Below are 72,089 nucleotides of genomic sequence, written 5' to 3'. Positions count from 1 at the left end.
ACGCTCATCATCATTCTCACTTATGAACAAAGTGACTGACAACCACTCTTGTTCTACAAGCAAACGAGGCTCTGATGTTTATCTCTTGGATTCTTTAACCGAAATCTTCGTGGTATAGGCAAGAACTGATGGCGGCATTCAAGAGAATCTGGAAGGTCTAAACCTTGTCTGTGGTATTCTGAGTAGGATTCAATGATTGAATGACTGTGACGTGCTTCAAACTCCTAGCAGGCGGGGCGTTAGTGACAGACGCAAAAGAATCAATGGATTCTATTCCAGCCTGACCGAGAACCGACAGCTGAATTCCGCGTGCTGTGACAGAGCATATGCAATCGTTTTCACTGAGAGGATGGGAGGTAGCCATTGCCAACGGTGAAACCCTACACAAGCTTGCCATGGAAAGGAAGAAGAAGGATTGAATGAAGACAGTAGGAAAGCAGAGAGACGGAAGGGAAGGCATCTTCATGCGCTTATCTGAAGTTCCTACCAATGAATTACATAAGTATCTCTATCTTTATCTTTTATGTTATTTTCGTTCATCACCATATCCAATTGAGTCTGCCTGACTAAGATTTACAAGATGACCATAGCTTGCTTCATACTAACAATCTCCGTGGGATCGACCCTTACTCACGTAAGGTATTACTTGGACGACCCAGTGCACTTGCTGGTTAGTTGTGCGAAGTTGTGTAATGCCATGGGATTGAACTACCAAGTTCTTGGAGTTCATGACCGGGGATTATGAGAGTTGTGAAAAGTATTGTTCACAATTTCGCGCACCATTTATCAACCACAAAATCCTAATTACCCAAATATAAGAGGATTATATGTCATGTATCCCGTTAAGTCCAAATAATTAGTGATTTAGGAGAAATTATTTTCAAACTGTTGTTCAAGTGAATTACTTTTCCAAGATTTAGCAAGAACACAATTAGAATAAGGGATATTCTTCCGACCTACCCAAATCCTTAAGATGAAGAACAAAAATAAATCCTTGAAATTGAAATCAATACATAAATTAAAATAGAAGAGTAATAATATTAATCCATAGAATAAATAGAGCTCCTAACCTTAACAATGGAGGTTTAGTTGCTCATGGAAGAAATAAACCCTAGTAGAGAAAAGTGTAAAGTGCGAAAGTCGAGAAGAAGCGGAAGAAGAGAAGCCCTAGGCCAAGATCTCTTCTCTTTTTATATCTAATCTTAATTAATGTAAAATATATTCTCTAAAACTAAATAATATCTCTTCTAATTGTAAATAAAATAAAATTTTCATAAAAAATCTCTAAAGATCTTGTTGTTGGCTTTATAGAAATGTGGGGACCACCCTAGAATCTGAAGTTGGCGCCAAACTTGGGCCCAGCCCAAGTTTGGCGCCACCAAGCCCGCATAAGTGTGGTGTATTATGAGTCCGGCGCCAAATTTGGGTTGGCTGAAGTTTGGCGCCACCATGGTGGCATTTGGCGCCATGATTCCAGAAGAAAAGTATAAACTATTATATATAATTGGAAAGCTCTGGAAGTTGGCTTTCCAATTCCACTAAAAAAGTATCAATTGGACCTTTATAGCTCGAGTTATGTTCGTTAGAGTGCGAGAAGGTCAAGGTTGACAACATCATCCACTACTTACTTCCTTTTTTTCTACACGAACTCTGTTAAACTCGCTCGAATGCCTTGTAATAAATCAAATTGCAAGAAAACTCAAAGTAACATTTATGGTGGCTTAAAACACCTAAATCTTGATTAAACTTAACAAATTTAAATGCAAATTCACTAGAAAAAGATAAGAAAGATGCTCATGCATAAATATAAAAGAATCAACTCCGTGTTAGAATCGTTTAGATAATAAAATAACGAATTAGAATTAAATTTGTAAAAAAAAAAAAAAAAAAAGAGGAAAAAAGAATATGTAACACTAAAATGAATTAGGTTAAGAAGGAAAAAGAGAAATGATGATTGAAGTGAGACTAGCATTAATAAAAATTATATAAATACTATATTTTATATTTTTTAATATGATATATTAAGTAATTAGGTAATTAGATTTAAGTTCAAATTCGATACCTAAATCAATTAAAGTTAGGTATAATTAGATTTATTCTATTACTCATCGAATACAATACCTAATATAATCAAGTTAGATTAAATGTATTCGGATGATCAGATTATCCATTTCGACTTACATGCACATCTTTACTCTCTTAAATTATGATTCCTAGTTTTCTAAACTCCTATATTGTCATTTTTATAGGAGAGGATATATTTTTATTTTTCTTTTTATGCGGTATCATTGTCAACAAATAAACATTTATTTTTTGGATTTGACTTATGAAGCACAGGTACTTTCTTGAGTTTTCGTGTCCTCGTATCAAATACATTTTAGATACGATACTCATCCGATACATGTGTCTTTCGTGTCCAACCATATCTTAATAAAAAAAAAATACAAAATGCTTCTCTAAACATGCTTAGACACACCTAAATACCATCACACGTTAACCGTGTCCAACCTTATTCTTAACCTATATTCTTGAAATGAGTTTAGAAATAATATATTATGATTTATTGATGCAGAAAATTATTTTAAATATTTTATATAATTAAAAAATATTAAAAATAGTTAGATATATGATTTATATTTTAATATGAATAAAATATTAAAATATTATTATAATTTATTTAAAAATATTTTATATTTTATATATATGTCGTATCTCCGTGTCTTATAAAAAAATAAAATTCGTGTGTTCGCGTGTTCCGTGTCGTGTCATATTATATCCTGTGTCCATCTGAGTGTCCATATTTCATAGGATTTTTTTTGTTGTTGGTCTTGATGCTTTAAAGGATTTGAAATACGAGATAGTTTGCCATTAAATGTTAGGCTTAAGTTAGCCCAATACTAACTTTTTTTTGTTCGTGGGCTAAGTCCGAACACCCTACCCAAACCAACAACCCACCCATCCCATACTCCGAACCCGCTTCTTTAACCTATCACAGCAAACATTACTACGATTCTCTACTCTCCACCTCTGTCGAGCTTGGATGTCCATCGTCGTTGGCGAATTTGTTGGTGGCATTGGGTGAGATTGCGTCGTTTGATCAAGTCTCCTCTGCCGTTGCTCCCCATAAGGTCGCTCCTAAGCAGAGGGCGACGAGGATGCATCTAACATTGCAGTTTCTTCTGTCAGAGATGATTCTTGCCGTTGCAGCCCTTCCATGGGTTGAAATTGAATGTCTCGCAGCTGAACCGTCCTTGATTGATCGGAGAAAAGTTATAAAGTCCTCCAAGCAAGTACCGCCGTGAATGGCTTCCCAGATGATGATGTAGTTGCTCCTCTTCGGATTATACTAGCAATGGATAAGTGTGGATCCATACACCATCTCTGCCCCAATTGTCTTGCTTTTGCTAATTTTGCTATAGTATGAACTAACTTGTTTTTCTTTCTTGGAATCCAGGTGAATCTACAGCTATTAAAACTTTCCTTCAATTTAAATTTGTACTGTAAAATTGGATCAATATCCTGAAGGCTACTCTTTGAGTTAATGGCTTGCACCAAAGGTAAACAGTCAAATTCAACTAGTATCGTATCCAATTGTAAATTTTTTTTGCCAAAATTAAGGCATCTCTTATTGTTATCGCCTCTGCTGTTAAATTGGACACAATTTTGATTCTATTTATAGACCCAATCATAAATTTTTTTAGATCTATCACTCGCAGCAATTGCCATTACTCCATCACCAAAAAACTTTCTTAAAGGTTGCATCAACATTTAGTTTTACCAATTCCTTGGTGGGGTCTCCAAGTAACTAGCCTTTTTTAAAATTATAGCGTTATCTGATGCTTTTTAGATTGGTTGATCAATTGCTACTTTGTACTGCTTCTTTAGTAATATGGTCTTGATAATAGTCTCTTTAGATTGATCACTTTACTATTGAAAATAGCCTAGTTTATTGATTTTCAAATCTCCCATATTAGAAAAACCATCTTACCTATCCTTTTCTCTTTATCATATTCACCTTCTTTCTTAATTCTCCTGTTTTTTTCCAATAACCATTCTCCAAAACTTGTAATATGTTCTTGAGAAGGGCAGTATTGACATTGGCTACCAAACCAAGCTGTTGTTTTGTATATGTTCTTGAGAAAGGCAGTATTGACATTGGCTTGACAAACCCCATTTTGAGGGTTTATCTTGTGCTGATTTCAGGGGTTTTATCAATGAATCCACACACTTTCTATATGAAAATACAGGATTTTGTGTTCCTTTCCTAGTTTTGCCCCATGAAGGAAAACATGCCTATTTTGCATTAAAATAGATATATTTCTAATCTTCTCTTGATGCCATTCGATGCCGTGACTCGTGTGTTAAGTGATTTCAGAATATAGGGCATGGATGGATCGGAAGAGAGAAGGAGAATGGGTGCAAAGGAAGGGAGCATAAGAATTGAGTCTTGGAGCTCTCAGCATGGGCGCGTGCGCGCACTTGACGCGTCTGCGTGGATAGAGCAGCTAGAAGTTGGAGCTGAGAGTCAAGCCGCGAGCCGACTTGTGTAGCGGCTAAGCCACGATCTTCATGGGCGCGCATGCGTACATCACGCCTCCGCGCGTATTACAAGATGGTGGCGCGCGCGCGCACCTTGCGCGTGCGCGCCGATGTTCGAATATGATTTTTTAAGAAGTCACGTGACTTAGGCGTGGAAGCAGTTGGGAATTCCCACTTTGGGGGAAATGCCTTGGCGGGAAAAGCTTAAGAAGACCAAAGGAGCAAGGGTTAAAGACTTTTGAGTTCATTTTCTAGATTTTAGATTTTTTGGGGAGGTTAGTTAGTCACACTTTTGGAGAAAGAAAAGGGAGATTCCAAGCTCTCACTAGGGTTCTTCTTCATCCAAGTTCTGAAATTTCAATCACTCCTTTGGTGAGATCCATTGCAATTTTCACTTCATTTTGTTCATGTCATAGATCTTTGATGAGCGGATAATTTGTACACTTTTTGGCATTGTTTTTAGTATGTTTTTAGTATCTTTTAGTTAGTTTTTAGTATATTTTTATTAGTTTTTAATTAAAATTCACTTTTCTGGACTTTACTATGAGTTTGTGTGTTTTTCTGTGATTTCAGGTATTTTCTGACTGAAATTGAAGGTTCTGAGCAAAAATCTGATCCAGAGACTGAAAAGGACTGCAGATGCTGTTGGATTCTGACCTCCCTGCACTCGAAGCGGATTTTCTGGAGCTACAGAAGCCCAATTGGCGCGCTCTCAACGGCGTTGGAAAGTAGACATCTAGGGCTTTCCAGCAATATATAATAGTCTATACTTTGCCCAAGATTTGATGGCCCAAACCTGCGTAACAAACCGGCCTCAGAAATTCCAGCGTTAAACGCCGGAACTGGCATAAAACTTGGAGTTAAACGCCCAAACTGGCATGAGAACTGGCGTTTAACTCCAGAAAACGTCTCTACACATAAAAGCTTCAATGCTCAGCCCAAGCACACACCAAGTGGGCCCGGAAGTGGATTTTTCTGTCATTTACTCATTTCTGTAAACCTTAGGATACTAGTTTACTATTTATAGGACCTTTTGACTTTGTAATCAGTACCGAATGCGACCTTATGACATTGTACACGTTTTCTTTTACAGTATGAGTCTCTAAACCCCATGGTTGGGGGTGAGAAGCTCTGCTGTGTCATGATGGATTAATGCAATTACTACTGTTTCTCATTCAATCATGCTTGCTTCCATTCTAAGATAATACTTGTTCTTAATCCGGATGAATGTGATGATCCGTGACAATCATCATCATTCTCAACCATGAACGTGTGACTGACAACCACCTCCGTTCTACCTTAGATTAAGTAGTTATCTCTTGGATTCTTTTATCGGAATCTTCGTGGTATAAGCTAGACTGATGGCGGCATTCAAGAGAATCCGGAAGGTCTAAACCTTGTCTGTGGTATTCTGAGTAGGATTCAATGACTGAATGACTGTGACGTGCTTCAATCTCCTGAAGGCGGGGCGTTAGTGACAGACGCCAAAAGAATCACTGGATTCTACTCCGGTCTGATTGAGAACCGACATATGGAATGCCGTGCCGTGACAGGGCATTAGGAATCGTTCCAATGAGAGGATGGGAGGTAGCCACTGACAACGGTGAAACCCTACACACAGCTTGCCATGGAAGGAGACTTGCGTGTTTGATGAAGAAGACAGTAGGAAAGCAGAGATTCAGAAGATGGAGCATCTCCAAACCTCAACCTATTCTCCATTACTGCAAAACAAGTAATCATTTCATGTTCTTTTGCTTTTCACAATCAATCCTGATAATTTCTGATATCCTGACTAAGATTTACAAGATAACCATAGCTTGATTCAAGCCGACAATCTCCGTGGGATCGACCCTTGCTCACGCAAGGTATTACTTGGACGACCCAGTGCACTTGCTGGTTAGTTGTGCGGGATTGCAAAAGTGTTATTGCAATTTCGTGCACCAAGTTTTTGGCGCCGTTGCCGGGGATTGTTCGAGTTTGGACAACTGACGGCTTGTCTTGTTGCTTAGATTAGGACTGTTTTATTTTTGTTGGTTTAGAGTCTTTTAGTTGAGTCTAGTTTCATATTTTAAGTTTGGTGTCATTTTGTGTGCTTTTGTTTTTCTTTTTGATTTTCGATTTTTGCATGTTCTTAGTCCCTTTTTGATTCATAAAAGTTCTAAGTTTGGTGTCCTCTTTGTGTTTTTCCTTTAAAATTTTCGAAAAAAAAATAGTGTTTGATTTTCTAAAATTTTAAGTTTGGTGTCATTTTGTGTTTTTCTCTTTCCTCTTTTTAAAAAAATCAAATCTTTTTCATAAAAACTTTTCAATCATATCTTCTTAATTGCTGTTTTCAAAATCTTTTTTATTAACTAATTGATTCAGTTCTCAATTTGCTTTGATCTTATTTTCTTTCTAATTTTCGAAATCTTATTTCATTTTCCTTTTGATTTTCGAATTTTTATTTTAAATTTCCTTTTTGTTTTTATTTTTATTTTTCGGTTATTTCAAAAAAAAAAAAAACAAACAAAATTTATCTCTTTGCAATTATTATCATTTCCCTTTTGTCCATTATGGACTTAAGTGGAATTAACCAGTCCAGAAGGACTCTGGGGTCCTATGCCAACCCCAGTACAGCTGCATATGGGAGTAGCATCTGTGTACCTCCCATCAAAGCAAGCAGCTTTGAGCTAAACCCTCAACTCATTATCATAGTGCAGCAAAATTGCCAGTATTCCGGTCTTCCAGAGGAAGAACCTACTGAGTTTCTGGCACAGTTCTTACAAATTGCTGACACAATACATGATAAAGAGGTAGATCAGGATGTCTACAGACTGTTACTGTTTCCATTTGCTGTAAAAGATCAAGCAAAAGGTGGTTGAATAACCAACCTACAGCAAGCATAAAGACATGGAAACAGTTATCAGAAAAATTCCTGAATCATTTTTACCCTCCAAAAAGGATGACACAGCTAAGGCTGGACATCCAAGGCTTTAAACAAGAGGATAATGAATCCCTTTATGATGCCTGGGAGAGGTATAGAGGTATGCTCAGAAAATGCCCCTCTGAAATGTTTTCAGAGTGGGTACAGTTAGACATCTTCTACTATGGGCTTACAGAAAAAGCTCAGATGTCTTTAGACCACTCAGCTGGTGGATCTATACACATGAGAAAGACAATTGAAGAAGCTCAAGAGCTTATAGACATTGTTGCTAGAAACCAATACTTATATTCTAGCAAGGAATTCGTTCCACAAGAAGAGGTCATGGCAGTAGTCAATGATCCTGATCCTCAAGAACAGATGAATGAGCTTAATCAACAATTGCTCCTGATGACAGAACAGTTAGCAGAATTTAAAGAAATGCTCCATGATACTAAGGTTGCTAACAAGAGCATAGAACTGCAGTTGAATCAAGCAAAACAGCAAATATCTAAACAAATAACAGAAGAATGTCAAGCAGTTCAACTGAGGAGTGGGAAAACACTGAATGCCACTGCTCAAAAGAGCAAGAAGTTAATTAAGGAACAGTTGACAGAGGATGACCAAGCCACTGTTCAAAATCCCTCTGAGGACAGTAAGAGCCCAGAGAGGAATATTATTGGCGTTCAAACGCCAGAAAGGGAAGGAAAGTTGGCGTTAAACGCCCATTCCTTGCCCAATACTGGCGTTCAAACGCCAGAACAGGGAGGAAAGCTGGCGTTAAACGCCCATTCCCTGCCCAGTTCTGGCGTTCAAACGCCAGAAAAGGGGGAGAAGTTGGCGTTTAACGCCCAAACTTCATCCACTCCTGGCGTTCAAACGCCCAAGGAGAATCAGGCACCTGAGAGTTCTGATGATTATCCCCCTAACAAGGCCTCTTCAACCATTTCTGTAAGGAATAAACTTGCAGCATCTAAGGTTGAAGAATATCAAGCCAAGATGCCTTATCCTCAGAAACTCCGCAAAGCGGAACAGGATAAGCAATTTGCCCGCTTTGCAGACTATCTAAGGACTCTTGAAATAAAGATTCCGTTTGCAGAGGCACTTGAGCAAATACCCTCTTATGCTAAGTTCATGAAAGAGATCTTAAGCCATAAGAAAAATTGGAGAGAAACTGAAAAAGTGTTTCTCACTGATGAATGCAGTGCAGTCATTTTGAAAAGCTTACCAGAAAAGCTTCAAGATCCTGGAAGCTTTATGATACCCTGCACATTAGAAGGCGCCTGCACCAAGATAGCCTTATGTGATCTTGGAGCAAGCATAAATCTAATACCTGCATCCACTATCAGAAAGCTTGGGTTGACTGGAGAAGTCAAACCAACCAGGATATGCCTCCAGCTTGCTGATGGTTCTATTAAACACCCATCAGGCATAATAGAGGACATGATTGTCAAGGTTGGGCCATTTGCCTTTCCAACTGACTTTGTGGTGCTGGAAATGGAGGAGCACAAGAGTGCAACTCTCATTCTAGGAAGACCTTTCCTAGCAACTGGACGAACTCTCATTGATGTACATAAAGGGGAAGTAACCCTGAGAGTCAATGAGGATGAGTTCAAGTTGAATGCTGTGAAAGCTATGCAGCATCCAGACACACCAGAAGACTGCATGGACGTTGACATTATTGATTCTCTGGTAGAAGAGATCAATATGGCTGAAAGCCTAGAATCAGAGCTTGAGGACATCTTCAAAGATGCTCAACCTGATCAAGAAGAACTAGAGGAAGTAAAGGAATTTTCGAAAATTCCTCAGGAGGAGGATAAGCCTCCCAAACCTGAACTCAAACCTCTACCACCATCTCTGAAATATGCATTTCTGGGAGAGGGTGACACTTTTCCAGTGATTATAAGCTCTGCTTTAAATTCACAGGAAGAGGAAGCACTGATTCAAGTGCTGAGGACGCACAAGACAGCTCTTGGGTGGTCCATAAGTGATCTTAAGGGAATTAGCCCAGCTAGATGCATGCACAAGATCCTATTAGAGGATAATGCCAAACCAGTGGTCCAACCACAGAGGAGGCTAAATCCTGCCATGAAGGAAGTGGTGCAGAAAGAGGTCACTAAATTACTAGAGGCTGGGATCATTTATCCTATTTCTGATAGCCCCTGGGTGAGCCCTGTCCAAGTTGTTCCCAAAAAGGGAGGCATGACAGTGGTTCATAATGAAAAAAATGAACTGGTTCCCACAAGGACAGTCACAGGGTGGCGCATGTGTATTGACTACAGAAGGCTCAATACAGCCACCAGAAAGGATCATTTTCCTTTACCATTCATAGACCAAATGCTAGAAAGACTAGCTGGCCATGATTATTACTGCTTTTTGGATGGCTATTCAGGCTACAACCAAATTGCAGTAGACCCTCAGGACCAAGAGAAAACAGCATTCACCTGCCCTTCAGGCGTGTTTGCCTATAGGAGAATGCCTTTTGGTCTGTGCAATGCACCTGCAACCTTCCAAAGGTGCATGCTCTCTATCTTCTCAGATATGGTAGAGAAATTTCTGGAAGTCTTCATGGATGACTTCTCAGTATATGGAGACTCATTCAGCTCCTGTCTTAACCACCTATCACTTGTCTTGAAAAGATGCCAAGAGACTAACCTGGTTTTAAACTGGGAGAAATGTCACTTTATGGTGACTGAAGGAATTGTCCTTGGGCACAAAATTTCAAGCAGGGGAATAGAGGTGGATAAGGCAAAGGTAGAGGTAATTGAAAAATTACCACCACCTGCCAATGTTAAGGCAATCAGAAGCTTTCTGGGGCATGCAGGATTTTACAGAAGGTTTATCAAGGATTTTTCGAAAATTGCCAAACCTCTGAGTAATCTGCTAGCTGCTGACACTCCATTTATCTTTGATAATGAGTGTCTGCAGGCATTTGAGACCCTGAAAGCTAAGTTGGTCACAGCACCAGTTATCTCTGCACCAGATTGGGCATTACCATTTGAATTAATGTGTGATGCCAGTGATCATGCCATTGGTGCAGTGTTGGGACAGAGGCATAATAAACTTCTGCATGTCATTTATTATGCTAGTCATGTTCTAAATGATGCACAGAAAAATTACACAACCACAGAAAAAGAATTACTTGCAGTGGTTTATGCCATTGACAAGTTTAGATCCTACCTAGTAGGATCCAAAGTGATTGTGTACACTGACCATGCTGCTCTTAAATACTTACTCACAAAGCAGGATTCAAAACCCAGGCTTATCAGATGGGTGTTGCTTCTGCAAGAGTTTGATATAGAAATAAGAGACAGAAAAGGGACAGAGAATCAGGTAGCTGATCATCTGTCCAGAATAGAGCCAGTAGTTGGGGCGTCCCTCCCTTCTACTGAGATTTCTGAGACTTTCCCAGATGAGCAATTATTTGCCATTCAGGAAGCTCCATGGTTTGCAGACATTGCAAACTATAAAGCTGTGAGGTTCATACCCAAAGAGTACAGTTACATGCAGAGAAAGAAATTAATTTCAGATGCCAAGTACTACCTTTGGGATGAACCATATCTCTTTAAGAGATGTGCTGACGGAGTGATCCGCAGGTGTGTACCCAGAGAAGAAGCACAGAGGATCCTATGGCACTGCCATGGATCACAGTATGGAGGACATTTTGGAAGTGAGCGAACAGCCACTAAAGTCCTCCAATGTGGCTTCTACTGGCCTACTCTCTATAAAGATTCCCGAGAGTTTGTGCGTAACTGTGACAGTTGCCAAAGAGCTGGTAACCTGCCTCATGGATATGCCATGCCTCAACAAGGGATATTAGAGATAGAGCTGTTTGATGTATGGGGAATTGACTTCATGGGGCCATTCCCACCATCATACTCAAACACTTACATTCTGGTGGCAGTGGACTATGTATCTAAGTGGGTAGAAGCAATTGCTACACCCACTAATGATACTAAGACCGTACTGAAATTCCTCCAGAAGAATATTTTCAGCAGATTTGGCGTTCCCAGAGTGCTAATCAGTGATGGGGGCACTCATTTCTGCAATAAACAACTATACTCTGCTATGGTCAGATATGGAATTAGCCACAAAGTGGCAACTCCGTATCATCCACAGACAAATGGGCAAGCAGAGGTCTCTAACAGAGAACTAAAAAGAATCCTAGAACGGACTGTAATGGCCCGAAGAAAGGATTGGGCAAAGAGCTTGGATGATGCTCTGTGGGCATACAGAACAGCATTCAAGACTCCTGTAGGCACCTCTCCATACCAATTGGTGTATGGGAAGGCCTGCCATTTGCTTGTGGAACTGGAACATAAAGCCTACTGGGCAACCAGATTCCTAAACATGGATGCACAGTTAGCTGGTGAAAAAAGACTGCTACAGCTGAATGAGCTAGAGGAGTTCAGACTCAATGCCTTTGAAAATGCAAAAATTTATAAGGAAAAGGCAAAGAAATGGCATGACAGGAAATTGTCAACCAGAGTCTTTGAGCCAGGACAAAAAGTTCTGCTCTTCAACTCTAGGCTCAAACTGTTTCCAGGAAAACTCAAATCCCGTTGGGGGGGTCCATATGTGATTACAGGAGTGTCACCATATGGATATGTTGAGCTTCAGGATATTGATTCTGATAAGAAGTTCATTGTTAATGGACAGAGAATCAAACATTATCTTGAAGGAAACTTTGAGCAGGAGTGCTCAAAACTGAGACTAGAGTGATTCTCAGTGAAAGTCCAGCTAAAGACAGTAAAGAAGCGCTTACTGGGAGGCAACCCAGTCATTAGTAGGTTGTATGATTTGTTCTTACAGAGGCAAATATCAAAAAATGAAGGAATTCACAGAGTTACAGAAGGATTCAGCTCAAAAAGCAGAGAAAATGAGCTTACTGGCGAAAAAACGCCAGTAAGGTGCATTTTGGGCGTTAAACGCCAGAATGGGTACCATTCTGGGCGTTTAACGCCAGTAATGGTACCATTTTGGGCGTTAAACGCCAGAATGGGTACCATTCTGGGCGTTTAACGCCAGGTGTGAAGCATCACTGGGCGTTCAGAAAAACGCCCAGTGAGGAAGGTTTTCTGGCGTTTAACGCCAACCAGGGTACCTGGCTGGGCGTTAAACGCCCAAAAAGGGTGCTAAGTGGGCGTTAAACGCCAGAATGGGTGCCATTTTGGGCGTTTAACGCCAGAAAGGTGGGGGGACCACATTTTTGTTTTCAACTCAAATTTTTTCAAACTTTCCTCTTTTTACCCATAATCTTCTACATAAATGCACTTCAACCTTTCATCATTCACTTTCAAATCTTCACAAATCAAAACCATTCTTCAAATCTATTTCAAAATAATCTCAAATCTTCTTCAAAAACTCACCCTTTTCTCAAATTTTTTCAAAATCTTTTCAAATTTCCTTTCAAATCTCTCTTTTGTTTTCGAAATTCTCCTCCCCCCACTCTATAAATGAACGTTCCTCACCCCTCCTTCCTCACACCATTCGAATTTCCTCTCTCTCTCTCTCTCTCTTTCTTCTTTCTTTTCTTTTTGCTTGAGGACAAGCAAAACCTCTAAGTTTGGTGTGCTTTTCCGTGATCACTAAGCTAAGATCTATCAAGATCATGGCTCCCAAGGGAAAACAAACCAACTCAAGAGGAAAGAAAGAGACTAATCCAAAGAATCTTTGGAATGAAGAGAAGTTCTTAACCAAAGAACATGAAGACCATTATCACAAAATAATGGGTCTGAGGTCAGTGATCCCGGAAGTTAAATTTGATCTGAAAGAAGATGAATATCCGGAGATCCAAGAGCAAATTCGAAACAGAGGTTGGGAAGTTCTGACCAATCCTGAGACAAAGGTTGGAAGGAACATGGTTCAGGAATTCTACTCAAATCTGTGGCTAACAGATAAGCAAAGAATGACTGGAACCGCTTACCATACCCACAGAACCATGGTCAGAGGGAAAGTTATGTACTTCCATCTGGACAAAATAAGAGAAATCTTCAAACTACCTCAACTACAAGATGATCCTGATTCCTTCAATAGGAGGATGGTGAGAGTAGATAAAGGTTTGGATCAAGTTCTAGAGGACATCTGCCTCCCTGGGACTAAGTGGATAACCAATTCAAAGGGTGTTCCAAACCAACTCAAGAGGGGAGACCTCAAGCCAATTGCAAGAGGTTGACTAGACTTTATTGGGCGTTCCATATTGCCCACTAGCAACCGTTCTGAGGTCACCATCAAGAGAGCAGTGATGATTCACTGCATTATGCTTGGAAAAGAAGTGGAGGTTCATCATGTGATTGCTTGTGAGATCTACACCATTGCAAATAAGAATTCCACTGAGGCCAAACTGGCTTACCCAAGCTTGATTTCCTTACTCTGTAAAGAGGCTGGGGTGAAGATAGGAGTAGATGAGTTCATACCCATTGAACACCCAATCACCAAGAAGTCAATGGAAGGACAAGTGCAAGACAACTCCATCAAGAGGAGGGCGCAGGAATTCCTCCCTGAATTCCCAAGAATTGACTACTGGTCCAGCCTAGAAGCATCTATTAACAAGCTGCAAGAGACTATGGAGCAACTGAAGGAAGAACAGCAGAATCAGAATTGCATGCTCTGCAAATTGCTGAAGGAACAAGAGAAGCAGGGGCGTGATCTCCAAGAGTTGAAATGCCAAAAGCTCTCCTCTCAAGCTGAGGGAGCATCCACTTCTCAAAATCAAGGTTGTTGAGTCCTAACTCTGTGAAAACCTCTATCATTAGGAGCCTCTGTTTTTCGTTTTTTTATTTTATTTTCCTTTATTTTGTTTTTATTTTTTCGTTTTTCTAGTCTCATTCTATATCTATTTTTGAGTCTTGTTTTTAATTCATAATTAATAAAATTAAAGTTATGCCTTAAAGTTATGAATGTCCTATGAATCCATCACCTCTCTTAAAAAAAAAATGCTTTAATCACAAAAGAACAAGAAGTACATGGTTTCAAAATTTATCTCTGAAACTAGTTGAATTAGTTTGATGTGGTGACAATACTTTTTGTTTTCTGAATGAATGCTTGAATAGTGCATATGTCTCTTGAATTTGTTGTTTTTAAGAATGTTAAATTTGTTGGCTCTTGAAAGAATGAGGAGAAAGAGAACTGTTATTGAGGATCTGAAAAATCATCAAATTGATTCTTGAAGCAAGAAAAAGCAGTGAATACAAAAAAAAAATTTCGAAAAAAAAAAAGAAAAAGAAAAAGAAAAGAAATAGAGTTGTGATCCAAGGCAACAAGAGCGTGCTTAAGAACCCTGGACACCTCTAATTGGGGACTTTAGCAAAGCTGAGTCACAATCTGAAAAGGTTCACCCAATTATGTGTCTGTGGCATGTGTGTATCCGGTGGTAATACTGGAAGACAGAGTGCTTTGGGCCACAGCCAAGACTCATATATTAGCTATGTTCAAGAATCATTATACTTAACTAGGAGAATCAATAACATTATCTGAGTTCTGAGTTCTCATAGATGCCAATCATTCTGAACTTCAAAGGATAGAGTGAGATGCCAAAACTGTTCGGAGGCAAAAAGCTACTAGTCCCGCTCATCTAATTGGAACTATGTTTCTTTGATATTTTGGAATCTATAGTATATTCTCTTCTTTTTATCCTATTTTGATTTTCAGTTGCTTGGGGACAAGCAACAATTTAAGTTTGGTGTTGTGATGAGCGGATAATTTGTACACTTTTTGGCATTGTTTTTAGTATGTTTTTAGTATCTTTTAGTTAGTTTTTAGTATATTTTTATTAGTTTTTAATTAAAATTCACTTTTCTGGACTTTACTATGAGTTTGTGTGTTTTTCTGTGATTTCAGGTATTTTCTGACTGAAATTGAAGGTTCTGAGCAAAAATCTGATCCAGAGACTGAAAAGGACTGCAGATGCTGTTGGATTCTGACCTCCCTGCACTCGAAGCGGATTTTCTGGAGCTACAGAAGCCCAATTGGCACGCTCTCAACGGCGTTGGAAAGTAGACATCCAGGGCTTTCCAGCAATATATAATAGTCCATACTTTGCCCAAGATTTGATGGCCCAAACCTGCGTAGCAAACCGGCCTCAGAAATTCCAGCGTTAAACGCCGGAACTGGCATAAAACTTGGAGTTAAACGCCCAAACTGGCATGAGAACTGGCGTTTAACTCCAGAAAACGTCTCTACACATAAAAGCTTCAATGCTCAGCCCAAGCACACACCAAGTGGGCCCGGAAGTGGATTTTTCTGTCATTTACTCATTTCTGTAAACCTTAGGATACTAGTTTACTATTTATAGGACCTTTTGACTTTGTAATCAGTACCGAATGCGACCTTATGACATTGTACACGTTTTCTTTTACAGTATGAGTCTCTAAACCCCATGGTTGGGGGTGAGGAGCTCTGCTGTGTCATGATGGATTAATGCAATTACTACTGTTTCTCATTCAATCATGCTTGCTTCCATTCTAAGATAATACTTGTTCTTAATCCGGATGAATGTGATGATCCGTGACAATCATCATCATTCTCAACCATGAACGTGTGACTGACAACCACCTCCGTTCTACCTTAGATTAAGTAGTTATCTCTTGGATTCTTTTATCGGAATCTTCGTGGTATAAGCTAGACTGATGGCGGCATTCAAGAGAATCCGGAAGGTCTAAACCTTGTCTGTGGTATTCTGAGTAGGATTCAATGACTGAATGACTGTGACGTGCTTCAATCTCCTGAAGGCGGGGCGTTAGTGACAGACGCCAAAAGAATCACTGGATTCTACTCCGGTCTGATTGAGAACCGACATATGGAATGCCGTGCCGTGACAGGGCATTAGGAATCGTTCCAATGAGAGGATGGGAGGTAGCCACTGACAACGGTGAAACCCTACACACAGCTTGCCATGGAAGGAGACTTGCGTGTTTGATGAAGAAGACAGTAGGAAAGCAGAGATTCAGAAGATGGAGCATCTCCAAACCTCAACCTATTCTCCATTACTGCAAAACAAGTAATCATTTCATGTTCTTTTGCTTTTCACAATCAATCCTGATAATTTCTGATATCCTGACTAAGATTTACAAGATAACCATAGCTTGATTCAAGCCGACAATCTCCGTGGGATCGACCCTTGCTCACGCAAGGTATTACTTGGACGACCCAGTGCACTTGCTGGTTAGTTGTGCGGGATTGCAAAAGTGTTATTGCAATTTCGTGCACCAATCTTCTTCTCCAATTTCAAGTAGTAGTTATAATTGCTCAATTCTTATAGATCTAGAATTCAACTTTGTAGTTTTTGATTCTATCAATACATTGAGAATTTGATTTTCACTGTTGTTCTTTGACAATTGTTGTTAGCACCTTGTGTTGCAATACTTTCCATTCTACTTTTCTTCTCAATTTACTATGACTTCCTTTCTTGCTCATCACATGTTTGATAAAATGCAAACCCTAAGCCAAGTCTTTTAATGATTGATTGTTTGCTTCTTATTACTTTGCTAAAACCTTCAAAGAATTCTAACAAGGCTTTCTAATCAATAAGATGCACACTTTGGCAATTCCAAGGGAGGACGACTCGGGAGACTAGTACTCTCGGATATAGATTGTAGGATTGTTTGGTACGAGGTTTAAGTGTCGGTTAGACTATACTCACGATCATATTCATCTTTGAATTCTAAATCGGCATGCAAAATTTCGTTTATCAAAATGGCGCCGTTGCCGGAGAAGTACATAGTGTGCCATGTTATTGTTTGGAATAGTGTGTATATATGTACATAGTTACATTTCATTGTAAATTGTTCAAGTGACTAACCCCTCATCGTTACCATGAATTTCATTTCCCCTTCATTGCATGACGCGTTCACAACCGAATCCGAGCTTAGTCCCTTTTGATCCGGAAATAGAACGAACTTTGTTTCATATTAGACAAACTCGGAGGCGGCTAAAGTTTGGGAAAGGTGAAGAGGTTTTCACCACCTCAACCACCTTACTAAAAGTGAACATCGAACCGTCACTCAAAGAAGGCATTAGTCATACTTCCATCAATCTCACTAACAATTCTTCTTTTGTTTTAGGTACTAATACCATGGATGCTCCGAGGAGAGTTACCATCAAGGAAGCGGGTGCACTGGATTATGTCCTTCAACCCCTTCATGTAACTCACCCCAACTTAAATGCAAACTTTGAATTGAAGACCGCTTTGATCAACCTCCTACCCAAGTTTCACGGGCTTTCCGCGCAAGACTCCATTCGACATCTCAAGGACTTTCATCGTATATGCTCAACTACTAGACGAGAGGGATCCTGTGAAGTTGCTATATGGTTGTTTGCTTTCCCTTTCTCTCTTGAAGACAAGGCTAAAGAATGGTTCTACACTCTATCTAGTGAAGTCACCTCCGATTGGGACCTACTTAGAAGAGGATTCTTGGATAAATTCTTGCCCCCGGAGAAGATGGATAGGCTAAGGAAGGAAATGTCTTGTATTGTGCAAGGTGAGACGGAACCACTATACGAGTATTGGGAACGGTTTCGCAAGCTACTAGACGCATGCCCTAATCACATGATTGATACTCAAGTATTGCTTGGATACATATGTCAAGGGATGCGAGAGCAAGATAGAACTCTCTTGGACACCTCTAGCAATGGGTCTTTGTCCAAATATAAAACAGCGGAGGAGGCATGGCAACTTATCATTGACTTAGCCGAATCCAATCAACATATGAGACGAAGAGTCAACCGCCCAAGGACCGTGAATGAGGTATCAACTAGTAGTGAAACCACTGCTCTAACTCAATCCTTGAGCGAAATGACATCCATCTTGAGGCAACTCCAATTGAACCAACAACAATCACAACAACCTCAATCATACCAACAACACCCTCCACCACCTCAACAACACAACCAACAATTGGTCCCTCAAAAAGTATGCGGCATTTGTTCTTGCTACTCCCACTACACGGATGAGTGCCCAAGCCTTCAAGAAGATAACACCTTGGCGGCTACCCATAATTTCTATGACCGCCCCAATCAAGGGTACTACCAAGGCGGCAATCCTAACCAAGGGCACCCTTATCAAGGAGGAAGCTACAATCAAGGGAATGGATACCACAATCAAAATTGGAGAGACAACCATCAACAAGGGAATAGGGACAATAACAACAATGGAGGAGGTCAAAGATGGAGCAACAACTCACAAAACTTCTCACAAAACCGGCCATACAACTCACAAAATCAACCATACAACCAAAAAAACCCACAAAGAAACTACCAAACATACCAACCTCCACATCAAAGACCACCACCCAACCAATCACAAACTCCTCAACTCACATATGCAACAACCCCCTCCAACCAAGACGAAACACTCCGGACCATTATCCAAGGCCAAAAGGAACTACAAAACACACTTGCTTCCGGTCTCACCGGCCTCACCTCTACACTACAAGCTCTTCTTGCACGCATGAATACACCATCAAATCCCACTCCTCAACCCCCTATCCAAAGTGTCATTCCCTCTCAACCCCAACCAAACCCAAAGGGGGGCATCAATGCCATCACCCTTAGATCCGGAACACAACTAAAAGAGAAGGAAGCAAAGGACTCAAATCCTATCACAACCACCCAAGAGGAAGAGGGAATAGATATAGAAGAGATAGTGGAAGAGGAGACACCACAAGTCATAGTTGAGAATGAAGCCCAACCAACAAGGGAGACTACCAAGGCCAAAAGAACCTTGGAAGAAGAAATTGCTCAACCACTTCCATTCCCAACACTTGCAAAGAAAGCGAGAAAGCGCATAGAACTCGACCCCAAAATGGTAGAAATGTTCAAGAAAGTAGAGGTAACCATCCCCCTCTTTGATGCTATACATCAAGTTCCTAGATATGCAAAATTCCTCAAAGATCTATGCATAAACAAGGATAGAATTCTTGAATTGGAAACCATCCCATTGGGGAGTTCTATTTCCGCTTTAATGGGAGCATTGCCCGAGAAGTGTGATGATCCGGGCCCTTGTATGGTCACTTGCACCGTTAATGGAGTTCAATTTATAGATTGTATGTGTGACCTCGGAGCATGTGTTAGCATCATGCCGCTCTCCGTCTACCGGGTACTGAAGTTGCCACCACTAAAAAGGTCGACGGCAAGATTTGTCCTAGCGGATAAAAGCATAATAACCGTGACGGGTGTTGCGGAAGACGTATTGGTGAATATCAAAGGGTTGGTGTTTCCGATTGACTTCTATGTCCTTGAAATGCCATCAAGCGAGACCGAGAGAGCATCATCTATCCTACTTGGAAGACCATTTTTAAGAACTTCTAGATTTAAGCTTGATGCCTACTCAGGGAACTACTCATTTGAAATAGATGGGAGAATTGTAAGTTTTAGCCTAGAAGAAGCAATGAAGCATCCACCGGAGAATCACTCTCTATTTCGGTGTGACCCAATTGATAACATGGTTGTCAAAGTGCACCTTGCAAAGTTAGATGAGAAGTACATGGTTGAAGAAGCAAATGAAAGTTCAAGCGAACTAAACACCACACATCATACAAACCATCCGGAAATTCAAACTTCAAAGAATGACAAAAAGATGGAATTGAAGCCACTACCACCCCACTTGAGGTACTCATATCTTGATGAAGCCCAAAAGCTTCCCGTGATAATTGCAAAAGAGCTAACTCCTCAACAAGAAGAAAAATTGCTAGACGTATTGAGAAAGAACAAAAAGGCAATTGGGTGGAGTTTGGCGGATCTAGTGGGAATAAGCCCCCAAGTATGCGAGCACCGCATATTTCTTGAAGAAGGAGCAAGACCGGTCTGACAACCTCAAAGGAGACTTAATCTAACCATTCTTGAGGTAGTAAAAAAAGAGGTCACTAAGCTACTTGAAGCGGACATCATCTATCCAATCTCGGATAGTGATTGGGTAAGCACGGTCCAAGTAGTGCCCAAGAAGTCCGGGGTGACAACAATCAAAAACGAAAGTGGTGAACTTATAGCAACAAGAGTGCAAAATTCTTGGAGAGTATGCATAGACTACCGAAGGTTGAATGCGGCCACAAGAAAAGATCACTTTCCACTACCATTCATTGATCAAATGCTCGATCGATTAGCCGGTAAATCATATTATTGTTTTCTTGATGGTTACTCCGGTTACTTCCAAATTCACATTGCTTTAGAGGACCAAGAAAAAACAACATTTACTTGCCCCTTTGAAACGTATGCTTACAAGCGTATGCCGTTTGGCCTATGCAATGCACCGGCAACGTTTCAAAGATGCATGATGAGCTTATTTGCGGACTTTCTAGAGCAATCTATGGAAGTTTTCATGGACGACTTTAGTGTGTACGGTGATTCATTTGAGCATTGCTTAGGTAACCTTGAAAAAGTCTTAGAGAGATGCACCAAAACAAACCTTGTCTTAAATTTTGAAAAATGTCATTTCATGGTCAAACAAGGCATTGTTTTGGGACACATAGTATCAAAAGAAGGCATCTCCGTAGATCCGGCAAAAATAAATGTCATATCTAATTTACCTTACCCCTCCTCCGAGAGGGAAGTCCGTTCTTTTCTTGGACATGCAGGATTCTACCGGAGATTCATCAAAGACTTTAGCAAGGTGGCCTTACCTCTTTCTCGACTACTACAAAAGGATACTGAATTTGAGCTGAGCAAGGAATGTATGGAAGCATATGACAAACTTAAAGTAGCATTGACACAAGCTCCTATTGTGCGAGGACCAAATTGGACTCAATCATTTGAAATCATGTGTGATGCTTCGAATTACGCGATAGGAGCCGCGTTGGCACAACGCGAGGGTAAGATTCCCTATGTCATAGCTTATGCTTCCAAAACATTAGACGGAGCCCAATCCAACTACACTACTACCGAAAAGGAACTCCTAGCTATTGTTTTTGCTTTGGACAAGTTCCGGGCCTATCTTCTTGGTTCCAAGGTTGTAGTGTACTCGGATCACGCGGCACTAAAGTACTTATTGGCAAAAAAGGAATCAAAACCGAGATTAATTTGTTGGGTGCTTTTGTTACAAGAATTTGACTTGGAGATCAAGGATAGGAGTGGTTCCCAAAACCAAGTGGCGGACCATTTAAGTCGCCTCGAACACACAAAAGGCGACACCACTCCTATCAATGACTCTTTTTCTTTAGATGCTTTGCACGCAATCTCGGAAGTAATTCCTTGGTATGCCCCAATAGCAAACTATTTGGTTTCATGCACTTTCCCTCCCAATCTCAACAAACACAAAAAGGATAAGCTGAAAAGCGAATCCAAATACTATATTTGGGATGATCCCTATTTGTGGAGGTGTGGAGCGGACCAAATAGTGCGACGGTGCATACCTCAAACCGAATTCCAAGCAATCTTGGACGCTTGCCATGCTTCCGAAGGAGGTGGTCACTACGGCCCCCAAAGAACAGCAAGAAAGGTCCTTGATTGCGGATTTTGGTGGCCAACTCTTCTCAAAGATGCTTCTCTCTATTGCAAATCTTGTCCCCAATGCATTCGGTTTGGAGATATTTTCAAGAAGGACGAAATTCCCCAACAAAATATGCTTTTTTGTGAAATCTTTGACGTATGGGGAATCGACTTCATGGGACCATTTCCAAATTCCAATGGCTTTCTCTACATCTTGTTAGCCGTCGATTATGTGTCAAAATGGGTGGAGGCAATCCCCACCCGAACGGATGACGCTAATGTTGTTTATTCCTTTGTGAGGAACAATATCATTTGTCGCTTTGGCGCCCCAAGAGCAATCATAAGTGACCGAGGATCCCACTTTTGCAACAAAAAAATGGACGGCCTCATGAGAAAATATGGCATCATACACAAAGTCGCCACGGCTTACCACCCTCAGACAAATGGCCAAGCCGAAGTTTCTAACCGGGAAATCAAACATGTGTTGGAGAGGATTGTGAAGCCAAATAGGAAGGATTGGAGCACTAAACTCTCCGATGCACTTTGGGCCTATCGAACGGCCTACAAGACACCTATTGGCATGAGCCCCTTTCGACTTGTATACGGTAAAGCATGCCACTTACCGGTAGAGATTGAACACAAAGCTTATTGGGCCGTAAAGGAATGTAATATGAGCTTGGGTGGGGCCGGAGTAGAGAGAAAGCTTCAATTAGCGGAATTGGAATGTTTGAGATTAGAAGCTTATGACAACTCTAGACTTTACAAGGAAAAGTTGAAAGCCATCCATGACAAGAACATTAGGAGAAGAGAATTCCGACCCGGTGAACTAGTCCTTCTCTACAACTCAAGGTTGAGATTACTACCCGGAAAGCTTAGATCAAGGTGGGATGGACCCTACCAAGTGGAGAAAGTAGAACCTTATGGGGTCTACCACTTGCGCCACCCATCAAGTCCGGACATTTTTAAGGTAAACGGGCACCGTCTCAAATTGTATCATGGCGAGCAAAGAAAGAACTCCAAGGAATTTGAAGTGTTCCTCTTGAGGGATGCACCTCTTGAACAAGAACTTTGAGCTATTGAAAGTCCAACTTAAGGACGTTAAACAAAAGTGTTAGGTGGGAGACACCCCACCATGGTAAGATCTTCCTTTGTACATAGCCACTTGACTTCATGTTTGTTAGCTAGATTTCAATTCTAATTCTCCTTCATTTGTTGAGTTCATTGGTAGTTTATCAAGTTAAAATGCCCTGCTATAGTGTTTAAGTGGCTGTGTGGGGGGGGGGGGTTGGAATGTTCTAGGTGGTGCAAAAACATGCAAATTAGGAAAAGGCACCCCTCTGCGCGTGCGCGCACCTGGCGCGTACGCGCCCTTGAGGCATTCGACGACCATCCACGCGGACGCGCACCGTGCGCGGACGTGTGGATTGCGAAAAACACCCCTCCATACATTTACCCGAGAGTTGCGCCCACACCATGCCAGCACCATACCTGAAGCATAGGCCACTCGCGCGCGCGCGCACATGACGCGTACGCGCGCGTGGGGGAAATCTGCAGATCGACGCGCTGGCATGCCGTGCGCGTCCGCGTCGATCACCTTATTGCTCTCCTGGTACATATTCCAGAGAGTTAAGCCACTCTCAGGCCCGTACTAAGCCACCGGCCCAGCACTTCTGCCGCGTGCGCGCACCTGGCGCGCACGCGTCCATACACTGCGAGCACGAGATGCGCGCGCGCGCCTTAGCCGTGCACGCGCCCCGTGATTCTGCCTTCTCCTCTAGGCAACTCCACAGAGAGTTGGGCCTACCCCAGGCCCTTCTCACGCCTGGGGCATAACCACGTTGACGCGTGCACGCACCGTGCGCGCGCGCGCCAACAGCCTGTAGCCAACTTCTGGTACCGCGTCCAGAGAGTTGTGCCACCTCTATGCCACCCCTGTGCTACCAGCCCAAGTGCATGGGCGCGCACGCGCAATGAGCGCGCGTGCGTCCCCGCTCCACCTCGCTTCCCTGCGCGAGCGCGCACCGTGCGCGCACGCGCGGGTGATCGGTGCCAACTTAAGAAGGGGCACACTTACCCCCTTCATTCTTATTTCCCTTTTCCTCCTCTTCTCATCCCTTCTACTACCCATCCACCACCACCATTCCTTTTTCTCAACCACATTCTACCACCTACCTCCGGTGGCCCCACATTGACTCTCCACTCTCCATCAACCCACTCTACAACTTCTTCCTCCATCTCCTTCTCCATCTCACAAGGTACTATACTAAGCTACCCTCTTACTCCAACCATCTCTTTTTATTCTTAATCATTTAGTTTCACCTTCTTTTAGGTAGCTTCCTTCCTTTTCTTTTTTTAGTTACTTCTTTAGGATGTTTTTGTTTTTCTCCCTTTCAACTTAACTCTTCATGGGCATTTGGGTCTCAAATTCACTTGCATTAGTAGATGAGTTGTGTTGTTTGCTTTTCTTACAATCACTGTGCACTGTAATCATTAATAATGGATTGTGGAATGTTACATTGCTTTCATCATCCTCTAATCCCATACTACAAAAGGATGCACGCCAAGTGTTCGACGAAAGGTATACTTGAGTTTTGAGCTCATTTTGACTAAATTGCCTCTCAACTTATCACTTGCGCGTGCATCCCCACTTTCTCCAATCCATTCACTCACATTCTCTTAACTTGCTTTCCAATTGTGGTCCTTAAGGGTATATGCTTCTCATGCTTCTTACTTGCATGCTTACACTACCCTTGTACCACATGAAAATGATTTGCCTTGCTCTTCCCATGTTATCTTAATTACATGTTGCAGCTATCATGTAACAATGATACCAATATTCTATGGCATAACCTTTCATTGCATAATCGCATTTATTTCCGCTTCTTGGGTTTGATGTTACCCCCTTTCTTTGCTTTCACAGGATGGTCATCAAAAAGAACAAAGAGAAAACCCCCAAGAAGTCAGCTTCCAATAAAGCGCGCCAAGACCTAACGGCTAAGCCACTCTTAAAGAAGACTAAGGGCCCCGTTGAAGTTCTAGAGAAGGACAACCCTCCAAAGGATTCAAACAAGTTCCCCAACCGCTACTGCGAACTTGTTTACTCAAGAATGATTGAAAGGAATTATCACCCAGAGCCCCTTCTAGTCCTACCGGCTCACCTCAATCCGATTGTGATGCCACACATTGACCGGAGGCAATGGGGGTTCCTCTTGAGGCAACCAAAGGAGGCCAATCTCTCATGGGTGGTGGAATTCTACTCCAACTACCACTCACCCCTTCTCACATCAATATTTGTGCGCTGAAAGCAAGTGTCAGTCACAGTGGAAACCATCCGAGAAGTCCTTGGGATTGGGAAATTGTCGGATGGATATGATGCCTACCAAGAGGTCTTGGCTACATGCGATGACCGTGCATTCGATTGGGGCGCGATCCTCCGCGTCATTGCTCTACCCGACGCATATTGGATTCGGAGAACCATAAAGCAAAGACCAAAGGGTTTAGATGTCTGCCACCTCACTCAAGAAGCCACGGCATGGGCCCAAATTCTAGCTCACTACGTGCTCCCAAGCACACATGGGTCATCCATTACCGCCGAGCTTGCCCTATTAATATGGTGCATCTTAACCGAGAAACCGGTCGACATCTCGCATGCCATTCGCCAATCCCTGGGGCGCATTCATGCCAAGGGAAATCTACCATTCCCCGCTATGGTGACCGAATTAGTTGCAAAGGCCGGCGTCAACTGAGAGGTTAAAGATAGGAGAACCTCAATTCCGGTCGAAGGTGATGTTATTCCGACCAAGAGATGCCTCAAGCCTCCAGAATTCACCAAGGACATTGGCCTACCCACACCAACTCGCAACATTACCACATCATCTACACCACAAAAATCAGCCACCCAACGCCTTGAAGACCTTCACAAGAAATTGGACCGTTATGAGAGGCGTAACCAACGCCGATATGCTCATGTGAAGAGACTTCTAAGCGTAGTCACACCACCTATGGAGGAGCCAGATATCTCCACATCCACCGCAACTTCAGGCGGGGATACCGATGATATTGGAGATGAGGGACACTCGCGACTCGACCACCCATTGCGCCTAACCTATAGCACGGAGGACCGTGCTAAGTTTTAAGTGTGGGGAGGTCGGCCGACCGATCTCCGTAGGTAACACCCGAATAAATTCTTGTTTCTTGAACCCCATTGTAATTAGGATAGGTTGCATGAGTAGGTTTTAGTTGACACCATTCGCATGATAAGTTTACTTGGTTGGAACAATGAAATTCCTTCTTAGGAAACCAATACTTTGGGGCAACCGTGGCATTGCCAATTTTAAAATACTTTGATGCCAAATTTGCATGAAGAATTATATTTTGGAACATGGATTTTGAGTTAAGAACACAAGCTAGTGAGTTTTGAGCCTAATTGCGTGGTTACATCTTATAACCACTTATTCTCCTTCTTGTGTGCATTATTCTCTTTCTATGATTGTAATCCTTGATTTGTTTGATTCTTTATGTCCATTATTTTGTGTATTCATGTATTTATATGATTGAGGCCATCATTTCATTAGCTCATGGCTACCAAACCAAGCTGCTCTAGTCCATGGATAGAATAATAAAGTATGTTCAACAGTCTCACGTTCCTTTAAGCATACTTAACACATATGGGATTTAACTAATTTCCTTTTACATGACCTCTCATTTACGGGTAGTATATTCTGCGCTGCTCTCCAAATGAAACTATCAATTTTTTGTGAAGTTTGGATGTTCTAAATCTCTTTCCATAATTTTTTCATATCCATACTCGATGAAGCTACTTCTAATCTGCTACCATGGCTTTCATTTTTAGCTACCATATATCCAGTTCTAACAGTATAGCATCTATCCTTCCTATATGGCCAGACAAGTCTATCTTCTTTTCTAAAAATGCTAACAAGCATTCTTAAAATTTTATCTTTGACTATATCAGGAAAACCCTTCAATCTTCTTCATATCCCAACCTTCTCCCTCCTTCAACAACTTATTAACCCACTCAAACTCAATTCTCTCTTCCCTTTGAATTTTACCCCACAGCAAACACCCAATTAGCATCCCATACGTTAACCCTAGACCCATTACCCACACTCCACCTACCATGTCTCCGAAGAAAGTCCCTTCCTTGAATTATACTCTTCCAAACCCAAGAAGCATTGCTATTGCATCTCATCTTTGGAAAAATAAACTGCCTTCAAAATTTGTACCCATATCAAATTAGGATTTGCTATAATTCTCCAAGTTTGTTTTGCCAAAAGAGCTAAATTTTGATATTGAAACTCCTTAAAACCTAGTCCTCCATTCTTTTTGCTTAAACAAACTTTATTCTAACTTTTTCAGTGTATACCTCTTTCCTTTCCAGAATTTGCCCACCAAAATTTTGTTATCCTAGCATTTAATCTCTGGTAGAAAATCTTTGGAAATTTAATAACGGTCACAACGTAGCTAGGAATAGCTTATATCACTATCTTAATAAGAACCTCTTTTTCGGTTTGGTTTAGCAACTTTTCTTTCTATCATTCTACTTTCTCCATCACCTTTTCGTTTATCCAATTTAGAGCTTTAATTTTTGACCTACCCAAAACACTAGTAGCACTAAATATTTCCTCAAATTATCCCAACACTTCATTCCTAATATTTTCTCTATGTTAACTCTAGTTTCTATGGGTACTTGACAACCAAATATTATCCCTGACTTTTTAAGATTGATCTTCTGTCCTGAAGCATCTGTAAACTTATTAAGAATCAAAACAAGGTTATAGATTTTCCCCCTCTTTTGCTTCTGTGAAAATAATACAGTCGTCTGCAAACAAAAGATGCATGATTGGTGGGGTTGTTGGGATAATTCTAAACCCTGAAATCTCCTTTCTGTCTCTTGCTTTCCCCAAAAGAATAGTGAAAACTTATGCAGCAATTATGAAGAGATATGGAGACAAATAATCGCCTTGCCTCATCATTCTCTCCAATTTAATCTTCCTAGTGAGCCTCCCATTAATTCTTATCTTATAACTAGCGCTTCTAACACACTCCATCATCAAACGAACCCACCTCCTGTCAAAGTCAAATGCTATCAGAGTAGCCTCCAAAAAAGTTCATCCGTCTATCATAAGTCTTATTTATATCAATCTTAATAGAAAAGCTTTTTGATCTATTCCTACCTTTCTTGTTAAGATTATGAAAGATCCCCTGAACAATGATAAAATTATCTTGTACCCCTACGAAGGCACTCTGGATTGGTGAAATGAACTTGTCCATAAGCCTTCTGAGTTTTATCACCATAATCTTAGAAATAATTTTGTAAATATAGTTATAGCAACTAATAGGTCTTAGTTGATTAAGGTTTTTCAGTTGCTTTACCTTAGAAACAAGAACAACAATTATTTCACTTACCTGTTTAGGCATAACTCCGTCTTTAAAAAAATTGTTAACCACAACACACACTTCCTTTTTAATTTTGTTTCAGCGGCTCTAATAAAAAATCCCATTCAACTATCTGGTCCCGGGGCTCTGAGACTACCCATACTAAAAGCAGCTTTTTTAATATCCTTATTCGAGATCTTCTCCATAAGCTGATTATTCATTTCATGGGAATTCTCTTAGGAATTTTATCTATGCATTCTCCCGAATTTAATTTAGCTGAGGAATTTTATCTATGCATTTCTTTCCATAAAAACATGTTTACCTTTTGTGGCACCGGTAGCGTCCACAGCGTTTCCCAAACCTCCCTCAAATTCTAACTTGTTGAGGCTTTGCTGAGATTTCTCTCCTCCCTGGCATTCTTCTCCTCTTTCGCGAAGTGGTAACCCGTTCTTACTGAATACTGTCCATCACTCCTATATGGCCAAACGAAATGATCCCTTTTATTGATCAAATTGATTGGTGTTTTGAGTATTAATTCAGCTATGTCACCAGGAAATATATCATGAATTTTATCCGCATCCCAGCCCTCCCTATCTCTTATCAAATCGCTCACATTTCTAAATCTACAATCTCCACACCTTTCTGGTTTTCCTTTTCATGCCACCGATTTATCCTCCCAAATTTCTATTTCCACTCCATTCCCTATACTCTAGCTGTCATTCCTTTTGAGGAAGTCTCTTCCCTCCAACATGCTCTTTCATATCCATGATGCGTTTTTTTCTTTTGTTGCCTCCCATAGGCTGAAATTAGGATAATAAATGGCCTTCAAAATCTTAGCATCTTCCTCTTTTAGTAGCCTCCAAGCTTGTTTAGCCAATTGTGCTAAGTTTTGACATTCTAGATCTTTAAAACCCAAGCCTCCGCTCTTTTTAATCCTTGTCATTTTTTCCAGCTCTTCCAATGAATGCTTATTTCCTTTCCATTATTCGACCACCAAAATCTGGCAATCGCTACTTCGATTCTTTTGCAAAAAGATTTTGGAAATTTGATAACATTCATAGCATAGACCAGAATCGCCTGTATGACTGCCTTTATCAATACCTCATTTCCAGCTTAATTTAATAATTTTTCCTTCCATTCGTGCATTTGTCGAGCATCTTCTTCTCTATCCACTCCAATGCTCTTTTCTTTGATCTTTCCCAACTCGCTGGCAACCCTATATATCTTCCGGGATCTTCCCATGTCGCCATGCCATTTATCTCTTTTATGTTTACCCTACTATGGATAGATACTTGACTTCCAAAAATTAGCCCAGATTTCTCAGTGTTGGTTCTTTGACCTGATGCCTCTGTATATTTGTTAATTATCTGAATGAGCTGATAAACTTCCTCTTCTTGCTCCCCTACAAAAATAATACAATCATTAGCAAATAATAAATGAGTAATAACCGGGGCTGTGAGAGCTAATCTAATTCCTGAAATTAGATTATCCCTTACCGCCTTTTCCATGAGAATAGTAAAGCTTTCAGCAGCCAAAATAAAGAGATATGGTGATAGAGAATTTCCCTGTCTACGTCTTCTTTGGGGACTGATCTTGCTGGACAACTTTCCATTTATTTTGAACCTATAACTAGTATTTTTCACGCAACTCAACATCAACTTCACCCACTCATTACTAAAACCGAATTCTTTTAGAACCCTTTCCAAAAAATTCCATTCCAGTCTATCATACGCTTTATTCATGTCTAATTTAATGGTTATGTCATTGCTTCCAATACTTCCTTTTTGGTTTAATTTGTGAAATGCTTCTTGTACTATTACTATATTATCCTGTATGAATCTTCCTTTTATAAAAGCACTTTGAACCAGAGATATGATAGCATCTAGCACTCTCTTTAACCTCCCCACCAAAATCCTCGTTATAATCTTATACACAAAATTACAACAGCTTATGGGTCTAAGATGATTTAAGCTTTCTGGTTGACTAATTTTGGAAATCAAAATAACAGTTGTCTCACCTAAATCTTTTGGTATGATGCCTTCTTCAAAAAACTGTTTAACAATTCCACACACTTCCTTACCCAAAATATTCCAGTGTTTTTGAAAAAATAACCCATTTAATCCATTTGGACCCGGAGCCTTTAAGCCGCCCATACTCAAGGCCGCTTTCTTGATTTCCTCCTCATTGATCCTTGTCATAAGCTCCTGATTCATCTCCCTAGTGACTCTCCTAGGTATTTCTCTTATGCAGTCCTCTAAATTTCTGACCCAATAGAGGTAAAAAACTTAGTGAAATGTCTTTTCACTAATCTCATCAAATTTTCCTATCCTTGTATCCACTGTCCTGACTCATTTCTTAATTTTTCTATTCTATTCCTATTCCTTCTCTGAATTATTGTTGCATGAAAAAAAAGCAGTATTTTTATCTCTCCATTTTAACCATTTCATCCTTGATCTTTGTCCCCAATACTTCTCTTCCTACTTCTATAGTTCTGAGATTTGTCTTTTACTCTTTTCTCTGATCTCTTTCTGACATATCAGATTTCTGAATGTGTTGTAACTCTATTTTCTTTCTTTCAATTTCTTTATCTTCTCTCTTAAACTTCCTCTTACTCCACTCTATCAACTCCCTCTTGCATCTATTTCTCTTCCTTATGAACTGATTCCAACAATTTCCATTTTCGTCATCCAAAAGCCAACTTCGCTTGATCACCTCTTTCCGTTCTTCATGTTCCCCCCAAAAAGTCTCAAACCTAAAATTCTTTCTTGTCTGAATCAGCGACTGTGTTTCAAGAATTAAAGCGCAGTGATCAGAACTTACAGCTAGAGAAGCTTTTAAAATAGCGTTCTGGAATATTTGCATCCATTTCCAGTTTAATAACACCCTGTCCAATTTTCCCTAGTGATAAAGTAATTTCTTGGATTACTGAACCATGTAAACTTGTTACCTTTGAGATCAATATCCATTAAACTATTCTCATCTACAAACCTTCTAAAAGTTTCTAAATAAATTGTTGGCTGTGGATGAATGCCCACCTTTTCCTCTTGACTTAAGATATCATTGAAGTCACCCAAATAAGCCTGAGGTTCTTCCTTATTCTTATTACTTACCGTTAGCTCCTGCCATAGTTTCCTTCTCTTTTGGAAAACCGGATTTTCATACACAAAAATATCCTGCCATTTCAGTCCATTATTAATATTAATACTAGCCTTGATATAGTTATCACACCACTCATAAACATTAATATTAGCATTAGCTTTCTATAACAAGCATAGCCCGCCGGACAAGCTCCGGAGTTCTACACAAAATATATTATTAAAGTGGAGCCTTCTTTTTATCCTAAACATATTTTCTTGTTTAGCCCTAGTTTCAATCAGAAATACTATGAGCGGCTTTACTTTTTTACATAGATCAAATAACTCGGATATTGTCGGGGCAGCCATTATTCCCTAACAATTCCAGCTAATTATACTCATGGCTGAGAGTGGGGCATGTTATGGCCCGCCTTCTTAGCCATTAGTATTCCCTTATACTGACTAGAAGCATACAGAGTTAAGTCATACTCCCCTGTATCCATAACAAAACTGTTGTCTTTTAATTTCTCAGGCACCCCTGTCCTCTTGTTTCCCCTTCCATTCCTCATTATTCGGCATTAGCACCTGTTTGTTTTTTCTTTTTCTTTTCAAGTTCAGCTCCAATTTCATCTTCTTTGCTAGTTGTGCTTCCCATTCAACAGGCTCTTTCCTTCCCACTTTTTCATCTTCATCTTCTTCGCTTACTAATTCTACATAGTAAACTTTCTCACCTGAGTCTTTCTTTTACTCCCCCAATGCATTTTTTTTGCCCTGTACATCCATGGATAGCTTCTTGAATTTTTCTTTCGTTCCTCTATTCACCATTCCTTGATGCTCATTTATCCTTCCTCTTTCAACAATTTCGTAATCTTCCTTCCTCTTAGCTGTCATGAGCCTTTTTAGTTTCTGGCCAATAGTTTTCTTCACTGCTTTATCTCCTTGAGCAACCTTCCAATACTCTTTTTTGTTGTTGTGCACCTCTCCTTCTTCTATTGTATACAGATTTAGCCCATCTCCTAATTTTTGTGTGCTTTTTCCAGGTCTTCCACCTATCTTGTATTTATCCTCCCTTCCAATCTCAATTTGTAATTGATCTGCTAGAATATTGGGCCCCACATTCTTATTTGGCCCGTATATACTCACCTACTGTGCATCTTTACCATTTTCTTTTTTTTTGGGCTTGTTTGATGTAAGCCCATTCATTATTCTTCTCTCTTATCTCCCTTATAAGGCTTTTAAATTTATAAGCTACCTTTAGGTCAAGCTGTATATCCTCATCTTCTTGAAGATCAGGAATTTCTTATACTTCTCCCAACTGCTCTCCTGATTCAGCCATCACATCCTCTCTTCTTGTTTGGTTTTTTCATACACTTTCCTTCCTGATTTTCTGCTGCAAATTTTGTTAAGCCCTAATTCTGCTTTCTTCAGTGCTTTGTTCCTCCCCACTCTCTCTTCCAAGGTTTTGTTGATCACACGCCTGCTTTACATCTTCTTCTCTCCATTCATGTTGCTTTGACCCTACTCCTCCTATGGCTGAAACTGGATAAACTTGGCTGACTCCTAGTCTTGGTGAGTACTTCTTCTTGGTTAGATCCCAGCATGCCATGGCTGTTGGATTCTTGCATGTTTTCTTCTCATGTCCCAGTATTCCACAGTTAAAGCAGTAGCTGTCTGGTAGCCTCTCATGCTTAAAGAAAATTCATAATGGTGGCATCTCCTCTCTTTCTAACCAGAAACCTGTAGGCAGAGCCTTGGTAATATTGATGCTAACTTTAATCCTTAAAAAAGATCTCCTAAAAACACCATCCACTTTTGGGTCTTCAACCTCTACCAAAACTCCCAGCATTCCTCCTATAAAAATTCTGGTCTCCTTATTCATGTGATCAAGTGGAATGCCATGAACTTGAATCCAGAACTCCATGAAGTCATGATCAATCTCAAAAACTGATTCACCCTCCATCCATAATCTGAGATTGACCAGATTTTTTCTGACATTCCAAGGACCATTCTGAATAATCTGAAGCCCGCTCTTTCTATCTTTAAAGCTGAATAACATCTTCTTCAGCCCAACGTCAGTAACTACAACTCCTTGTGGATTTTCCCACATTCTCAATAATGCATTTCTGCATGTTTTGAAGCTCATCTCTTTATCACTTATTATCTTTCCCACCACATTTAAACAATCTTTTTTGTATCCCAACTCGCCAGACTTGTTGAGTTTGATGACTTTTTTTTCTATGTTATTCATATTGTTGGTTGCTAATCTTTTAGTCTTTGTATATTTCAGGTTTTACAATGATTTTGATAGATTAGATGGAAGAAAATAGTGTGAGAATATGGTTTGTGAAGTTAAACAGGTTGAAAATAGCTCTTTATCGGAAAAAAACCTGATGTTCTTAGAATACTTTCCTATTGAGAAAAGAAGAGTTCCCTATTGGAAAAGTCCCGGTAACTCTAGAGCAGTTAGAATTTTTTTTTTTTTGTCAAGTAGATTGGACAACCCCAATACAAACTTATTCATATAGTATATTTTTGGTAATGCTCATATTGCTGGACTACGATAATTGGATTCTCCTCCAGCCCATACTAAAATAATATGTTAACAAATGTTCCAAAAAACGAGTTGAAGTAACAAAAAAGAAAACAAAAGAGTTGAGGACGTATTCTCGGCCGTTTTATTAGATTTTAACATATACCAAAAACATATAATTAAAAGGGTCTAATTTTATGACAACAAAAAAGGTCTAATTTATATGTATCGATGATAGTATAAAATTTTTTATATAATTTTTTTTATGATCATTTTTATAGTAAATATAAAAAGTAGGTATTTGTATTCAGATAATAATATTTATTAATTTATTTTTACTAAAAGTTTTCTAACAAGATTCATAAGAATATACTAGAGTTTAGATTATTATTGTCAAAGTAAAATATTCAGTTATTGCTTTCGGTATGTATTGATTGTATTCGACCGCTGTATTGTAACAACACGTGTATAAATTCATACGTGTAAAAGCTCAATCAAATGGAATATGCACCACTACAAAGCATATTTAGTTATTTACATATGGAAAAGTCATTTTTACTCGTACAGTGAAAACACCAAAATTACCAAATTAAATTAAGTCTTAAATATGATTTTGTGAAATTATCAATTAAATCAATGACCTTTTAATTAATAGTAATAGCCTACACGATTGTTGATATTTTGAAAAATATGTGTTAATGTTACTTATTCAATAATCATATACGCTAAATTGATGTATATTTTTTAAAAAAATTATTTGTATATTAAAATTAATAATCAAAATCAATCATCATATATTTAATTTATATATAATTATATATGTTATTTAATTTATTTTTAATATAACATATTTTATATTTTAATACATATTTTATATTACTAACTAATTTTAGTATACACGTAATATAATCGTTTTTTTTCATTGATGAGTCAGTGATAAGGTAAACATTAAGTTAAAGGGAAGAAAGTTTCATAAAAGATAAGAAGGGATGAGATAAAGGCCACCTATACTATATCTGTAGGTACGACAATTTTTTTTTCCCTTTTGTTTTTGTTTTTATCTTTTATTTTATTTTTATTTTTATTATTTTCAGAACCAAGATATACAAAACGTGATGCCTTTGCTGCTTTCAGTGCTTTGCCATTCCTCTTGTATCTGATACATAATAATGCATATGAAGAATTAAATAAACAACGTTTTGAAGATCCACATCAGTGTTAATGGTACACAACTAAAAGGTGGTCCAAAAATTTTGGGCTATCAATTGTTATTCAGTTACATGGCTCAAGATTCGGTGGTCCAAGAATCTTTGGACCACTTAGTGGTCCAAGTAGAAAACATGTTTTTAGAATTTTTTTATCAATTGCTATGTAGTCCTTGAACTAATTTTAATTATAAATTAACCTCATATATTTTATTTAATTATAAAAATAATTTTTTATTTTATAAATTATTATTTTATCAATTATCTATTATATTTATTAACAATCAAATACAAAAATAACAACCAATTATATTCTCCATTCATCCTAATAATTCCAATTGATTAAAAAATTAATTTTGATCTCATTACGTTCGTCCATGGCTTCCAAATTGTGTTTCCTTGAAATTCAATCAATTGGTTTTTCAAAACAATCGATTGAATGATAACTCAATCGATTGGTTTACACTATATCATAAAACAATCGATTGAAAGTTGTAAGGTAGAATGGTAAAAAGCTTAAACCAATCGATTGTTTATACTTTCCAATCGAATGAATGCCTCGAAACAATCGATTGTTGTTGTTACTCAATCGATTGAGTTCACGAAAACAACATGGATTTGCCAAATACAATCGATTGGAAAGTGATGACATTGGAGTTTTAGCCAAATTCAATCGATTGTAATGTAATCCAATCGATTGGAAGGTGATGAAGTTGAATGTTTTACCAGTTTGAATCGATTGGTAATGGTACCCAATCGATTGAAATGTGATGACTTTGAATTTTTTCCAAATTCAATCGATTGTTAATGCAATCCAATTGATTAAAAAGTGATGACATTGAACTTTTTGCCAAATTCAATCGATTGGTAATGTAATCCAATCGATTGAAATTTGAAAGCTATCGTATCTTGTTCAATTACTAGTTCTTCTTGTTGGTTAAAGTCATCGTCCTCCTGGTATTGCTCATTCATCTCAGTGTCTGTAAATATACCTGACATCTTAAAAATGTCAAATGAAAAAAATTATTTAATACATACAAAGTTGTGGTAAAAATTAAAAATTAAAAGTAAATAATATTTAAACTTTTTTGTTTAACAAAATTAAAATAAAGTACAAAAATAAGAAAAAATGTGTATAGGAGTACATTCATTATGTTATAATTTTAATAATTAATGTAAATTTTAAAAAATTGGATAAATTTATATTTCTTGTGATAATAATCAAAAGTGAATTATATGTATTCTTATAATCAAGAAATATACTTAACTTCTTTTATAATAAGTAAGTCTGTCAATAATTTAATTTATTAAAAAAATCTCATTTTTTTATTTATCCTACAAAATAAAAGTTCATATTAATAGTTTTGAATAAGACAATTAAAATAAAACTTAAAAATAAAGATTGAATAAAAATAATACAAAGTTTTTAATCTAAAAATATAAAATAGTTAAAAAATAGAATACTTATTTAAATATGATTTTTCAAGACACTCTATAACCTAGATAAATAAATATTATTTTTAAAATAAATCATGATATATTGATACAAAACTTATTGTATGTATTTTTTTTTTAAAATTAATAAACCCCTCTCATTAATAATAATATTGGAACTTAAATTTGAAGGCTAATTGATATTGTATATTGTGTAGGTACTTAGAGTATATTAGAAAAGTACGTTAATAATTTGAAGAGAAAAATTATTAGTGTAAATTTATTTTTTTTAAAAATTAATCCTTATTGAACTATTCTATTTTTATTCCTTCTAAACATATCTTAATAAAAATATTTGTAACAATAATTTACATCCAATAAGAATATCTTAATGAGTAGTTACATCATTCTGTCATGGGGTAAAATAGGGGTAAAATAGGAAAAAAATAATCGACACCTAACTCTCTGTATTCCTAATATAAATTGTTATAGATAAGTATAGTTTCTTAAAATTTTGGGGTGTCCGGGCCACTACTCACCCCTCTAGGTCCGTCGCTGATTGCTAGTTAATTAATTAATAATAAAAAATAATAACATCTATTTACTTTTTAGTATTTCTCAATTTCTATGCATTAATAAAAGATATTTTTAAATTTTTTTTTCTTACACAATCAATTTCACGAATAAAGTATCGAACAAAATAATTGCAAAATTAGAGATTCTATTCACTGACCTCGATTTTGTAATCAAAACGATGGTTTATTTTTTGAACACTACAATGAAAAACTTGATTGGACCTTTGCTTATTGCTGCAACGGTGATTAACGATGAAGAAATAGTGGATATTAAATAGACGAATGAAAATTAAAAAAAAATTGGATATTGAGTAGATGGATGTTCCAAAGAAAAACAATTAAATTTTTTATAATCAAAGAAAATGATACACGATTTCAATGGTGGAATTGAATAATTAGTGATGGATTATTCACCAATTTATAATGTTAATATTAAGGAAAAGATAAGATTAGTTTATCTACATAAAAATAAAACAGAAAAAATTGAAGATAGAATTTTAAAGATAAGATAGATGAATAACAAGATAATTTCTAAAAAGATAACAAGATTGAAATAGCCGCAGATCACATTTCAATCCATTGGGTACCATTACCAATCGATTGAAATTGGTAAAACATTCAACTTCATCACCTTCCAATCGATTGGATTACATTACCAATCGATTGAATTTGGCTAAAACTTCAATGTCATCACTTTCCAATCGATTGTATTTGTCAAATCCATGTTGTTTTCGTGAACTCAATCGATTGAGTAACAACAACAATCGATTGTTTTGAGGCATTCATTCGATTGGAAAGTATAAACAATCGATTGGTTTAAGTTTTTTACCATTCTACCTTACAACTTTCAATCGATTGTTTTGTGATATAGTGTAAACCAATCGATTGAGTTATCATTCAATCGATTGTTTTGAAAAACCAATCGATTGAATTTCAAAGAAACACGATTTGGAAGCCATGGACGAACGTAACGAGATCAAAGTTAATTTTTTAATCAGTTGGAATTATTAGGATGAATGGAGGATATAATTGGTTGTTATTTTTGTATTTGATTGTTAATAAATATAATAGATAATTGATAAAATAATAATTTATAAAATAAAAAACTATTTTTATAATTAAATAAAATATATGAGATTAATTTGTAATTAAAATTAGTTCAAAGACTACATAGCAATTGATAAAAAAACTCTAAAAACATGTTTTTTACTTGAACCACTAAGTGGTCCAAAGGTTCCTGGACCACCGAATCTCGTGCCCAGTTACATTATATTCCGGGGTTTATTATGTGTAAAAAAGTGGTTATATAAATGAGTAGATTAAAATCTAATTGTTTTAATTAATGGGGCATTTGGCTCCATTAGGTTTTGCAACAATGATTAGATATTGTGTTTGTAAGTGTAGGTAACTATATGGATATTTGTTTTTATTATAATATTATGCTTGTCTCCACACTAGAAACAATATTGAATTTAATATAAAAATAATATTTTATTTAATTTAACTAAAAACAATAATAATTTGTCTTATTAAATTTGGTTTAACATTAAAACTAGAAAAGAATATACTATAATAACTTAATAAAAATAAAAAAAATACAAATATATATAATATTAAATATGGTGAGTCATAATATTTTTTTATCCTTATATATTACTTTTAACGTTTTAGAAATAGAAAAACATTTTATTTTCTTTATTATATGAAATAGATAATTTTTTATAGAATAATATAATAAATTTAAATTTTATACTCTATAATATAAAAAAATTTAAACAAACAGCTAATTATGTATTGACATATAAATAAAAATAATTAATTTTTAAATTTACTACTTAAAAGAAGTATGTAAAAAAATGAATATAATTGAATAACCATATAAAATTATTTTAAAGGAAAAGTCTAAAGGGCCAGCAACTTTAAATTCTGACCAGTATGTAACCAGCAAAAGAAAAGTGAGTAATTCCAAACTATTGGATGAAATCTCACACTATTAAAAACATTATGGAAAAGTATATAGAACCAAAAGGTTACCAGCCAAAAACTAAACAAAACCACATTAATTTATATTTATAATTAATTTTAAATTTTTTAAATTCAAAATTTAAAAAATTAAAAAGTGATTAACAATCACACACACAGATCTCTCTCTCACCGTCAAGTCCTCTCCACCTCCCCACCGCAACCCACTCCTCCAATCGCTTCCGCTTCTAGTCGGAACTGTCTTTACCAGATCGAAAACTTGTGAACCTTATGTTCGGACTCGGGTTCGAATCTCGGAGTTTTCGCGCGTCAGCGCACGTGACTTCCCCCTCGGAGCCGGCGTCAACAGCGACAGGAACAGGCGTGTCGAGACCGAATATCTCTGACATAAGCCTGAGGCCGATTGTGCTATCTAAGGAGGCGACGGAGGCCATCAATGATGAGTCGGTTTGTCCGAGGCTCAGTTTTGACTTTGAGCATCCAACATGTACTGAAAAGGATGTCAATGAGCTCATATGGAGGGAATCTGTCAAGTTCAATCCAGATCAACCTTCTCACTAATTGATTTCTGTTACCACATAAATACCATTATTATCCTATGTAGATGATTTGCTAGGGACAACAAACTTCTCTTCTTTTGTAATCTTAGACTTAAATGTCACCAACCAGGTTATAAATAAAATTTCTCATGGATGTTACAAGCATTTAAACAAAAATATAAAAAAAAACATTCATTTAATATGAAAAAAAATGATAATACTTAACAAAAGAAATATCTAATTATATTTTAGCAAAAATAATTAAATATCTATAAAATTTAAAAAAATATGAAATTTTTAAAGAAATAGAAGCATTCACATTTGTAATACAAAAAAATTCGAAAAATATATAAAAGAACATCCATTTAGTATGAAAAAGAAACATTCTGATACTTAGCAAAAGAAATATCCATATATATTAATTCGTAGAAATTTTGGATTCACCAAAAATATTTTGGCTGATTTTTGGCTAATACCCTTTTGATTTCCTAGCATTGCTCAAACATTATTGATGGCTACTTAATGGCTACAAATCACAAAAGTTACTGGCCTCCTAGCACTCTTCTATTTTAAAATACTATGTGCATATAAAAAATAAATCACAATATATTTTGTATAACTCATTTAAACTACATATATAAATATATGTAGTTTAATTTATTTTTAGTGTATATTTTATATTCTAATATTATATAAGTGACTAATTTGATAATTGATTTTTTATCTACATCTAACATAATTAAAATTTATTTACTTTATAAGTATATAAAAATTAAACTCGTATAATAATAATAATAATAATAATAATAATAATAATAATTTTGTTCCTAACGAATAGGAACATATAGCTGTGAAGGAATATTAGACTGTCAAAGCCAACCAAAAGAAGAAGAATATTCCTTGAAAAACTGAATCCTTAACAGCAATATCAACCAATAATATATGTCATTATTATTCTTAATTAATTACTTAACCTCGTCATCTCTTCATTCTCTCTCTATATATCCACAAAGTAATGTTTTCAGTACTCTATAATTTTATTTAATCTTTTTTTTGTTCGGATCAAATAACCAGTAAAATGTTCACGAGTTTCTGAACAAAGATTATGTAGTAAACAAAGGTTTCCGTTTAATAACAACTTGTTAACTAACTAACTAACAAAAAGGCAAAGAGAGAATTAAAGAAGAAATAGGGACATATTTGGGCAAGCAAATTATCTTTGTTACCAAGTTATGTTTATGCAGATAGAAGAATTTTGGTTAGCTTATTTTATAAGTTTTCCCAATTTGGAAAATTTTCTTTTTCTTTAATAATTTAAAAAGTAATGGAGGTACACATCAGCAAAGGAGATGCCATTAGTCATAGGGAGAGAAGATGGATAAAATAAAGAATCCAAGTCCTATGTTAAAAGCACCATTTGCCACCATCAACAAAGTTAAAAGATTTTGCAGAATTAATTCCAATTACTACTTTGGATTTTGGAGTACAGCATGAAATTTTTTGTCATATTCAACCTCTGTCACTTACTCATTAATTTTAGCCCCTACATAAGGGAATTATTGTTGGGTCCTTAATAAATTAATGAAAGTAACACTAGCCCAAAGCCATATATATATATATTGGAAATGTTTTTTTTAGTGCTTCTGTGGCAAAAAAAAAAAAAAAGAAATGGGGAAATTTTTCCATCCTCCAAGACATGACAGGTGGAATGTATACTTTAATTTAAGATATATATATATATATTTATACTATAAAAATTACTTACATACAATCTTTAATCATTAAATTATAATTATTTTTTTATATAATATAAAATAGAATTTAATTTTAATAATTACTGTGAGTGTAAATTAATTTTATACATATATTTAATCATGTAACACTATATCATAAAAGATAATAACTATAATTATATCACTGAATAAAATATTTTATACGTTCAATATAATAAAATTAAAGTCTATAAAATATATACATCTTATATAAAAATGTAATTGTCAGGCAGACGCTAATTATCATAATAATGATAATAATATTATTAATGTAATATATAAAATTTAAATAAAAATAAATAGAGACTATCAACTTTTTTTCATTGTGAACTACGTATTCTTTTTTAAGAAATTTTTTTTATTAATGTAAAAAAATTTTATACCTATATCTAATAATTATATATTATCACATTAATAAAAGTAATTAATTTTTAAATGTTACTTAAAAATTTATTTATATGTATAAATTCGATTAGAACCGTACACAATTTTTTACTCTATCGGTTCATCAATTTTTTTTTAAATAAATAAAATGGAGTAACATATTTAGGAAATACTTTTACCTGTGCAGTTCATATCGGTCTTCATGTGCTCCTAAATTAAAAAATTCTTAAAAGCTTTCCATATATTTATTTAATTTGAAATTAGATAACATTACAAATGATATCTTTTACCTTATAAAAGTTACACTAACTCCTTCGAAAAATTAGATAACATTTTTATTGATACTTTTATATTTTGAAAAATAGAATATTCTTACAAATATGACATTGATTATCCATGCATTATCATTACTACGGGCGGCAAACGGGTCTAAACTCGTCGAACCAAATTCGTCGATCCGGTCCGCGTAATCCGCCAAAAAAGGCAAATTGGGTTAAAAAATTGGGACCGCCAAATAGCAAAAACCCGCCTAACCTGTACCGCTTAAACTACGGGCTTTGGCGGGGCGGGCGGGCTTTCTCATCGGATTTAGTATTTTTTTTGCTAGGGATATTTTTACAATTTTTTTGGTCAAAATTCAACTTCTCCCAACCCAACTTACAAGAGAATGAAGATGAAAATTGAGTGTTTTACATTATGTTTATTTTGTTTTAGAGACAATATTTATAATTATGTTTTGGATTATGTTTATTTTGCTTTGGGAACAATATTTATAATTATGTTTTGGATGAAAACTTGGTTTATAATTATATTTATTAGATATTTATAATTACAAATACTTTAATATTTGTGAATATAAAAATTATAATTTGTTTATACTTTTAGAAATTATAAAAGTAAAAAATAGAAGAGATTTTTTTATGCCTTTATATATATATATTATTTAGAGGTCTGCTACACATACAAGCCTTTTTGGCTTACAAGCTATACAAGTTGGTCTAAGTCCAAGAAAAAAACACGCGCACCATTCCTTTAAAATCGAGCGTCCAACACACGCGTTCATTATGCCACACTCTTCCTCTTCTTCTTCAATCAAAACGCAAACCGTCAAGATTCAAGGGACATTCGAAACAAAAGACATGTTCCAACTCCGAGTAGAAGAAATCAAGAAGAAAAGATACAAATTTCCATAAAAAATCACCAAAAAAAACGAAGAAACGTTATTCAAGGTATTGTTTTACTGTTCTTCTAGGTTTTTTTTTAGATTGTCTCTGCCATGTGTCTCATCCTTAACCAGCAAAACATTAAAAGATTTCAAGAAGAAATATACTGTCTTTCCCATATTTTGGGTGTATTTCTTAAATCCTTTGGGTGTATTTTTGTAATCCTTTGGGTGTATTTCTGTAATCCTTTCTGTAACTGTTTGGGTGTATTTCTGTAATCGTTTGATTTATTTCTATAATCATTTGGGTGTATTTCTGAAGTTCCATTATCTTCAAAACAATTTCAAAGCTTGATTTCAGAAACCATGAAAGTCGAAAAAAAAAAAACAAAGCAAGAAGGAGATCCAACAAATTTGGCAAGAAATTCGAAAAAAGAAACGAAATCTTTTGAAAAATGGAAGTTATATATTTGCGCGTTAATTGATTTGAATTGATTTAAAAGTCTGTTAAAGAGCCACGTAACATAAGCAGCGTGTTTAGTGAGTTTCGTTTTCTTTAGACTTGTAAAACTTGTAAGCGCAAGACACTTGTATGTAGAGATTAATCCTATTAATTAATAGTTAAAAATTAAAAAAAAAAGATATTAGGCGGAACGGATTAAGATTCTGGGACCGTCTCATTAGGCGGGGCGAGGCGGACTTTCTCATTTGCCACCCCTAACCATGACAAATCAAGATTTATAGTATTGTGTGCACTGCATAATACTATATAACTAAATAATTAATTAACTAATTTATGTACTCCTTTTATTTCAAATTAACTGTATTCTTTTAATTCTGAATAAATTAAGACAATTACTAAATTTTATTGAAAATATAAACAATAAAAAAGGACAAAAAATATTATTAATACCATTTTTTTTATATTGATTTTTTTTATTTCTAATTTTTTCTTTTTTCTATTTAATAACAAAGGACATAATAGATAAAAATCTAATTAAATTAATTAATAATTTCTTAAAATTTAAAAATAATATTTAATTTGTAACAAAAATAAAAATAAAAAGAGACAATTAGTTTGAAATAAAGAGAATACTAATTAATGGTTATAATTAATCATGAACTTTAATTTACTTTCTCTAAAAATCCAGTTAGCAAATAGGTATATCATGCAATACCACTTAGCAAAGAGGAAGTTACAACTTTTCCTTTTCCTAATCTTTTTTATTTATTTTTTTTAAAGCTACATGTTTGCGTCAAACATTCTTTTTCATAGTAGTGTCAGCTGTTTACGCGTAATACAATTTTTTATGCACCAAATAATAGGGTCCATGAAGCAAGAAATTTTATTTAAATAATCATAAGTGGGATCGATAATTATATAAGCACATAAACATCAACCAGCAATTATTTTTTTCCCATCGGAATCTTTTAAAAGACACAGAAAACTTACTCGACAAGCTATGAGTGCAACTAGGTATGTGGTTATTCAACATGGATAATTCTAACTGGAGATGAAATTTCAGTTATTAACATATGATTCTTTTGGTATATAGTTTATTGTGCACAGCACAGAGATGAAAAACATAGAGGTGAGAGTAAAGAGTGAAGATCATAAATATTTGCACGACTATGTTACGTGTACATTAAAATCAGCTATTAAAGTTAATTATTAGTATAAAATACATGTTAAAATATAAATATACATTGAAAATAACTAAACATGTATTTTTAATATTCGAATATCATTTTTGATATTTGTATTATACTATATACAAATATTTTATTAATGAATTTTTTTTATGATACAAAATGTAAGTTTTTACTATATTATTACAATTAATCTACTGTGAATTTGAATTCTATTTAACAGTTAATTAATAGATTAAGATAAGATTTAAATCGTTTCAACGTAAGAATAAACTAATTACTCGACCAAACCAAATTAGCTAACAGAGCATTACTAAATTCGTACGAACATTTTTGTAATGTTTATCTTTCAATTTCCCTTGATAACATATGATATAAAATGAATGTTAAAGTAACCGAATTTTACAACAAGAGTTGATTAAAACAAACACTTTTAACATTAAGAGATACATGAAGACCAAAGTATCACAAATAATTTAAAATTTCTCTAATGGGGCTAGTTATCTATACATGCATGGCCTTTTGGTAGCAGATAGATTAAATAAAAAGTGGTGCTATCGTTCGTTAGAAAAATCCAAAAATCATATAAAACGCATAGAGTTTGATAATAATTTGAGAGATCACTACAGTTGAAAGTCAAAATAAGGGGGAAATAAAGAAATTATTGATTAAAGTTGAACTCACACACTGTTATTGATGCATATTAGGTGATGGGGAAAAAAGAAAAAAAGAAAGTTGAAAACTGGCCACTTTAAGAAATCTTTATCTCCTCTTTTATGAAAAAGCATTTGTGTGTGTGTGTGATCCATGTCGTTATTATGAGAAACCATATTATAGAGTTGAAGAGACAACAACTTTGGTCGAATATATCTAATAACACTACTTAAATAGTTTTCATGCTCAACTATACCATATTATATATTGATATTATTCATTTATTATTATTATTTAACAAAGTTGAGGTGTCAGGTTTGTAACACTATACATTACTTTGGTTAAACAATTTATTTAATTATTTAGCAATAGCTAAAGCCTTTTTTTCTTTTTCCAAAAACATACAGGATAAGGTTTCTTTGTTCATATATATATAATCTCCTTCTCCAAAGTTTCTAGGAATAAATATATAATGATACTAATGATAGAGGAGTTATATACATGTTCTGCAGTAAGGCAAGGTTTTTTGGCATCTGGTTTTCCTAGCTAGCTGCAAATAGGTATGTCATATGTCACTAGCTATATATGTGTTCCTAAACTGTATTTACTATGTAGTACTACTTATTAATTAAATTTGAAATTCTAACAATTTTTAATATACTATATTGTTTAGTTAGTTATTGTGTGTGTGTGTGTGTGTTATAGCAAGTTTTTGCAGAAACTCACATGAATTGATATGATGATGTATTTATTGAAAATGGAAGGAATATGAGAAAATCAGAAGAAACAAAACATGTTATTTCACAGTTTCTTGAGACCTTATTCTCTGTATAGACTCTGCATCCTTCAATAGTGATTCAATCCTTAATAGTATGTATTATTCTACATTCTGGGAAGTGCTAACTAGCATGCATGTCATGCTTGGAATATTCATATGAGAATGAAATGAAGAGAACATTGCATGTTTGTTAATTATTATTGTGTGTCAAATTAATAATGATGCACCTTTTTTCTTGTTTAGAAACAACCCTTTTTTGCAGGAAATAGAAGAAAATCAATGGACATATTTGAGACATTCCCACAAGTTAGCATGTGGGGTGACAACTTTAAGGTTGATGGTGGCCTCATAAATTCAATCACTTCTCCAATGTTGTTGGTGAGCACTAGCACCATGGCCATGGATAACAAGGTTGATTAATTAGAGAGCATGAGTTTTTTCTATCAGCTTTATTATTATCTTCTAATCTAGATTGTAATTTGTAACCAACTTTTGAATTTGAATTCTACAGCCTGAATATGTTCCACATGAATTGAGGGAACAATCTAGACAAAATCAAGAGGCTACCAATAAAGATGTTAGTAAGGTAATGAAATTTCATGAGAGTGTTACTCTTAAAACATTTGCAATGTATCTTGATCATGAATGATCTTGTTTTGTTAGGCTCTGACATTATTTTGTCTAGGTACTAAGACGGCTAGCTCAGAATCGAGAGGCTGCTCGGAAGAGCCGACTGCGAAAAAAGGTAGCGAAATTGGACTTACAAAAGAAGGTAGCCAATGTTTTTGTGTTCTGATTTGTAATTTGTTCTTGATAGGCTTATGTTCAACAATTAGAAACAAGCCGTTTGAAGCTCATGCAATTGGAGGAGGAGATTGTTAAAGCTAAAAAGCAGGTGATAATACTAAACTCAAAAATCATATCAATGATTTATGCTCCTTAATCATATGTTATATATAACTAAAAGGTTTCCTTGCAGAGTATGTATATTGGAAACAATCCATTGGATGCTAGTTATATGGGATCTTCTGGATCATTAAACTCAGGTTTGTGAATTCTTATACCAATAGTTTTTTTTAACCTTCCTTACAATAAATTCTTCTATTAATTGGTGGTCCTTGTATATATGTGAAGCAGGGATTGTTTTGTTTGAAATTGAATATGGAAATTGGATTGAAGAGCAACACAAACTGAATGAAGAACTCAGAAAGGCATTCCAAACTCAAGCACCTAATGAACAACTCAATCAACTTGTTCAGACTCTGTTGAATCATTACTCAAATCTTTTCAAGATGAAATCAGATGCTGCAAAGGCTGATATATTCTACCTAATCAGTGGTGTCTGGAAATCATCCGCGGAGCGCCTTTTTCTTTGGATCGGAGGATCTCGCCCTTCGCAGCTTCTAAGTGTAATCTGATTCATATAACATTGTAACTCATTTGCATCAAAAATCTTGCTTGCTTAGAACAGAATATCAATATGAATTTTGGTAATAACAAAAAAATTAAATTGTTAATTGTGGACAACCTCAATTAACTAGCAATCTTTTTTATTTTCTTGCAGATCATTGTGCCACAGCTTGAACCTTTAACTGAACAACAAACTGCTAGCATTAGCAGACTCCGGCTATCGTCGCAACAAGCCGAAGATGCTCTCTCACAAGGACTGGATAAACTCCAGCAGAGTCTTGTCCACAACATTGCAGTTGATCCATTGGTAGCAGGAAACTTTGGGTTTCAGATGGCTGATTCCATTGAGAAAATTGAGGGACTTGAAGGCTTCCTTAACCAGGTAACACAACATCAAATACCTGAATTAGTCTTCAGATCGGACACTTTAGTTCTCAATAAATTTTTATTTTTTAGAAATTCTTGTGGATAATAGAGCGAGTTCAATCAATAGCAACAGAGAAGATAGACTAGTTATGCAGTGCATCAATCTATCTCCTCTGTTGCTACTGACTGAGCTCTATTGTCCACAGTTTTTGAGAATTATTCTCGAGACAGATTGGTTCCTCCATCACTAATACATTTATCCGATCGATAATGAATACAGGCAGATCATCTTAGGCAACAGACACTGATACACATGTCAAGGATCCTAACAACACATCAAGCTGCTCAAGGATTGCTGGCTTTGGGGCAATACTTGCAAAGACTTCGTTCTCTTAGTTCTCTTTGGGCTTCTCGTCCATCTCAACCTCTCTAGATGCTTCTCATTTCATTGCATAGCAATGACTCAAGTTGTGCAAGTCCTTTTCATATCTTTTTATCTATCACTGTCCTTGGATTAATCTATAGAGTGACACTGATAGATGAAAGAGAACAATATCTATGCGTATATCTATGTAGTGTGTACCATGATGCCTACTTATCTATTATCTTGGTCTAGAGAGTTTGCTTGTACATATCTTTAATACTATATTATAAGATTATAATATTTGAAAAACAAAATAAATTAGTCAAAACATTCAAAACTTATTTTATTTAACATTCATTAATTATTATTAGAATTAATGAATACTAAATAAAATAAATTTAAATTGTTTGAGATTATTTTTTAGAGAAAAAATCCTAAACAATTCCTAACAATTATCTCAAAAGACAACGAGACTTGACAAAAAAAATACCCAACCTGGCCCTAAGCTCTATTTTTATGGGACTGATTAGTCCTTTTGCTAAAAAAAAGTCAATGTTATTTTTTTTATAGGAACTAATCAGTTCCAAAAAAAAAAAAAAATTAGAGATCGAATTGGATATTTTTTTTTTATCAAAAACCTCGTAGTTCTTTCGAATTAATTATCAGAGGTCGAGTGAAGTATTCATTCTATTTTTTATTGTCTCTCTAATATTATCGATTATAAAACATGAGCCAAAGTTAGAATTTCAGAATCTTGTGGTAATGTCATTGATCTTTAGGTAATGAATGAATCATCATGACTTTTGTAAACGAAAAAAAAAAAAAGGCGTAGTTGTATCTTTGATTTTGTAAAATTGCTCACTGTAAAATCTCTAAAACAAAAGCATGCAATTAAATACATAAGATAATTAATTTGTTTTGAAAAGAATCACAGTCACATCTTTTTACAGAGGATGGTAGATGAGAGGGTGGGTGATGATGAGAAGACAGCAAGCAATATAGGATGTGAAAAAAAAAAAATTTATTCTAAAGTGAAATAGTTGTTAAAATGTTAAATTAAGAACCTAATCATCTTGAATTAAAATAATAGGATTCTGATATGTAAAACAGTATTAACACATCTGAAAAAAAAATTCTAAGATTTTATGTCAGTTTTATGCACACAATTAGTATTAATACATTAATAAAAATAATTATTTTTTAAATTTACTATTTAAAAATTTATTTAAACACGAAAATCTAATTCAATACATTAAAATTAAATTAAATTGATAAATAATTAAATATTATATAATAAAATTAAATGTTACAATATATAGATAATTATATATTATTACGTTAATAAAAATAATTAATTTTTAAATTTATTTTTTAAGAAATTGCACTATGAGAATTGAAATTGAGGGAAATTTTAGAAAAAGTAAAAACTCATCTGCAATTGATTTTAAATAAAGTTGATATCTGTAAATCGTTAAATAATTTGATTGATCGACTAAATTTTTATGTGAACTCAACCGCACTTTAGTTATTCAGAAAAAATAAATAACAAAAATAAGGAAAGGAAAATAAGAACTGCAAAAATTCAAAGATTCTGTAAGATTCACATATTAAACAGAGGTTCGTTGTCATTGAGGGCCATCACGTATTCTCTTCCTTAAACTTCCACGACCCTCCCCCGAAAAAATTTTTTTTGCACTTGGGTGGTTCTGGTTTCTGCGTTGCATCGTTGCGTTGATTTTCAGGTGGAAGAGCTTCCAAATTTCACCGGAACATTATGAGCAATTTGATAACCCTGTGTAGGCCTCACACACTGTTCTTCTCTTCTTTCATTACTTGCAGACACCAGTTTCAAACCAGGGCTTCTTCTTTTCGGAACCCTAATTGCAATTCCCGTTTTCCCTCTTTCTCGTTATACTCTTCCTGGCTCATCGATTCCTGGGGTTCGAGCAGGACTGGACTATGGTTTCGCGTTAATCAGAGGAGAACTCTGGCCAAGGCTTCAAATTGGGACGAACAACAATCCCCGTATGAAACCCTTGGTAAAATACTGAAACTTTTCACTCTAAAGTTTGTTCCTTTTCCCGAAAACAACGAAAATGGAAGAAAAGGAAAAAAAATTTTCAGCCGAAACAGAGTCTTGCAGCTGAAAAGACTACCGATTATAATTTGGGTTTCGCTAAAGTTGAAACTTTTTACTGAATTTTTTTTTTTGGAAAACTTCTAGTTATTATTGAATTCAATGCATTTGGGGTTGTCACCTTCATTCGTGAATGGTTGTTTGTGTAGTGGTGTAAATGATGTTAGCCTTTGTTGTAGGAAGAGAATAGGGATGGAAAAATTCCCATGGATACTTGTTTTGACAGTTGATTCTTCAATTGACTATGCTGAAACAACAGAATTGGACAGAGATGCTGATGAAGAACAGATAAAGAGCGCTTATCGACGATTGGCTAAATTCTATCATCCAGATGGTATGTAACTATATATGTTAATTCCAGCCACTGCTTCATTGAAGGGTTGTTTGTAACACTGATTTATGATGGCCTACCTTATCACATCTAGAAGCAATATGTTCATCTGTCTATTTAACTTGAAGCTTAGCATCTGCAGCTACTTTGCATTGTGGCGTTTACATCTTGTTTTGGATACTAGTAGTTTGCTAGAAGTACGGTTCCACTGTGCTTGTGTTGTTTTCTAAGATGAACTTAATGTCTGAATACATATAGTAACTCTACTTCACTATTCCCCCAGTCTATGATGGTAGAGGATCCCTTGAGGAAGGCGAAACAGCAGAAGCTAGGTTCATTAAGATCCAAGCTGCTTATGAATTGCTTATAGATGATGAGAAGCGAAGACGGTATGATATGGATAACCGAGTCAACCCTATGAAGGTAATATCTTTTATGCATCTGACTACCTTCGCAGTTGATTCTATTACTTGTTAAGTTTCATCTTTCATAGAGGAACTTCAATATATTTAACTTTTGTTTTTCTAACTTTTAACATTTTTAGAACATGTGTGCATTGTCTTTTAATTTCTATACTTCAAAGGTTGGTGGGTAAAACTATGTCTACGATTGTTACAGTTCCACATACAAAGTGTTGTCATATTGATATATTAAACTGCCTTATTCTTCGATCTTACAATCCTATAGCAAAGTAGGACATGCTATCAATTTCTTCCCTTTGTATAAGCGTGCCAGATTGAGTTACTTAATCTGATATTACTATTTTGTGTTTCCTATGGAGATTGCACTTATGATGGTTTCTTCTTTACTTTTTTATCTTTTGAATCATAGGAGTGTCTAAGTTTGATTTGTGAACCGGGACCATATCCTTTCTTCTTTTTGTAATCTCATAACACATTACTTCTCTTCATATTGTCAAATGTCAATTGAAGTGGTGTTTTGATTCCTTCAGGCGTCTGAGGCATGGATGGAGTGGCTAATGAAAAAGCGAAAAGCTTTTGATCAACGTGGTGATATGGCAGTTGCTGCTTGGGCTGAGCAGCAACAGCGAGAGTTGAATCTACGATTCCGTCAACTTTCTCGTTCAAAGGTATTAGGGCATACTTAAAATTTATCACTTCCAGGTTTGAGTGAATTTTAAAGAATACAGGGCATAAATTAAGTCAAAACAACAGTTATTTTGAATAGAAGGAAGTAGTTTTTCACCCTAAAGTAGAATTTGTGTTTTGAAATGGCAACAGTATCACATGGTTATGTTTTTCTTTAGTTTTATGTGACTGAAATAGTTTGTAAAATCTTAGATGGATCCTGATGAGGCAAGGAAGATTCTAGCTAGAGAGAAGGCAGCTGCTGCTAAGAATTTCTCCAATACCCTTAAAAGGCACACACTTGTTCTCAAGAAAAGAGATTTGATGAGAAGAAAGGCAGAGCAAGATCAAGATAAACTTATCAGCCAGCTCTTGGCGGCAGAAGGTCTTGAATCAGATAGTGATGAATGAAAATGGGACATAATTCCCACTTATCAATAGCTAATATTTTATTCAATACCATAATGTTTCCTCCCCAAATCTAATTCATTTTTAATTATATTATTATACGGAATATAGGTGTACATATATGCATTTTGTAACTTATATATAGTATAAAGATGAATGAGATTTTTCTTTCCCAATTGTAGCACTTAATTACTTTGATAGGAAATCCTGTATGTATATGTAGTCATGGTAATTATCTTTAAAAATTATGAATTATTGATTTTTCTTTCTCCCATCAATAATTGAGATGTATCATGTACTATACTTTAAACAAGCTAAATCCAATATGGTTAAATATTAAAAAAAGTAGAAAATTTGTAACCTTGATACAGTACATTAAAATTTAAACTACTTATTTCTCCCATTGAAACTATCTTCCTTTTAACACTATTTCTATTTTCTCTTCCTTCATTTACTGAAACCACAATTTCAATATATCTATATTGTGTAATCCTTTTCATTTTCATGGTTTTATTACATACAACGAGAGTTGAGTTGTCATGGAATTGCAACATGGAGAAGAAGCCAAAAAGTGAATCACCTCGTTCTCTTAGAATCCTCAATGTAAGCTGAATGTCTCTGAGAAAGAAGCTTAATGAGGGGATTCTCTACATCATCATCAGCCTTACTCTTATCTCGTTGAACTGTAATCTTGTCGTCAATGGTGACAACCACCACTTGCTCCTTGCGCGTGGAGAGCTCGTTCGCAACAACAGCATGCATATTGTACTTCTCGAGAGCACCCCGCGCCTTATTTAGAAGAATGTTTGAATCTGTCTCTAACTGTTAACCAGGGAGGAAAGGTAAGTATTACAATATTACTCCAAAAAGTTGTAAAGACTAAATATCCAACCCATCAATACCTTGAAAGATATACAAAAAGCAAGGGGTGCCCAATCTTTTCTAAGCACTGATAGCATCTTTGGCACTTGAACAAGTTTCACATCCAAGATGTGAGATCCAGACTGAATTTTATGTTCTACCTGCATAGGATAAATATATAGCAAGTAGATATTACCAAGTCAAGTATATTTTATGAATTGAGGTGTTTTAATTTCAAGATCCTAGCTTTGCAGAGCAATTTTCACGGTAATCATCAATCTCAAAATCACCCTTAAATAGTTCCGATGATTCAATAAATGTTTTTCTGCTCATACTTTTCAGTTTTCACAATCTAAGCAGGACTAATTAAGTTATGCTGTGTTATCTGTATGCTAATTCTCTAAATAATAACTAACTCTAGCACAGATGTTGAAATTGACATGGTTAATATTCTTGTATCTTAACATATTACAAAATCATTCAAGCCATAGTTGAAGTTAATAAGGCATGAAACTTTCATGGAAAGAAGAACCAACATATCAATTTTATACCATGTCCTTCCAAGGAACATAAAAGTCAGATACTGCAGCAGCAAGATAGAACATTGCACGTGGGCCAATATCCTTCATTGGTTTTGAAATGATTTGCAGCATCTACAAAATAAAAAACATATTTATCAATGATCAATTTGTGCCAAGATATATAATGATTAAGCACATAAAGTTAAGCTGCAAAATAACAAGTTGCTCCAGCCATCTGATGAACCCATGGAAATGAAAAATAAAAAATAAACAAATTATTGCTGCCAAACACCAAGACAGGAAGAAACTATATACACCATGTAACAGATTGTGCTGCATTGTTACATAAAATTAATAAAAAGAAATTATAGTGACGGAGTGAAGCTAACCTGAAGATACTCAAATATAGTGCTGAAAGGAAGCTTTAACAGGAGACCACTAGCCACTGCCTGCAATAATATGATATCGTAGTAAGGCTATACTTATTAACAAAGACAAAATGGAATTAGATGGAAAATAAAAAAACAATGAAATGGCAAAATCTTAGCTACAGATCATACAGCATGATGATCCATGATGGCGGTCTTCACTGCTTTAGAATAAGCCTCACGGACTGAAGTATATAACAGCATTCACCAAAATGCATTATATTCACCAAAACAGCAATATAAGAAAAAATGAAGTGGGCATGCAAAATAACATCATTACAAATTACACAATTAAGTATCATTTTGAGTGGTCTTCATCTAAGGACAAGATTAAAAATCAAAGGAAATTGCATTATATGATGAAATTATGTATATGATGGAATCTTGTCCGCCTTTAGTGAATCAAGATAAAAATTACGAATCTTCTAGAGGAAGAAGAGGGGAAAAGAAAATCTTACAAGGCACTTAACATCTTTGTTTCATACAACTAACGACCCACATGATCAAGTCTTTCATTTCAGTTTATCACAATTTTAAGTGCAAATTCTAATGTGAAGCATTGCTAGTAGAGTTATTGGTATCATTTTATTTATATTCTTTTCCTTCCCTTTTTTAATTGTAGTAGAAGAGGATGAAGCAGAAACCAAAGACCTTGAATGTTTAATCTTTCGGTGGCCTCAAAGCATTCAAGTAAGGGATCATCAGGAAGGGATCTACAGAATGGCTGGAAACTTCCTCTGAACAAGAGTTACAGGTAAGTAAGCAACAACACACAAAAAACAAACGTAAAAGAAGGATATACAGAAAAATTCACCTCCGGTACAAGAAGATCACAGCATATCCCGCCTTCAGAAAATACCTACACTATAGCAACATAGTATTCATTCCCCTCCAAGAGATCACCAAACAAATATCCAAGAAAAAGTTTTATTGACAAGAACAAGAACAAGAGCAAATGCAAGAACAAATACTCAGTGGATGTGGCTCCCCTATGACCTGAACTAAAGTTGTCAACATAGCGAACGCACCGCTGCTCCAATGGAGCAGTGGTGCCACCAGAAGTCACACAAACAATTCTCCTACCTATCCCATTTTCTGTGAAGGCAACAACAACAACAACAACAAAAATCCACCACACATTATGCAGGGCAAGCATAAAAAAAACACAAAAGGAGAAATGCCAATAAAAGAAAGCATAATTTTTAATGGTCTAGAACACAATACAATACGATACAAAAGAGTGTCACTGTCACAATCACTTGCCTGAAGATAAAGAATTCAGCTGAATGAAGTGATTCAATTTCTGAAAGATGTCATTCATATTCTGGAGAGGTGGAGCAGAATCAAAGAACGCTTTGACTTGTGAATCAAGGGTTTTCTCAGGATCTTGGGATCCATTTGGTGCATCCATCTGAAACAATTACACCCACAATGTCATTTATCATTCAAACCCATCAGAGATAACGCAGAAGGAATTAGAAAAGTAAAATATATAACAAAAAAAAAATCAAATTTTTTGGGTGCTCAGGGATAGAATACCTCACCTTGAAGGCTTGAAGGAAAGACTTTCAGATTTGGGGGGTTATTATTCGCACAAATGAAATCCAAAATCAGTTAGTTAGGGAGAAGAATCAGAATCTTACTGTTGCATGTTTATGGAGCGATTGGGTTCAAGTTTTATATAATCCAAAATTTCAGGAAGAAATAGTTTTGATTAATAGCCGACAATTGGCGCCATGAAGATTTAGATTAACGTGGTGTTTGGAAAGCAAAGGAATTAAAAGCCGAAACTTCAACAATGGCTAATGTTGAGTTAATACTCAATTTGGCTTGAAATTTAAGTCGAATTTAAATTCACTTCTAAAATTATAAATGGCTTAATTCAACTTTTAAATTTACAATAATAATTTATTTAGTTTTATAAAGGGCGTATTAATTTTATATGTTAACTTGTTAAGATTTAAATTTTTCATCTAGATTTCATATAATTAAAATCTATTAAAACTTAGTTTGATAAAACTTTTATTTTTCAAAAGTAATTTATAAAAGTTAACTTTTTAAAAATTGTAGCATTTATATTTGATAAATCAAATTAAAAGCTTTTAATAAACATAAGTAACATCAATTGATTTGGTAAAATAATTTTTAAAATTTAAAAATACTATAATAAACATAAATATAAGCATTAAATTTAAAAATTAGTTAATATATGATGTTATATTAAATTTTTAAATTTTGAAAAATACAGTCAACTTTAAAAAGCTCTATTTTAAGTGCTTTTAAAAGTACCCAAACTGAAAGTACAAGTCTTTTTTATTTACTAAACACAAAATAAGAAGCTTGAGCTTCTAAAAAGCACAAACACCTCTTCAAAAAGCTTTACCAAACCAACTCTAGTCTCTTACAAGCTTAATTGACTTCCTAACATTTTATGAAGCCGACAAGTTTAATTTGAAAATTTTGTAACTTTAAAAGCAGCAATTAAACTTATGTAGTTCTAATAAATCTTGATTATATAGAAGGTAGGCAAAGAATCTAAATTGTGATAGATTAATATATCAAATCAACATATCCTTAATCGAGATTAACTCAAGAATTAATGTGAATTATGATTATAAATTTCGAGATCCAATTTGAGTAGGGATGAACGTGGATCGGATTGGATCGGATATGGTCAAAATTTCGATCTGATCCGCACTAAAATCATCGGATTAGATCGGATCCAATATCCGCAGTTTTTAAAGTTGGATCCGATCCGATCCGCTGCGGATCGGATATCGAATATATCCGCAAAATACAAAAATATTTTTAAAAACTTATTTTTATTAAAAAATATCAATAAAATTCATTTTTTCTATTCTTTTAAATATGTCTACTCTTAAAATAATATTAAACATACTTTTCTTAAATAATACAACATATATGATAATTATTAGTTGAAATAAAACATAAAACAAATATTTACTTATTTATTTCTTTATTTTTGCGAATATGTGATCGGATATGCGGATACCAACACAAAATCCGCAATCCGATCCGATCCGAAAGCCTTGCGGATCGGATCCATATCCGCAATTTTCGTATCGGATTCGGATAAACACCGCGGATATGCGGATCGGAACCGATCCATGAACACCCCTAAATTTGAGTCTATTAAAATTTTAAGGATAAAATTAAATTCAACTTTAAATTTTAAGGACGAAATTGAGTATTAACTCGACTAATATTTTATAATATTTTTATTATATTAATACAAATAAATTTAATTATTTATCTAATTTAAATTTAATTATTTTATTATAATGGATTTAATTATTTTAGTAATTAATTATTTAATTAAGAATATATAAATTAATATATATTAATATACATAAATATATAATAATTATTTTAGTAATTAACTTTTAATAATGACAGATTTTTTAACTTAATTTGTTGAAATCTAACCTTCCAGGATTGATAAATTTAGATGTCAGATGTTAGATACGCCTATTTAAGTTGGTGACCTCCAAACATACCTCAACCCCCAACATTAATTATTTATTAATAGCTTTGATTTTATGCATGGATCAAAACAATTATTTGCAAGTAGTTATAATTATATATACATAAATCTTACGTGTATATAAAAACTAATTATTATATATTTATAGAATAAATTATTAAAATAATATGCAAAAATTTATATCACTGATAAAAAAAAATACTAAAAATTGTTAACGAAAAATAACATTTTAAAAAATTTAATAATGATTAATTTTTTATTTTATTACTTTAAAAATATATTTCTTTAAAGAACTCACCTAAAATTGAGGCGTCTCATCTCACGTGCAAGAAAGACAGAAAGAAAAATGAAGATTGTCAAAGCAAAATTACAGAAGTAACATCAATGGAATGGTGGTGAATAACTCATATTTGTTGGGATGGTAGTGGTTACTCACTCATATTAAAGATGAACCAACCTTATTAACAATTAGGGATTATGTGACCTTAGGTTTTTTTCATCTGAGTTATGAATTTTTCAATTCCTTATTTCTCTTTTGGGCCCCTTGCCGCTTTCAATTTGTCATTTAATTTTATCTTGTATCAACTATAATATAACATACACACAATTTATGTACATAGAAAAAAATGTGTATAACTATGGAATATACTTTTAATCTTTTATCAAATATTAATATTATTGTCAGGATAATTACAAAAATTCAGTTATTTAGTTGGAAAAGATCATATAACTAATTTTTTGATGTTTTCAATTTTTGTTTTATATATGTTTAAAATTTGGATTTCATATTTATTGGATGTTGCAAACTTACAATGTGCCTTCTTTTTTCTTTTTTGGTCGGATATATCACAATTTACTTCTTCATTTAAGTTTTGCATACTAACAACAATTGTGCGCTTAGAATTTTACAGTAAGTATAATATGAACAATTAATTTATTTACAACTCTTATACAACTATTAAAGTACTATGTTTTGAGATAATTTACTTTAGTATATTTCTAACATTACCCTACCATATATCAATTTATAGTAGGTGTACAAGAATTGTACATGCATGTGAAAATATTATATAGTGACTAGTGAGTATATTAACTGAGAGAGAGAGAGAGAGAGAGAATTTAGTCCAAATTATGCTACCTTTCTTTGGCCCAAAACAGAAGCAAAAACATACTGATAAAAAATGTTATTATGGGCCTAGGCCCGTTAAAATACCAAAAAAATTGATCCGGCGGTAGCTTTACGGATCGGGATATTGAACCCGACGTGAATCGAACACGCAACCTTCTGATCTGGAGTCAGACGCGCTACCATTGCGCCACGGATCCGCTTGCTAGTTCATTCGCGTATTGACATTAATATCTATTATTTTACATTTTTACTACCACCCCCTTCGTTTACTGATCACTGATCAGTCCCCAAACAAAATCAGAAACAGAAAGTCAGAAACCGAAACGCAAAAAAAAAAACAAAAAAATATTTCCCGCCAAGCTCAACAAACATAACCGTTTTCTCTCTCTAGAAATTCCCATCAACAAACCAACTCGTAGCACATTCTCCACTTCTCGCTGGAAAAAACACAATATCGGTGGTGAAAGGTTACAGTGAGAAGAAGAATCGGAAATGGCGGCGGAAGGAGGTTCAGATCAATTCATCGACATCGTTAAGCTCTCTCCTCCGGCAAAGTTCCCGGCGGCATTCCCCCAGGACCTCAAGGTGGCTCCCTCCTTGAAGCGCCGCCGTTCTGGCGGTGACACGTGGGTGGTGTCAGTGTTCGTGATCATCCACGTGGGCGTCTTCATCGCAACGATGCTGGTCAATGATTGCTGGACGAACTCCAACGGCGACTGCGCCCTAAAAACCCTCGGAAGGTTCTCCTTCCAACCTCTCTCTGAGAATCCTCTCTTAGGCCCTTCTCAGTCCAAGTGAGTTCTTTTCTTTCTTCCAAAGATTCTCTGAATCTGAAATCTTTTTCTGGTTCTCATTGTGAATTGTATTAAGATAAATATTACTTATTAGGTTATTGTGGATCGAGGTATTCTAAATTTCTAATATCAATGAATCGGAACTTCTCGTTTTGATTTTTGGTTGGTGCAGATTAGAGGAAATGGGAGCGCTTCGGAGGAATTTCGTGACAGAGTATCACCAAACTTGGCGTCTTTTCACCTCTCCATTTCTTCATGCTGGGCTCTTCCACCTCCTCCTCAATCTCTGCAGTATCATCTTCATCGGAATTCACCTAGAGCGCGAGCTTGGACCGTGTAATTATATTATTCCTTTTACAATGCTTTTCTTTTAGCCTTTTAGGGTTCGGATTCTACTGTCAATTGTTTGTTCTGTTGATTGGAGATAAAATTGCTGATGAATGATGAATCTTTTAATTACTTGCAGTACGGATTGGTGTAATCTATGCAATGTCTGCATTTGGGGGAGCCTTGATGGCTTCTCTTTTTCTTCAGCACACCCCAGCTGTTGCCTCTTCCGGGGCTTTGTATGGGTTACTCGGAACTTTACTCTCTGAGCTCATTTGGAACTGGGAATTACAAACCAAAAGGGTAGGATTTGGATTTCTTCGTTGGCATTTCTTTTTTCTTGTTTCTTGATGCCAGCATATTGATTAATTTTCTTTGTTTGAATGCAGGTTTCAGCAATAGTCTCTTTTGTCTTTGTATTTGTTTGCAATTTCATCCTTGGCTTTCTGCCTTATGTGGACAACTTTGCGAGCATTGGAGGTTTCGTATCAGGGTTCCTTCTTGGATCTGTACTTCTACTCAGCAGAAACCTTGAACTGCCAAAGGTTCCAATCAAAGGAACTCTCTTTGATTATGGTGTCAAGAGTTACATCAAGTTAAAGTTGAAGCAAAACGTGGACAGACCGGTTCTCAGGATTGTTTCTTTTATCCTCTTTAGCCTGATGTATGTTACTTGTTTCTTTATCCTTGAATTCAATTTGCATGCCTAGCTGTCTTGTATTATTACTGCTTTCTGGCATGAGTCAAAATATTAAGACTAGAAGTTTCTTGTGTTTGCAGATTGGCCGGTTGTCTTGTGGCAGTTCTTCACGGGATCAACATCAATAGTTATTGCACATGGTGCCCATATGTTGACTGTATCCCTTATACAAGCTGGCACTGCCAAAATGGAGAAACCTCTTGTAAGGTATCAAGCATCCTTGTTAACCTTACCTGAATTGAACAAAACGTATTATTTATACTCACTCTATTTATGCATTGAGTCAACACATTTTCCTCTACCATTAAGTGTGAGACTTATCTTGTGTGAATGCCACATCTCATCCAATAGTGGAAGGGTGTGATTGTCGGGCTATGAGTTCATCATATCGTACGATGTAGACAACAAAAATCACAATTAAAAATACCAAACTATGCTATCCCAAAGTAAAATACCAACCCAATGGCTAGTTGAAACATTTCACTTACTTTTGTACGCTAAAATGTTTTGTTTTTTTCTACAATTAACTGACTGCCTTATATTTTGGTTAAATTACTATATTAGTTCCTGTAGTTTTTAAAATATAAAGACTCAATTACAATTTCCAAATTTTAAAAAAATTATAGACTCAATTACAATTGACAAATTTAACAAAATTATAGAGACTGTTAGAGTAATTTAACTTTATATTTATTAATACACCATTAGTGATTATAGATAAGTTTCCTTCCTGTTGAAAGGGGAAAACAAAAAGAATATATAGAAGCTTCCTTCAAGCTAATATTGGTTATATGCTACAATTGCAGACAATGGTGAGCGATGATCAGATGACATTGACCTGTATGGGGAATGGAAACTTCAGGGTCTTTCCTTTTACGAACATCTCTCGGACAAGGATCAGTGATCTATGCAATCTGATATGCTGATGAAACTACAAGTTTCAATGATCACTTGTGCCACAAATTACTTGGGAAATGCTGGATAGCTGAATGATAGCTTTGTATCTTGCCATTTTTTTCATGTTCTTTTTTCCCAGAGATGGAGCTATAGGACCTCATTTAGAAGCTTGAGCAAGTTCGGTGTAACACAAGATGAATCCTATTCATTCTTGTAAAAAATTGCTGTAGAAATAAATAAGGGTTATCCCTTCTAGATAAGTGTTTCATAGCTTTGTAAAAAATTGTGATTTGAAAAATATTTTCATCACTTTTTTTTTTTTTTGGGTGTATTCAACTGGACTTATTATCTCTCTTTCTCATCAAGAGAAAAAATAAGTCCAAACTCCAAAGTGAAAACACAAAAAAAAGGGGGGGTTACTACTGTTGTCACTTTCATCCCATATTAAATAAAAGCTTGAACGACAGCTATGATACTTGGAAATTCCCAGCAGATCCGGATTCTGGCTGCTTCTGATTCAGCTCTATAACTAGATTATGGCCATGGTTGAGGTTTGTGAGCTGTTGTTGAGCACCCACCGCCGCCTTCTTTACAGTTAACAATAGCCATGGAAGTGGGGCTATGCCTGACCCTGTTTATTGGCCTTCAAAGTTTCCGCACATAATTAACAAAAAAGGGTTCAATTGTATAGATCCATCAAGTCACTAGAGTAGGTTCATCCAACTCGCTGTCAAACCAATCCAAATTGGACGCGAAGCAAGTTTTTCATTTATTTATTTATTTTTATCGTTTTCAATTGCAGGGCTCCACTTTGTTATTATTTATTTTTGAACCATATCTCGGCTGAAAATTCCAAGTCATTTTCATTGGTCCGTGGTACTGTCGGCTAGTGAAATATATACACACTGGACCAGTGTACTTGTTATATTCCAAGGGAAAAACCATTAATATCCCCTGAAATGCTTGAACTATGCATTTATATATGCGGTGGATACTTGAACTGTGCATTATATGGTGGTAGCAGTCTTTGTCCACTTTTTACGTGTGCTGGAACAGCTGGGTACTCTACTCCTCCATCAAATTTTAAAGTGGATTTCTTTCATATTCAAGTCCCTTGAGTAACTTTGATGAGCCTATATTACAACAAAGTTCATCTGAAAGTTATTTGAACCCTCTTGGCATTTGCACCTAAAATAAACGATACATTATTATGTACCACATCTTCTCTTTAACTTGTTTTCCTTTTTCTACTTTCTCTTGTTTAGTGTTTACACTATAATGAGGTTCATATAACATCATTCTTGTTTATTATAGTTTGTATTTAGAATTTTAGGTTTGGACAAGCGAATAACAATTTTTTTCAAACTAACATTTTTAAAATAACTAAAATTTTGATTTAGCTCTTAAAATATTTTCTTATATAATTTTAAATAAGCCGATTCTAAAATTTTTTTGCTAAATTAGATGATTTTATGATTTTAATCATGAAACAATTTCATGTTTTAACTTCTTAATTTATTCTTTTAATTTAGTGTAAAATCTCAATTTTTTAACCCAGATAATTTTATATTTTCAATCTAGAGGCCGAACATATGACCAAGAACAATTATATAAAGCAGACCTTGAATTATGAAAAAAATGGCAATAATATATATGAAGTTCGTGCATAAGCGTAAATAGGAAAGAGTTTTATATTTTTCTTGTCATCCAAAAGTAGAAAACATCCAAAATTAGTAGATAGTTAATAATTGAACTTGATAGATATTTGAGTTAAATATTTTGCAGCAATAGCACACGTAAATCAAAGCTAATATGAAATTTAGTAATTTACATAAATTAATTTTTTATCACTAATTTTCTTTTATAACAACATTAAAGAGGGGAATACAATATTATATGAGTTTAATTTTAATATATTGATAGTGTAAAATATTTTATACAGTTGTGCAATTATATTTATAATAGTTATTTTTATTGATATAGCATTATATAATTAAAAACACGTGTAAAACTACTTTAATTTACAGTGACGATGCATCAAAATTAAATTCACATTATATTATATTATTTGGACAAAAAGGTTAGTTGTCTTTGAGAACCGTTGGGTCCCTCCTTATCAAGATCAACTGAAGCGTAATCTATCAAATATTTTTGACAATTGTAATTGCAAAAATATTGCAGCACTTCTATAGCGGCACAAGCACCATTCCATGTAAACCATTAATTCTGGCGACACGTGGCATCTTTTAATCACTCAGCCGCATATCTATGAGTTAAATAATATATATTTTAAATTAAATTGAAGGAGGTAAATTTCAGATATCGAAAATCACTATCATGAAAAATAAAATAAAATAAAATAAAATAAAATAAAAGGGTAGTTCCAACACCTTCGCCTATCCATATAAAAATAGTCCCCCTAAGATGCCCCCATTTATAAAAGGCCTAGCAGCACTATCAGTATTCCTTGCATTACTATAAATGCTTGTTTGATGGCCTTAAAACACTTTCCTCAACATTTTTGTAATTATGGTGTTCTCCCCTTTTTAAGGCAGAAGAAGAAGAAAGGGACTAAAAGATAACACTAGTGGGAGGGAATCCTGAAGTGGGTGTAACCAAAAAGAAAATTACTTTAATTTTAAATAATTATTAATTCTGTAATTTTTAATGCTATATAGTATTTAATTACAATTTCTCTATTTACATAATCACTTAAAATTTAATTTCTGTTCTGTTACGTGGGTAACTGAAATTGGTAGTTTGAACTTGAAGGATTGGCTTAAGTGTTAATGGAAGAAGGTCTCTGACTTGGTGTGCGCCTGAGAGCTTCCGTACCTGCAAAAACACTTTAATGTTTAAGTCAGCAAAGAGTTAAACAAGTTTAGAGAGTATTGGAACTTAGAGATATCTTATGGGTGTCAATGTATTTATAGTGGTGATTCAATAACAATCGTTAGAGTAGTTCTACTTTTCAAGGTGAATAACCGTCCCTTTATCTTAAGATAGTTGAGATATGGCTCCTGGAAATAGGTTGAGAAATTTTGGAGGCGGTTACTTATTTGAATAAGTGTTATCTGTCAGTCATTTCTCGAGCCCGACTTCTTTGGGAAGAAGTCCCTGTCGAAACCGATCTCTTTTAAAGAGGTCAATTGGCGGCGAAGGTCAATCTTTAAATTGGGCTTTTTGGTTTATTTGGATCTGAATCGTAGCGTTAGGCCACTATATAAACATGTTTATCATTTCTTAGTTAAATATTGAGGATTCAATTATTGTTTTAACCACTAGAAAAGTTCTAAAAATACTAAAAAATATATAACCTATAAAAAAATAGTTTTTACTATTTTAAATATTTGAACCCAAAATCTCTAAATTAGAACATTAGAGATTTACTATTTTAACTAATATCATATTTATTAGACATATTATTAGTGCCTATTAATATACTGGTTCTTATAATGTCAATACATTAAAACTAATTTGAAAAAATAAATCTGGCAAAAAAGAGAAAGAGGAAAAAGACTTTCTATGATAATCTTTCAGCATCAATAATAATGTTAGTCAAAGATGGGAATACATATCCTATAAAATGAACCTAAAAGACACATAAGATTTTGATCATTGGGTCCTTTCCTCACATATACTAATAATTATAAAGCTCTTTCAACTTGGGGGTTCCTAATAAGAGGTAATATGGCTAATTGGGTTGACTATTAATGAGTCTCCCATCCCCTTTTGCTTCTCTTGTGTTTCACACGCGTTCTCAAGCACACAAAGCAAAACTAGTCCCACAAAAAAAAAAAAGGGACCCCCATGGATATCATCAACAAGATGCTAGTTGAAAGGGTGGCTCACCTCCTTGTTGGATTATGTGAGTCTTTAAATATGGGAAAAAAAAAAAAAGATGCTAGTTGAAAGGTGTATATGCTTAGGAAAGGATGCCATGAGAATTGTGAAGTAGTAGAATATGATGGTGGACACTTTTATGTGCACCCACCATTACCCTTCTTTATCTCTATTTCAATTTTGAAAAATATTACGTGTAGATATATGTGTGACATGACATTTAATTCTATTCATTTACAATTATGTTGGATATAATACTAAATTTATACTTAAATTGGAGACAAATACTTTTATATTTTAAGAACATATTTAGTATATATTTTAGGTACAATTGTGACTATTTAATATTTATTCTTTGTTTTCTTTAAAGGTTATAATAGAAATACAATTTAATAATTTGAATAAAATGCTAAAATAATTGATTAATTTTTTAAATATTAAAAATGAAATTAAATCAAATTAAATATTAAAGATAATTTTAAAAATTAACCCTTCATATATTTAAAATTATTATTGGTTAATGAGTTATTAATAATTATATATACAAAACAAAATTTAAATTCCGAAACTTACTTATCAGAAGAGTGATAACGAGTAATCACTCTAAACAATTTCTGTCTATTTAAATATTTGTCCTCTCTTTGTGTGTGGCACCTGCTTAACATCACTTAATCCTTTTTTCTTTCTATGACTAAGCTATCCTATACATGTAATATGATCACTAACTTTTTCCCACTTGTAAACACTTTAATGGCTAAAAATGTTTTTCAAATATATAGCAATAACCTAAACATTGAAATGAGTGTTTAAAACATCATTTAAACCATTTTAATACATAAATGCTACTCTTTCTTTTTATCAACTATATCTCATACCACAGGTCTTATTAGAGAAAGAGTACTATTCACTCAATAATTACTAACAAAAATTTTATACATTTAAAATTTGAAAATTTGTGCATCCAAAATTTATATTAACTGATTATTAGTTAAGTAGTATTTTTGTTTATAATAACATTATAAAAATATAAATTTTTTAAATTTGTATCAATTTTATCTTGATATTATAAATTATAGCAAAAAATTAAAAATTTATAAAATTAAACTACTTAAAAAAATTATATGGAATAAAGTCTCTATCAACTAAATTACATATAATAAATATTTAAAGAAAGAAAAATAAAAATACAGATTAAAAAGATAAACGATAAAAATTTAAAATTAAATAAAAAATAAAAAATATGTATATAATAATAATAATAATATATTTATGTAAATAATATTACGGAATCATTTTTTAATTAAACTTGTTTATAATTTTAATGTATTTTTATGATTTTATGAATTTATTTAAATTATATTATTTTATTTTTTGTGAAAAAAAATATAGAAAGAAATAGAGAATGAGAGATAAAAGAGAGAGAAAGATAAAGAAAAAGGAAAGGAAGTTTATTAATTTTGGAAGAAAAATTTTTATTATAATTATAATGAAAGAATAATTCGTGACACATTTTGGTTTATCAAATTAGTAATATAAAATATAAATTATAAGTTATAAGTTATATATAGATTGGAAAGGATATAGAAAAATAGAAAGGAATAAAGAGGTAGATAAGAGTATGGAAGAAGGTAGTTTATTAATTTTAAAGAAAATATTTTATCTTAATTTTAATGAGAAAGTGTCATGTGACATATTTTAGTTGTTAAATTAATAATATAATATAGATATATTTCAATTTTAATTTTGATATTCTAATTTTAATTACAATTAAAGAATATCATGTTACACACTTTAATTGTCAAATTTATAATTAGTCATTGATAATAATATATAAAAAAAGATAGAGTGAATATAAGAATAAAAGAGATAGAATGGGTAAAAGAATGAGAGAAAGAGGGAGGGGAAACAAGAAAAATAAAAAAAAAAAAAGAAAAATAAAGAAACTGCTTAAATAGATGGACAGTTCCGTTTAAGACTACTCTTAAACTCTTTCCAAGAGAAGAAAGCTCCATCTTTGCCATGATGTCTACCACCGTGTTTGCATCTCTCATAATCAAACGAAAGTCAACACACCAATTCTAATGCATGATATCGCTTATTTTGAGCATCAACGGATCAATAAACTCAAAACCATCTTGGTGATTAGTAACAAGATTAAACGCTTCCACACAATCCGTCTCACAAATAACATCTCATTGACCCATATTCCAAGCTAAGAGATATCTTCTCCAAATAGCAAACAATTCCCCTTGAAGAATACTATTATTCTCAATTATTCTCAAACACATCCTTTGCCAACTCCCATTACAATCTCTAATAACACAAGCAAAATCAATACTATCACTAGAACCAGGATAACTAGCATCACAATTAATCTTAAAAATACTAATGGATGGAAAATTTCAAGAACCACTTAGAATAGAGGATAGGGACATACGTGATAATTCAAAAATACTCATAAACTCTTTTTCTAAAACTAATGCTAAACAAATCACTTTTTTCAGAGGTCAAGTCTTGTGAGGACATTATTCGATTCCTTATTCGCCATATTCACTAAAGTCCCAAAAAGAACTTGAACGGATGTTTTCTATTATGATACAAGAACCAATTTTTTAAATCCAGAGGATGACAATAAAAACTATCCAACTTATGCTATACAAGCTGAGTTTTTGGATAATTTGAAATACAATATAAAATCGATTTCTCAATAGAAAGGTATTTTGACCATTTATCAAATGATGATACTCCTCTTTTGAAGTGAAACTTCCTTAAAATACAATCAAGCTAAATATTTGTGCTTTTTGAGATAAACTAGTGCCAAAGCTAATTTTTTTATTTTTCATAACGGAACAGCTACTTACATATTTTAATTATAAAATTAGTAATATATAATAGATTTTAATTCTAAAATTATTCTCATACTATATCTCATTGAGCAACCAAACAACCAAAATCTATATCTCATCTAAGGGAGAGATTCGTTTTCATTTTATATACATTTTGGATAACTTTTTATACTCAATGAATTTTACTGATCCAACTGATGAATTTTAACACCTCTACATTTCATTATATAGATTAATCTCAGAAAATTTTATACAAATTTTAGAATTGATTTAAAATGTCATCATAATACTTTAATTTTATGTATATTTTATAGATTTAAAAATACAAAAAAAAAATAGATTATTAGATTATATACCATTGTTCTTCAAATTTTGAGAAAAGGGATAAATTTAATTATCATGATATGATTTTATGATTAAATTATCACGCATTAAAAATTACTCAACAGATCCGTCGTCCTCATCTATTTAACTATTATGAAATAATCATGTTATATAAACACTAAAAAATAATTACTAAATCAACCACTAATATTAAATAAAGAATACATATATATCCAAAATATATAAAATAATATATAAAAATATATAATGGTTAATTTTTTTAACATGTAATTTTTTTATTATAAAAATAAAAGTTGGAATTTTCAATTGTTTTCTAACCACTGATAATGTAAAATCATTTATACGATTAATTAATAGAACTTGAGAAGGACAAAAATGCTAACAAAACATACACAAAACTATGTTTGATTATAAAGACACTGTAGTACAAAAAATAAAGATATAAAAATTAGTGTTAAATTTTTATATTTTATTTGATAATAAATTAAATATAAAAAATAAATTAAAAAAGCTTAATTTATTTTTTTATATAAAAATTTAAAATATATATATAATTATAAGAAATAATAATTAAAAAAAATTAATAAAAATAATAAAAAATAAAAAATAAATTGTATTTTTATTAATATTCTATGTCTTTTTTATAAAAAATATAAAATATATTAATTTAATATTTTAAATACAATATATATATATATTTATATTTTATTTATTAAATATAATTTTATATTTTTGTATTCCTGTCTCAATTTTTCGTACAACTAAACAAATTTAGTTCAATAGACAGTATCATAGTAAATAGTCCTTTTATCATAATTTTGCACCTTTTCTCAAATTTTGTTGACTAATTAATAATATAAACATACTATTAATTTATTTATTTATTTATTTATTTACAAAATTTAGTATAAAGTTTAACTATCTAGGCCTGCAAAAGAAAAGGAAGACTCAAATAATTGCACTGCATGATTGGCTAAAAATATTTATTTTGTTTTCATTAATTTAAAGTTTGAAACTGTTTCCGGAATGAAATATGAAGTGAAAGTTTTGATAATAGTGATTAGGGTTGGCCCAGGCGAAAAGAAATCTTTAACTTTTAGAAGGTTGAGAATATAATTATCATTCAGATCCAGTTGTTCAGTTTGTGTGGGTGCCACTTGCCGCATAATGCCACCTACATAATACACTTTTAACTTTGCTTTTCATAATTTTTTTTTTTTTTTCTCTTCTTCTTTTCCCAAACAGGGCACTATTTCCTCATGCTTACGATAAGCTTGAAGTGGCAGAACTTCCCCACCTCTAAATACAAATGTGCCCTTTTTGGTTAATGAACTGAATAAAACTTTCTGAGAGAGGAAATAATATAATTAGAATTTAATTGTTATTTATTGTCAGTATAAATAATTTTATTTAGTGTTACAACTCAATTTTATTTAGTGTTATAGCATAATCTTTAAACTAAATTGAATCGAGTATAATCGATCTATTTAAGAACATACATATCCAATTAAAAAGAGAATTGAACAAAAATTTCTTTCAATCTACAATTATAAAAAATTATAAATATTAGGAATAAAATTCTTTCAAAATATTTTTTAATTCTAATTTTTATATATCTTAAATTTTAGACTGATTTGATAATTAGAATCTTTTAAAATACCTATTTTTTATTTGATTTTTAGACGATAATTGATTGGTGATTTCACGACTCATTTTGTCCCTTTTAACATTATAAGCAGTTTTAAGCTAAAACGTTTAGATAACTAATTATATATTAGTGATAATAAAAATAATTTATTTTTAAATTTATTATATAAAAAAAGTTTTTTAAACACATAAATATAATTAAGTGACCATATAAATTTTTTTTATACTCTTAGTATATTTAAATTAAACTCACAATTATTCAAATTTACAATTTAAATATTACATAATGTTATTTCAATTTTTTGTATGTGTATTTAAATACATTTTTATACTATTAAATATGAGTTTAATTTTAATATATTAATAATATACAAAGTCTTTAATTAGATTCTGATTTTTTAAATATTAATTTTAAAAATTAATTACTTTTATAATATGATAATATTAATATATAATTAAATGTTTTTATAAAACACTTTTGTAGTGTAATTAATCCATGAAAATTAAATTTATTATATATTTGATATCCCTACAATTTTATCTTCAGCTTTAATATTTTATTATTGTACTGTATGTAATGATGCGAAAATGGATTCGAATTTGGGTATAAATTCAATCTGATGAAACCTTATTGTCGGTATAAATCAAAGTGACATAAACAACGAAACAAAATATGTACCATTGATAAGATAAATAAAATTTGAAACTTTGGACATGTCAGTCCATGTTTCAATTTATTTCAGAAAATAATAAAATAAAAATATTTCTAAAACAAGGATGAATTTGATTTCAACTCGATGACCATTCACTCTTTGTGAAAAAGACAAGCAATGTAGTGCAGAGAGAATGATATAGCAAAATGATACTGCTTGGTTAAAGTTAAGATTAATGCTATCATAAGCACCCAAAGAGGTAGACAAAAAGAAATTAAAGAATAAGAATAAAAGACTTTTATACATTGTATAAATACCTCAATGATTATGTAGTTCATTAACTGATTATCACAATTTAAATAAGCATGAAATTCATCAATTATCTGAATATTCATGAATGCAATATTAAGAGAAATAAATGTATACAATTAGTAAAGATAATTTTTGTTAGGATTTTGCTAATTTGTTCCTAAAGATATAGATTAAAAACACTATAAAAAATGTTTTATAAAAATTGTTAAAAAAATACTTTTTATATTATCAATGTATTGAATACATTAAAAATATTAAAAATTTATTATGAGTATTGAAAGGTATCAAGAACCTAGGTTGAAGGATTTCAAGAATTGAGAGAGAGAACAGAGTAAAAAATATGAATCTGAAAAATGTGTATAGTGAGCAAAAGATCAGTCTTGTAGTTGTGAGGGTTGCTACTTATAACTTGGAGTAGCCGTCACTAGAAAGTTCCAGTACTAACTAAAACACTAGCTAACTCTTAACAGTAACTTAATAGCTTAACCAACTATTGCAAAACTAACTAGCCGTTTGGAACGCAGAGCTAACTGAACTAAAACAGAACTTAGTTAGTTACATTCTAGCTGGCTCAACTAAATACAGTTACTCAGCTTAAGCATACTTATCATGATCTCTACTTTTTCTTTCTTCTTGTTTTGTCTTGCTTTGATCATCATGCATTATTGTCTCAACTTGTTTGTTCTGCTGTTTTTGCTGATCACTCCTTCTTTTGTTTAACTCTTCAATTGCATTGTCACCCTCTTCAATATTCAATCTGCCTCTGAAGCGGAGAAAATTCTCAGATGACACAGCCTTTGTTAGAACATCAGCCACTTGCATAGTTCCAGAGATGTGACTTACTCTAATGTCTTTGCTATTTACATGATCTCTGACAAAATGGAGATCTATCTCAAAATATTTGGATTTTGAGTGTAGGATCGGGTTAGCAGCGAGTAGAACTGCACTTAAGTTATCACAATAGACCATGGGTGGCTCTTTTGCTGGAAATTGCAGCTCAGACATTAAGTTTTTCACCCAGATTAGCTCAGCCACCAAGTCTACCATACTTCTATACTCAGCCTCTGTGCTTGATCTTGCTACTGCTGTCTGCTTCCTTGAAGCCCATGAGACTAGATTTGAACCAAGGAATACACAGTACCCATTTGTGGACTTCCTATCATCAGGGTCCCCAGCCCAATCTGA

General features: G+C 34.3%; 4 protein-coding genes and 1 non-coding gene across 8 annotated transcripts; 3 read left to right on the top strand and 2 right to left on the bottom strand.

Annotated features, from left to right (window-relative positions):
- Nucleotides 1–45,647: 45,647 nt before the first annotated feature.
- Nucleotides 45,648–48,410, top strand: LOC130944908 (transcription factor TGA7-like). Of its 2 annotated transcripts, none has more exons than XM_057873497.1 (9): nt 45,648–45,774; nt 46,236–46,370; nt 46,504–46,578; nt 46,678–46,737; nt 46,810–46,887; nt 46,972–47,038; nt 47,130–47,401; nt 47,557–47,784; nt 48,049–48,410. In XM_057873497.1, exons 2-9 carry the CDS (start codon nt 46,272–46,274, stop codon nt 48,199–48,201), a joined length of 1,032 nt encoding a protein of 343 aa, XP_057729480.1. In that variant the 5' UTR covers nt 45,648–45,774; nt 46,236–46,271; the 3' UTR covers nt 48,202–48,410. The 2 variants fall into 2 exon arrangements, with proteins under 2 accessions (XP_057729480.1, XP_057729479.1); XM_057873496.1 differs by having other exon boundaries at nt 46,236–46,403.
- Nucleotides 48,411–49,738: 1,328 nt separating this feature from the next.
- LOC130945111 (uncharacterized) lies at nt 49,739–52,336 on the top strand. Its single transcript, XM_057873795.1, has 5 exons — nt 49,739–50,171; nt 50,529–50,603; nt 50,884–51,023; nt 51,553–51,690; nt 51,902–52,336. Exons 1-5 carry the CDS (start codon nt 49,907–49,909, stop codon nt 52,097–52,099), a joined length of 816 nt encoding a protein of 271 aa, XP_057729778.1. The 5' UTR covers nt 49,739–49,906; the 3' UTR covers nt 52,100–52,336.
- LOC130945110 (phosphopantothenate--cysteine ligase 2-like) lies at nt 52,329–55,698 on the bottom strand. Of its 3 annotated transcripts, none has more exons than XM_057873793.1 (10): nt 55,446–55,698; nt 55,170–55,317; nt 54,878–55,001; nt 54,721–54,765; nt 54,558–54,643; nt 54,039–54,091; nt 53,868–53,927; nt 53,509–53,610; nt 52,999–53,118; nt 52,329–52,918 (listed from the first exon to the last, which is right to left on the bottom strand). In XM_057873793.1, the coding sequence occupies exons 2-10, from the start codon at nt 55,315–55,317 to the stop codon at nt 52,673–52,675; spliced, it is 984 nt and encodes a 327-aa protein (XP_057729776.1). In that variant the 5' UTR covers nt 55,446–55,698; the 3' UTR covers nt 52,329–52,672. The 3 variants fall into 3 exon arrangements, with proteins under 3 accessions (XP_057729776.1, XP_057729775.1, XP_057729777.1); XM_057873792.1 differs by having other exon boundaries at nt 55,451–55,698; XM_057873794.1 differs by lacking the exons at nt 54,878–55,001; nt 55,446–55,698 and having other exon boundaries at nt 55,170–55,192.
- A 2,967-nt stretch (nt 55,699–58,665) lies between these two features.
- TRNAW-CCA (transfer RNA tryptophan (anticodon CCA)) lies at nt 58,666–58,737 on the bottom strand. The gene has a single exon. It is a non-coding gene; the product is annotated as a tRNA-Trp (tRNA).
- Nucleotides 58,738–59,032: 295 nt separating this feature from the next.
- On the top strand, nt 59,033–61,464 carry LOC130945436 (RHOMBOID-like protein 8). Its single transcript, XM_057874153.1, has 6 exons — nt 59,033–59,334; nt 59,507–59,670; nt 59,801–59,964; nt 60,051–60,325; nt 60,442–60,568; nt 61,168–61,464. Exons 1-6 carry the CDS (start codon nt 59,033–59,035, stop codon nt 61,285–61,287), a joined length of 1,152 nt encoding a protein of 383 aa, XP_057730136.1. The 3' UTR covers nt 61,288–61,464.
- Nucleotides 61,465–72,089: the final 10,625 nt, after the last annotated feature.

Source organism: Arachis stenosperma, chromosome 8 (genome assembly GCF_014773155.1).
Source record: "Arachis stenosperma cultivar V10309 chromosome 8, arast.V10309.gnm1.PFL2, whole genome shotgun sequence".
In the NCBI taxonomy this organism is placed as follows: domain Eukaryota; kingdom Viridiplantae; phylum Streptophyta; class Magnoliopsida; order Fabales; family Fabaceae; genus Arachis; species Arachis stenosperma.
This window is presented reverse-complemented; position numbering and strand designations above follow the sequence as displayed.

What these genes read in the sequence shown, in the direction of transcription:
- LOC130944908 (XM_057873496.1), top strand. Translation starts at nt 46,272, where the DNA reads ATGGACATATTTGAGACATTCCCACAAGTTAGCATGTGGGGTGACAAC. An exon ending in TTGTTAAAGCTAAAAAGCAG is followed by an intron (nt 46,888 to 46,971) that starts GTGATAATACTA and finishes GTTTCCTTGCAG; the next exon opens with AGTATGTATATTGGAAACAA. An exon ending in GCCCTTCGCAGCTTCTAAGT is followed by an intron (nt 47,402 to 47,556) that starts GTAATCTGATTC and finishes ATTTTCTTGCAG; the next exon opens with ATCATTGTGCCACAGCTTGA.
- LOC130945111 (XM_057873795.1), top strand. Translation starts at nt 49,907, where the DNA reads ATGAGCAATTTGATAACCCTGTGTAGGCCTCACACACTGTTCTTCTCT. An exon ending in ATCCCCGTATGAAACCCTTG is followed by an intron (nt 50,172 to 50,528) that starts GTAAAATACTGA and finishes CTGAAACAACAG; the next exon opens with AATTGGACAGAGATGCTGAT. An exon ending in GTCAACTTTCTCGTTCAAAG is followed by an intron (nt 51,691 to 51,901) that starts GTATTAGGGCAT and finishes GTAAAATCTTAG; the next exon opens with ATGGATCCTGATGAGGCAAG.
- LOC130945110 (XM_057873793.1), bottom strand. Translation starts at nt 55,317, where the DNA reads ATGGATGCACCAAATGGATCCCAAGATCCTGAGAAAACCCTTGATTCA. An exon ending in ATGTTCCTTGGAAGGACATG is followed by an intron (nt 53,119 to 53,508) that starts GTATAAAATTGA and finishes TATCCTATGCAG; the next exon opens with GTAGAACATAAAATTCAGTC. An exon ending in CTTTTTGTATATCTTTCAAG is followed by an intron (nt 52,919 to 52,998) that starts GTATTGATGGGT and finishes CCTGGTTAACAG; the next exon opens with TTAGAGACAGATTCAAACAT.
- LOC130945436 (XM_057874153.1), top strand. Translation starts at nt 59,033, where the DNA reads ATGGCGGCGGAAGGAGGTTCAGATCAATTCATCGACATCGTTAAGCTC. An exon ending in AGAGCGCGAGCTTGGACCGT is followed by an intron (nt 59,671 to 59,800) that starts GTAATTATATTA and finishes AATTACTTGCAG; the next exon opens with TACGGATTGGTGTAATCTAT. An exon ending in ATGGAGAAACCTCTTGTAAG is followed by an intron (nt 60,569 to 61,167) that starts GTATCAAGCATC and finishes CTACAATTGCAG; the next exon opens with ACAATGGTGAGCGATGATCA.